The following is a 71,864-nucleotide window of genomic DNA, read 5'->3' on the forward strand; positions in this document are numbered from 1 at the left end:
GCCCCCAAATCCCCCCCTCAAAAACCCCTCTTGGCAGGGGTGCCAGTTGGTGAGTCCAAGCTGCTCATTCATTTAATTAGAAAACGCACATTTATGCCTCCTCTCCAGAGAGCGGCTCCTTTCTTCCCCTTTTGTAATCATGCTCTGGTTCTTGCTTTCTTGGCTCTGCTCTCCCAGTCACCTCTTTCCTTGTCCAAAGCCATCCCACTCCTGGCCAACCCCCATTAAAAAAATCTTGCACATACATTGTATTTAAGCTGCAAAGTTTATTTCTGATGATTTGGCATGGAGTTTGGATTCCCTCCACCTTCCTCTGCCCCCCTTTCTTCCCCCCCTCTTCCTGGGAAGACTGGGCAGGGTTATGGCTCAGTACAAGGTCCCTGGGTCAATCGCCAGCTAAAAGGACGAGGTAGTAGGTGATGTGAGTGACTTCTACGCGTGACCCTAGAGAGCTGCTACCAGTCTGATGGACCAATTTTCTGATTCAGTATAAGGCAGGTGCATGTGTTCATCTTGTAGAGATCTGAGTTTTGCAATCTGCCAAGCCAGCTTTTGACACGGGTGTATACACCCCAGGGAAAAGGTTACATTTCTATGCTTGCCAAGAAGACATTGCCTTAAAGCAGTAGCTTTCATACTTTCTACTGCAAGGGAACCTTTGCCAAGCCAGTGTGCCTACCAAGGATCCATTATTCCCTCTGGACTATAGAGGAATGTAGATTGGATCCCAGGGGATATACTCAGGTCATGAGAATGCTTGTCAGGTCTGTTGGGTTTCAGTATTGCCCTGTGTGCATCCTAAAACTGTCCCACCCCTGCACCTTGTAGAGATGGGCCAGCTGTATTTCAGGGAAACTCATCCACTGTTCCTGTCAAGCTGTAGAGGAACTCCAGGAAGCCTGTTGTGGATGCTTCCGGTCCTCTAAGTGGGTGTGTGTTGGAGGTTGGTGGGTCGGCACTGGGCATCTCAGGTATGGGAACCGCATAACTTTGCCGTAACGCTCGAATCTCTGGAATTAGCGTTAGCGTTATTGGATGCAGTTGCTTTCCTTGTTGAAACAAATAGAAACTCTTATATTGCTGATAACTAACGGCTAGAAAGACTCTGAGAATCTTTTGGCCAAAATTATTTGGATGATCCTTTTAATGAGAACTTCTACCAAGAAAAGCTTTTCAACTGGCTTTGGCAGGCTCATTTCACAAATCAGTGTTGAATGTCTGCACATTGGTGGTGGATCGAATGCTCTGTAAGGAAGCTCTCGGCTTGTACCTGGCCTGCTCCATCCACGCCTCCCGATACGGCATGACCACCCCAGGGAACAGGTTGTTCTGCGTCTGCGGCGCCTTCCAGCAAACAGCAAGCAAGGCCTTGAGCTCCGAGCGGAAGCCTTCGTTCAGCCAGCAGTAGATGAAAGGATTGTAGCAGGTGCTGCTCATGGCAAAGCAGTGCAACGCGAAATAAAGGGAGTTCTTGGTTTGGATCCCCAGGCTGGAAACGAGCAGCACGTAACAATGGAGCGGGAGCCAGCAGACGGCAAAGACCACCACCACCACCACCAGCATCTTGATACTCTTCTTCTTGCTCTTGTGATGGGCAACATACTGCGGTGTGGTGATGTCCCCAATGGCATTGCGCAACCACAGCTTCTTGGCCAGCCGTGTGTAAGTGACAGTTATGATGAGGAAGGGCAAGAGGTAGAGGAGGAGAAAGGTGGAAAGATCCAAGTATTTCCACACCAGCTCTGCTGGCTCTGGAAAATCAGGAAGGCACAAGCGCCGGACGGTCGCTTCCCTACGAAAGCAAAGAAATATTCCTATCATCACATGGTCAAAAAACCTGGTTGCAGATTAACCGCACTGAATGCCTCCAGTGTGACTTGCAAATACATTTTTAGGACCCTTAATTCCATTAAGTAATTTCTGTGCTTTAGATGTATTGCCAATTCATTCATTGTTGGGTTTAAAGGCAGATCTGAGTCCACAGCTCTTTGTCAGGTATGCTACCACAACTGCCGAGAGTTATCCTGGCCCCACAAAGATTTACTCTTGCCATCCCGTAAAACCACACAAACACATCTCATGAATAGGCAAAACATCACTTGCCTCTCTGTGTGCCATACGTTTCCCCGCATTCCTTACATTTATATCCCACCCTTTCTGCTAGGAGCTCGGGGAAAGGTACACAATATATCTTTCTCCCAAACCCTCTTCAGTAAAAGAGCCCTAAATTCATAGGCCTACCCCAAGGCCACCTCCCACTGCCAGTGGTCCCGCAGGCTGAAGTTTTTCAGAAAGAGCCACGTGTGAGGTGTGGTGGTAGACTGAGGAGGGTGAGAAGGAGGAGGAGGCCTTGTCCTGGTGCCGTAGCTAGGCTGTGAGGAGAAGACTGACCATTCCTTTTCTGTGTTTGCTTTACAGGAAAGGGGGAGATTGTGGAGATGAGCAAAAGGCCCTTTGGGCCTCCTCCTCCTGCCCTGGAAAACTACAGTCTTTCTCCACATTGGAGACCAAAGCAGCTTACATTAGTCTCCTCTCCTCCTTTTTATCAGCACAACAACCCTGTGAGGTAGTTTAGGTTGAAAGTATGTGACTGGTCCAAATCACCCAGTGAGCTTCTGCAGCCAGATGGGGATTTTAACTTGGGTTTCTCAGACTCTGCTCAGAAGCGCTAACCGCTATACCACACTGGCTTCCATAGGGTGGCTGCTGTTGAACAGAGGCAAGCAGCCAGGCCTAGTTGAGTCATGCCAGTTGGATGGCATCAAGTTACTCAGAGGTTTCTTCCAGGCCTAAAGCTGCCAACCTCCAGGTGGGACCTGGGGATCCCCCAAAGTTACAAATGAACCCCAGACAACAGAGATCCGTACCCCCAGGAGAAAATGGCTGCTTTGGAAGTGCACTCTATGGCATTATATCTGGCTGAGGCCTCTTCCTTTCCCAAAGCCTGCCCTCCTCAGACTCCATCACAAAATCTCCAGGAATTTCCCAGCCTGGAGTTGGCAACCCTAGCCAAGCCTGGCGCCAAGTGAGTCTTCCCTCAAAGGCCAAAATAGGCCTGGATGGGGACCTACCCTGTCCACCTTCCTTTTACTGACAGAATCAAGCCTGGAATCTGTGGTTGCCTAGCAACCAACACTGAGGGAGGCTGCAGAAATTCTTTTTTTTTTCCATTTTTGGGTTCCCACCGCAAACAAATGAGGAATAGTCAACCATTCAGCCAATTCTTATGACTTAGAAAAAACTGCTCAAATACTTATGACTTCAAAAGGGAAGCTTCCATTCTTAAGCAGAATTTAGCTTGTAGGAGCTATCCAAATTGCATATTGCAGTCTGCTTAGTTTGAAAGCGTTGGCATCAGATAGGAAGAAAATATTCATGAACAAGGGGAAAACTGAATGTGACAGGATTATATGTAGTCTTTCTTATAATACTGTATGTGGGTCTAAAGAAGAGCATTTGTAAAAACTGATATTTGCTAGAGAACATTCCCTTATGCGATAAGAAACCCATGATTGCTTTTAGGAGAATTAAGTATTTGAGGGAGTTCAGAGTAACTTTGATTACTTAAACATCAAAGTGTTTTACAGGCACTAGTAATCCTCCCCAGGGACATTTTGCCTGAGAAATTGTAATTGTTATAAGCTAACATGCAATATGAAATATTTCATCAATCCTTTAGATAAGAAAAAAAATATACTAAAGGATTTTACAACATGTAACTCTATACAGGTTGTACATATCATCCAATGGCCCTGTAATAAACTTCATGTTGGAAAAACAATAAAGAACCTCATAACATGCATAGCAGAACACAAAAGTGATGTTAAATTGAAATGAACAAGTGCCCCATTGGCTAAACACTTCATTGAAAACAATCATGGTCCCCTTTGACTTCAACTTTTGGGCTGTGCAAAAATTAGCTTGTGAAAATGAAAGGCTGCTGTTGAAAAAAGAAGCAGATTGGATTATGAGACTCTAGACCATAAAAACCAGGATTGTTGACCTCAGGAAATGCATCAGTTTATGTAAAATGGAGAGATCCAAGCAGGAACTCCCAAGGACTTGCGGGAGGCATCTCCCCTTCCCCCGCTATTTCCTCTTCCCCTTTCAAGCTCCCATAGGATCTCCCCTTTTCCTCCTTCAGTCTGTCCTTCCCACCCAACAGCCAACCTACCTCTATCTGCCCCTCTGTCTTCAGCATTTCCTCCCCTCCCCCCGGTTGCCTCTACCTAGGAAAATTGTGGTCCAGTTGTATGGTGCCAGTCACTGGGCCAGGCCCACTTGCATGGTAGGGAATCCTCAAGGACCTGTGGAAGTGCACCTCCCCACACTACTTCTATCATTTTGGGGTTTTTTACACTCACCAATATATGTGTGTGTTTGTGTAAAGTGCCGTCAAGTCGCAGCCGACTTATGGCGACCCCTTATGGGGTTTTCAAGGCAAGAGACTAACAGAGGTGGTTTGCCAGTGCCTTCCTCTGCACAGCAACCCTGGACTTCCTTGGTGGTCTCCCATCCAAATACTAACCAGGGCTGACCCTGCTTAGCTTCTGAGATCTGACGAGATCAGGCTAGCCTGGGCTATCCAGGTCAGGGCCAATATATATATTTTCAGGTTTGTAGAAAGATATTTCCTGCCTGTTCACAGCACCAGTCACCAGACTGGAGTGTGTCCAGAGTAGGGCAACAAAGATGGTGAAGGATCTGGAGACCAAGTCCTATGAGGAAAGGTTGAAGGAGCTAGGTATGTTTAGCCTGGAGAGGAGACGACTGAGAGGGGATATGATAACCACGTTCAAGTACTTGAAGGGCTGTCATAGAGAGGATGGTGCCGAGTAGTTTTCTGTTGCCCCAGAAGGTTGGACCAGAACCAACGGGTTGAAATTAAATCAAAAGAGTTTCCATCTAGACATTAGGAAGAATTTTCTAACAGTTAGAGCACTTCCTCAGTGGAACAGGCTTCTTTGGGAGGTAGTAAGCTCTCCTTCCCTGGAGGTTTTTAAGCAGAGGCTAGATGGGCATCTGTCAGCAATGCTGATACTATGACCTTAGGCAGATCATGAGAAGGAGGGCATCTTGGCCATCTTCTGGGCATGTTGTAGGGGTCACTGGGGGTGTGGGGGGGGAGGTAGTTGTGAATTTCCTGCATTGTGCAGGGGGTGACTAGATGACCCTGATGATCCCTTCCAACTCTATGATTCTATGATTTAGGTATCCTCAGATTGGGCCAACTTGGCTATTAGGGTTGCCACGTTGGGAAATTCCTGGAGATTTGGAGCCTCGGGTAGGTGAGGTTTGGGGAGGGAAGCAACCTCAACAGCGTATAATGCCATAGAATCCACCATACAAACCAGCTGCTTTCTGCAAGGGAACTGATCTCTGTCAACGGGAGAACAGTTGCAATTCTGGATGATCTCCAGCTCCTCCTGGTGATTGTGGGCGATTTCAATGCCAGAATTGGACCCGACAACTCACTATTAGCAGGCGCCTTGGGATTCGATTCGGAGTCTGTTTTGCCAGCCTTACTATGCCAACCCAGACATTCGAAAGATGCAAACTTGAATAAAGCAGGCATTTTGCTGGCGGAATACTGTATCGCCTATGATAAATGTATTCTGAATGGCCTAGCATATCTACAAGACTCTGATGAATTCACCTTTATTAATGTTAATGGGAAGAGCGTTACCGACTATGGGCTGTGCTCCCCTTGGTTGGTGAACTAATTTCAGAACTAATTTCTGAACTAATTTCAGAACTTTCTGAACTAATTTCAGAAAGAACAGAAAGCGATCACATGCCAATTCAAATATCTATAAACTTCAAGCCGGTAGAAACAACTTCAACTGAACATGTACAGGATTCGAATCTTAAATTTTTAAAAAATCAAATGGTCTACTCAGACTGCAGAGTGAATCTTATGATCAACACCGCAGACCTGCAACAACTGCACAGAGACCTGCAAGATGCCAAGTCTCCAGAGGAAGCTCTCTATGCCTACAACTCTATCGTAGAACAATTCTATTCTTTAGCGCAAACATCCAGAGCAAAGTCTCACAGACCACTTACCTGGTTTGATCAAGAATACTTCCAGAAGAAAAAGGACCTGCGTCGGAAATTTCATGATGCAAGACAGAAAGAAGACTACCACAGCTGGCAGGAATATTATTACACTAAATCAACCTATAGCAAACTGATTTCGCTGAAAAAGAAAAACTACTCCGATCAGAAATGGGCATCACTTCTGACTGCAGCAAAATCCAATAACATAAGAGAATTCTGGACCTGTGTGACAAAGGTTTTACAACGCTCTGATAAAACATCAAGTCCAAACATCTCCGAATTGATATGGGTCCAGCATTATACCAATATATTCAACGACTATACACAGTCTTTGGTTAACAATAACAAAGTAATTTCATCCTCCATCCCAGCTTGGCCTCCAGTTGATACCGAAGAAATTTTATCATTAATTAACTCACTGAAAAAACACAAATCTCCTGGCCCTGATGGCATCCCAAATGAACTGCTAAAAAAATTAGCGGATTGGTGGGCTCATCCTCTTGCGAACTTTTTCTTGATACTAAACCACTATGGAGTTTTGCCCGAGACGTGGCTTAACTCAATTGTTCCCATATTCAAAAAAGTTGCGCCAGACTTACCGGAAAACTTTCGCCCGATCAGTTTACTATCAGTTATTGGGAAGCTATATAACTTCCCAAGCCATCCTGGGCTGTCAGCAAATTGGTTTCAGACCTGGAAAAACTACTCTGGACCATTGTCTCATTCTAATGTCACTAGCCGAAAAATATATGAGAGCAGAAAGGGGGAAGCTTTTTGTGGCCTTTATTGACCTAAGCCTTTGACACAATTCCCAAAGACCTCCTATGGCAGAAAAATACACCAGCGACTCCTTGCACTTATATGCCGCCTGTACACCAAGACAACCTGCCAGGTTAAATTCAATACTAATGGTGACCTAACAACAAAAATTCCAGTAAAAAAAGGCGTGAGGCAAGGGTTTGTCTTGGCCCCTCATCTCTTTAATTTGTTCATCAATGACCTAGCTACAGCTCTTACAAGGTAGACAGCCATCTGCCTAAACTGAACAATCATCTAACCCCCCTGCTACTGTACGCCGCTGCTGCCGTAATCTTGGCCAGGACTCCAATTGGCCTTAAAAGATACCTCCTGGCCTTCACTGCCTATTGTCAACAAAATGGGCTCACCATCAATGCAGAAAAATCAAATATTATGGTCTTTGCCAAAACCTGGAGACATTATAATTGGAAAGTCGGCAGCACCACCTTAGAACAGGTCAAGAGTTTCAAATATCTAGGTCTGACTTTTACCTATAATTTAAGCTGGACACAGCACAAAGCACGCACAGTGAACCAAGCCAGGTGTTCGGCACAGGCCATAGTAAGGTTCTTCTACCATCAAGGGAACCAACAAATCCCAGCAGCACTGTACCAATTTGGATTCATGCCTACTCAGATGAAGTGGAATGGATCCAAGGCTGTTTTCTCAGACGTTTTGTAGGGCTCCCAAATTGTGTCTCTTATCTCACTGTCTGCTCCGAAACAAATCAAAAATTAGTAACAACTACGGCCTGGTCATCTGCCATAAAATTTTGGCTACGGATCCATTATCATGCGGGGGAATCAACCCTGTTAAAATACCTACTAGAAGACCTCTACTGGACTGAACACTCTGAATGGACAATCAAAATAAAAAAGAAAATTGCTCAGATAGGCATCAACCTGGACTCCCTGCTTCTGTCCAGCGAGAGTTATATCCTAAGTCTAATAAAACAAAGACTAGTCGATCACGAGTTCCAGCGCAAATTTCCTTTAACGCCGCCAATTTGCTCACCTCAATACTTTGGACTTCCACCTAATTTCCATTTAAACTACCTGGACTGTCTTGACAATCCTAAGCTCAGGAAAGTCTTTATGCAAGCTAGGACTAATTCATTGCCTTCAGCGATCCTCCGTGGCAGATTCCTGAGTCTGCAGATGTGGCACAGGATGTCTCCCTGTCTCATATTCTTTTGGACTGCCATCTTTATGATTCCCCAAGAGGAAACCTAATAAAACCTATAGTTTTGAACTTCTCTTCAAATAATACAAAAATACTTCACAAACTATTAGCTGATAAGGACCCTGAGACAACTGAAAACATGGCAAAATTTCTGACGATTGTGGTCAACCGATGGGAATCTAGTCGAAAGTAGAATCACAACATTAAGGAATGATTTACATTAATTTTATTTTACTCTAACTTTTATCCTTTATATACTGCAGATTGTACTATGCCAATAAAGGTATTTGAAATATGAAATTTTGAAATTTGAAAATAACTGGTGGTTGGCAACCCTAGCTCAGACTCTACACACACACCCCAGGACCCACTCACTTAAGCTCTACACATTTCCTAACCTGAAGTTGGCAACCGTATCTCGTCCCCCCCCCCCCCCCGATCTGTGGATTTAAATATCTGCAGGCAGGGGGCACACTTTGAAATTAGATATATAGATGACTGCTTCAAATAAACACTGGTATATACTAAATGGTCCTTCCATTAGTGATTGCTACTGACTGTGTGCTCTTGTTGAAGGAACACTTAAAGACTAACCTTTCCTTTATTCCTTAGAAGCCCCTTGATCCATTGATCTTGAGCAGCTTAATTTTAGATCTTATATTTGAGGGATATAAGGACTGAAATAAATCTTGCCACTAAAGACTAACAGGTTTGTTACATTCACCAAGGCAGAAGAAAGATTCTTGTAAAATAGAGCCAAAACCTGTTGGGTGATGGACAGTTTCTCTCTCTTATTTTTTTTTTTTAACGTATGGGGAGTTTTTCTCTCTTCCTCGTTTCCTTCATGCAATCATAAGGTCAGAACAAGCTTTAATGGTTATACTTAATGGTTTTGTATCTGGTTGACATTTTACTGTACAAATTGCAATTTGATTTTTAACACAATGTTTTATTTATTTACATAATTTTAACTAAATAACCATTGCTATATTGTTATGAGAACTCAGCATTGTATTTGCATATTACATTACAGATTCCTCTGAAGAAGTCTGTTGGTGAAACACATTGGGAATTTTTAACTGAGTAATAAAATATGTTTACTTTACTTGCACCATCACCCTTGGCCTTATTTTTTATATCTTAGCCCTAGGGGGAAATTGCAACATTTCAGGATTGGTGTTTGAAGTGCTGAGGAGATGGTCCTCAGTGTACTTTAACAGCCCTCCCTCAAGTCCTTTGTTACTTAAAAAAAAAAAAAACCCTGCTCTGTCATCTTCGTCTAATTTCTCCATGGACACCATGATATTTACATATTTTATCCAGAACTGTTAGCACTAAATGCGCAATCAACACAAGCAGCACTCCCAGAAAATTCAGTTTCTCGAGAACGGAGCCTTGTTTACTCACCGTGAAGGCTCCTTCTGTTCTGGATTGGAGGTCATCTTGAAACTCGCGGGTATTACCATCACGTGCCCAGGGTAGGCAGGACCAAAAAATCTTTATTCTACTTCCTGCCGCCTGGGCGGGAACTCCAGTTTACGGGCTCGCCAAGCTAAGGAGGCAGGTAAGTAAAAAGACCAACCAGGCAACAACAGTGTACCTTATAAACAAAAACATGAACTCCTATAAACACTAACGTACCGGGGGAAAACAGGTAAGTGGAAAATACTTGATTCAGTTAAGATGGTGAACATAAAGAGCACTCTGTATTATGCCTCTAACATTAGGCAACCACACCCCTTAGGTACTACAATGAACAAAAGGAGCTAAGTCTTGGATAACTTGATACCCTTATGATTTTTGGGTGGGCAAGATGACCTCCAATCCAGAACAGAAGGAGCCTTCACGGTGAGTAAACAAGGCTCCGTTCTCTTTCTGGTTGGAGGTCATCTTGAAACTCGCGGGATATCCAAGAGCTGTTTGACCGGGTGGGACTATGGTGCATCCAAGACGTGCCGCAGGACCCTTCTACCGAAGGCTGCGTCAGCAGAGGCCCTGGCATCAATCTTGTAATGTTCTATTAATATAGGTGCCGTAGACCAATTGGCCGCCCTACGTGTCTTGTCTAAGGAGGCGTGCGTATCAAAGGTCGCCTAGGTGGCTGCACTGTGTACCAAATGTGCAGTGATGCCAGCAGGAGGAGGCAGATTACTGGCTTTGTATGCCTCAGTAATGCACTGTTTCACCGGGTAACTGATGGCGGCGTTAGACATTTTGACCTTTAGATGGATTGGTTAATGAGATAAATAAGGTATCTGAGTGTCTGATAGGTTCTGTATGACTAAGGTAAACCTTGAGTAGTTGTCTCAAGTCTAAAAGATGCCACTCTTTTTTCCTGAGATGAACAGGATTGGGGCAGAATGACGGCGAAAGAGTCTTCTGTGAATGGTGAAAGATGGAATTCACCTTTGGCATGAAGGTGGGGTCCGGTTTGAGGACCACCTTGTCACTGTGAAAGATAGAGTCCTTCACGCGCTGACAGCGCCCTAAGCTCGGAAACACGCCAGGCTGAAGACACTGCTATGGGAAGGAGGATTTCATCCTCAGCATCCTTAAGGGAATACCCTTAATGGGATTAAAGGGAATGCATATCAATGCTGTGAGGATCACATTGAGGCGCTACGTGGGAAGCGATAGACTACTGGAGGCTTCCTTTGAACCACTCCCTTAGAGAAGTCAAAATGTGGGGATGCCTAGAAGGAGATAAGCCTTCGGAGACCCTAAGAATGGTGGATATGGCTGCCCCCTGTCTGTGCAATGTGGAAGCCTTGAGACCCTGTGCAACTCCATGATGGAGGAACTCTAGGGTCTTGAGAATCCCTGGTAACAATGGATCGATGTGCTTGCGCCTACACCACAGAACAAAGGCTTTCCGGGAGGTGTTAAAAATCCTTCTAGTGGAAAGTCTCCTCGCTTCTATCATGGTAGCCACCACTACCTTGCTGTATCCCTCCTCTAAGAGGGACTTCCTTTCATTTTCCAGGTGGTTAAGTGAAGCCATTGGGGTTCTGGATGAAATAAGGGATCCTGATGAAGCAGGTCTGGGATGTTTGGGAGTTCCCAAGGCATCTGGACGGATAACTCCTTCAGGCTGGGAAAACCTGGATTTTCTCGGCCAACGAGGATCAATAAGAATGACGTTTGCACCCTCCTTCCTGATCTTTCTTATTACCCTTGGTAGAATGGAAATGGGCGTAAAGGCGAACAGTAGTTCCTTCGGTCATGGGGACAGGAGGGCGTCCCTGTTCTCCACCTCTTGGTGGGAATAACGCGTAAGGAATCGCGGGAGGTGGTGAATGCTCACCGAGGCAAACAGGTAACCCCTTGGGCTGGCCGAATCTCTCCATGATCTGATTGAAAACTATCCTGTGGAGAGACCATTCCCCTTTGTCCAGAACCAGACGGCTCGCCCAGTCGGCCTGGAGATTGATAACTCCCCTGACATGTTCCGCTGAAGGGACAGAAGATACATTTCTTCCAGGAGAGAATGATCTCGGCTTCCTGATGGAGCCTGGGAGACTTTGACCCCTCCTGGTTGTTAAGGTACGCTTTCGCGGACACATTGTCCGTGTGGATCAGAATGTGTCTGCGATATAGGAGGCTCCTGAAGTGCTGTAGAGCCAGTTGAGTGGCTCTTAGTTGTAGTATGCTTATGTGTAATCTCTTTTCTCTTAGAGACCACTGACTTTGAGCCATTTGGCCCTGAAAAGTAGCTCCCCAACCCTCTAGACTGGTGTCTGTGTATATCTGTATCTGGACCCCTATGATGAAATGTACCTCTGGTTGAGATTGTTGCTTTGGTACCACCGCAGGTGGGATTGGCGCAATTTCCGGGGGAGGGGGAAGGACTTGCCCCCGCTGTGTGTGATCAAATCCTGATAGGGTTGTAGGATTCCCTGGAGCGGTCTCGAGTGGAACCTGGCCCACGGGACCGAGGTGAGACAGGCTACCGTCTTTCCCAGCAATTTGGCAAGGAACATGATCCTGCCGTGGCTGAAGCTGATTACTGACTGGGACATGGAATGGATTTTGGTGATCCTGTCCTATGGAAGACATATCGGGTTCATGTGACTGTCTATGATAACCCCCCAGGTGTTCTAATCTCTGTGCTGGCTTCAGTTGGTTCTTTTCTAGATTGACAAGAAACCCGTGGTCGCCTAGATATGGGAATATTGTAATTCACTCCTGTTGGAGTAACGCCACCGGCATCACCAGTATTTTGGTGAAGACTTGGGGAGCAGAAGCCAAACAGAAGGGAAGTGCCCTGAATTGGTAGAGTCTCTTGGCATAGCAAAATCTGAGAAACCTCCTGTGGGAGGGGTGAATAGAGACGTGAAGGTATGCCTTATTCAGGTCCAAGGAGGTTAGGACTTCCATAATGGTAGGGCTTCCATAATGGAACTGAGGATCTCCATATGGAATTTCCTGTATCTAACCCTCTGTTTAGATGATTCCGGTCCAAGATAGCCCTCCAGTTTCCATTTTTCTTGGGGACTGTAGGGAGGATGGAATATACCCCGTAGCCAATTTCGGGATGAGGGACTGGTTCTATGACTTGAATTCGGTGTAGGCGGAATATGGCGTCCAGGGATCGCTGATGCTTTGTCCCTGCGAGGAGATTTTGGGGAGTTCACAATTTTGTCTCTTGGGAGAGATGTGAATTCTATGAGATAACCTGTTGATAACACCTGAGAAACCCATGCAAACCTTTCCAGCTTGTGGCAGAATAGTAGGGGTCTCCCCCACACACACACACACCAGCTGTGACTTGGCGTCACTGCTTAGGGGCTTTGGAGAACTTGTCTCCCTTGTTGCCCGAGAACGGATGTTGTCCCTGAGAGGAACGAAAAAATTTGTTTCCCCATCTGTGAAAGGAGCCTTTATTATTATTATTCCAAGAACCCCTGCATTGTTCTGGCCTGAAGGGGGCCAGAGAGTGGAAAGTTCTGAAACTGGAGTAGGCAGAGGAATGTCTTCCCTCCTTGTTGTAGGATCTTGGAAGAACCTTTTTCTTATCCTTGTTTTCCATAAGGATTTTTCTATTCTTTCCCCAAAGAGTCTTCCCCCAGTGTAGGGGTATGACATGGTCAGTGTTTTGGTTTTAAGCTCATTTGCCAGGGACGAACCCACAGTGCTCCTCCGATAGCAATGTTGGAAGAAGTGGCTCGAGCTGTGAGGGACATAGCATCAAGAGATGCGTCTGTCATGAATGCGGATGCCCTCAAAAGTCTGTTAAGGTCTTCCGCAATCTAACGATTTTCTCCTGCATAGAGCTGATAATTTACCTGAGCCACACAATGGAGGCTCTGGTCATAAAGGAGGTTGCTGCTGAGGCTTAGATTGCCAGGGCGGAGGCCTCCTGAACCTTTTTGGAAATAATCTCTGCTTTCCAATAGAGTGGGTCTCTAACTGACCCCATTCCATCTTCAGATGGTAAATCAGATGAGTGAACTGCCACTACAGGGGCATCAATCAGGGAAAGTTGAAAAGGGACATGGCCTGTGGAACCATGGTGTACAGTCTCTTGTATTGGTAGGGGACTGTCTACTGGCCAAGGGTTTGTCCAATTCAGCTTGTACCTAGGTTTCAAAAAATTCTGGGAATGGGATCTCCCAGATGCTAGGTTTGGTACTTGGGAAGAACTCCTTGGCCCCTTTTTCGTGGGTTTAGGAATGGAGACAGCTACAAGGCCTGGATCCTCATTGAGGTCTAGGGTTACCAGAGCCCTGCTTAAGAGTCCCTAAAAATCCTCCGCTGAAATAGGCGGGGATGTTGTTCTTTAAGGAGAATGGGAGTGTCCTCATCGGAATCAATTCCCCTTTTTCTCTGCCTTTTAAATGTGGGGCCACTGAAGAGGTATGCTCCAGGGCTTGAAGGGATTGAGAGTGGGGGAAGGGGCCCTGAGTGCGGCTTTAATGCACCACTGAGGGTTAGATTGGTCTCCCTGCCCCTGGAGGGAGCGTTGTGAGGTGATTAGAGCAGGATCTGAACCCGTGCCCTGTATGAGAGGGGAAAGTGATTCCTTGAGGGCCACCATCATTTAAGCCTGTGTATCCAACACCTAGTTAAACAAATCCACAATTTCCTGCCGAGTTAGAGAAGTCTCTGCCTCGGTACGCGTTACATTACCCCCTTGTGGAGACTTCGGAATGAGTTGAGAGCTTTCTTCTAAGGCGCTCCTAGCTGGGGTGGCCGTCACTGCAGTCTCTCGCCTCTCACTGTGATTCGCGCCATTTTGAGGCGGCTCAACAGAGCGCGCCTCTTTGGGGCAGTCGGCCCTTCTGCACCTTTCACGGAGCCGCCGCCGTGGCTGTTAGAATGCTCTCTGTGACATCGCCCTGTCGAAGCGACGAGGGCTGAGTCATGGTCCTCCTCAGACAATCAGAGTCTCTCTTGGCGTCCGCCATCTTGCCCAACAGGGCGAAGTGGGGAGCGGGAGGAGGGGGGAAATCGAAAGTAGCGGGGGGAAGGGACGTTTGAGGCTAAAGCCAACGAACGGTAAAGGGGGTGAGGGAAGGAAAACAGACTCACTGAAAACTAGACAAAGGTTAAAACGAAAGGAGTACACACGAAGGAAAAGTCTTTGAAAACGAGTCGGAGTTCGAGAACGAAGCTGCTACCCTGATCAAGGCAGGACGGAAACTGGAGTTCCCGCCCAGGCGGCAGGAAGTAGAATAAAGATTTTTTGGTCCTGCCTACCCTGGGCACGTGATGGTAATACCCGCGAATTTCAAGATGACCTCCAACCAGAACGAGAACAACCACCACTCATCTTAAACAAATAGTTGGTATTCATCTGTAGCTCATCAGGAACCTACTGAGCCAATAATTCTGCCATTCCATGTACCGGCTAATGGGAGCCCCCATCGCCATCAACTACCGGGGAGGAGGTGGAGGAGTTTTGTATTTGCCACACTGGCGTCGCAGCACAGGAGGCTGAAAACAGGATATTAAAGATATTAATCAAGCTGTGAAATTAATTAGTAGAGATGGTGAGACGAGAACAAGAGGAGGAAGGGGAGGGAGGCTCTTAACATAATGATGTTTCCATCAGCCCCCCTAGTCTGTTTCATTCAGTACTTTGCCCTCTTCACCTTTTTCAGAATGAGACCTGACGAACAGGCTTTGCTTGTATTTGCTTGCACTTCTGGAGTGGAGCAATGCGAGGTGGAGACCGTTGTTTTCTCAGACATGGGCGGCCATCAAACACCAATAAAGGGAGTGTGTGTGTTTAGGGGGGGATTTCTTTTTATTAGTAGTATTTTTAGGGCAGGGCGCCAGGCCTCCTGCTATGCTGTGGGCCCCACCCCCCCGGCAGCCGTCTTTGCTTTCTGCTGCTCCAAGCAGCGGCAAGAGAAAAAAAACAATATTGTATGTGCTTTTAGGTCAATTCCAGGTAAAACCTGGAAGTGATGTAGAGTAGCTCTAGCAATCACCCAAAACTCTATGGTTTTATCTGAAAGTGATACATCACCACACATGATATCATGTCCCCCATGTCTCCACCCCTGAACCTCCTACTGTGCCTGACTACACTATTTTAGGGGACATTTTGAAGCGGAAAAGTGTTAGATGGGAGGGAGCACTGGAGCCGTACTCTGCCCGCCACCTTCTCCTCCATCCTTCTCCCGTTAGCACTTGTTCTTCTAACCAAGCACCAAGACTGGCAATGAGCTTGTTTGGCAGCAGGGAGGGGCTGTAAGGGGGAAGCTGTGGACCAGGGTTGCCAACCCCCAGGTGCAGCCTGGAGATCTCTAGGAATTACAACTGATCTCCAAACAACAGTTCCTCTGGTGAAAATGGCTGCTTTGGAGGGTGGACTGTATGGCATTATACTTTGCTGAGGTATGCCCCATCCACAAACCCTGCCCTCCCCAGGCTCCACCTCGAAAATCTCCATACCATACTGTGGGCAAAGAAGGAGGAAGTTAAGCACCTGCCTGCAGCTTTATTGCTGTTTGGCATTTGTAGACAAGAGTCTGCTACTGTCACATGAGGCCTGATCACTAGAAAATCCAGTCACAAACTTTCCCTTAAGGCATTTAAAAATGCAGCGGCTGTTCATTGTGTAGGACAGAGGCTGCTGAGCCAAGAAGCTGGGATTTGTTGCTGTGTTTGCAGCTCTTGCTGTGTCCATTGTGAGCCTGTGACAGAAGAGCCGGACAACCAGTCAATGCTAGATGGCAACTGCAGCTTCTTGAGCTGCAAGCACGCTGCTCTCCGGGATTCAAAATGTTGCCGTCGTAGTTTCATGTGGCTGGCCATTATGAGACAGCTGATGAGATAAGGAGAAATGTATTTTTCCAAGTGAACTAGGGTGGTAGTGAATAGAAATATATTGCCTGCAAGAAGAGAAATGCTGAAAGGAACTGGAAGGGGGAAATTCTGCACACCACCACAGTCCTACAGCTATTGGCTTTGGCCATGCACTGTGTAGCTGACACACATCGGTAAGGGGTAGCTCAAACATTAAAAGGATATCACAAAGAAAAATGAAGTGTAACAATGTTTCATGTGCATGCATTTTTATTGCACATTGAAAATTAAAAGCAATAACTTAAATGAGGGAAGGAGAACAAAGAGACTGAAAAACCTAGCTTAAAAGGTAAAGAGGAGTATTTGCACTAAGGACAAAGTGAAGAGAATGTTGGTCTTTCACCCACTACCCTGAGTTCCAATTCCAATTTAGCTGTAATGATAACACTAATCTGTCACTCTCAATTCTTTAATCTCCAACATTTGAGTATCAAAGGGCTAGAAAATATTTGGGCATAGTTAGCTGTAGCAGTCTGAATAGCCCTGACTGTCCTGAGATTGGCAGAGCTCAGAAGCTAAGCAGCGTTGGCTGAGGTTTGTACTTGAATGGGAGACTACCAAGAAAGTCCAGGGTTGTTATACAGAGAAAGGCAAAGTACCTCTCTCTGTATCTTGCCTTGAAAACCCCATGAGGAGTCACCATAAGTTGGTTGTGACTTAACAACAGTTAATTATTATTATGATTGGTTAGTGTAGGCAAATTGGACAGGTAATAGTAGCATGCCCCAGACAGGAGCAGCTGATAACTTGGTTCTGTAACAGCAGAGTGCCTCGTGATTGAGTTTGGCCTTCTTGCTTATCTCTTCCTCTTTGTTTGAGGTACCACAAAGCAGCAGTGTGTTGTGTTTTCTCTTTAACAGGATGTCTCTGGTCCACTCCTAGGTCAGTTCAAGGTATTTTGTTGTGCCCCTCCCCCAATGCACTACCCCCATGCCCCCCTGGGTCCAAGGCAGCATGGGCTGGCAGGGAATGCAGGTCACTTCCCACTCAGCTGATGGTGCGGAGTGAGCTGAGGAGCTTTGCGGCACCCTCCTCGTTGTGCTGTTGTTTAAGCGGCTTGGCTGGCGAACTTGCCCTGCCCTGTTCTACTTGCCCACAACTGGTATCTCTGCAGGAAAATACACATTTGCTTTAAAAAAAGGTCCTGTCTAGTGGCGTCTGGATTAGCGCTTCTGAAATTGATGCGTGTATGAGTCCAGGTGGTCTTCTACCTCAAATATGTACTGAAGGCTGTTTCTGTACACATACATGTCCTTTCTAGGAACTTAGGGTAAGAAAATTTAAAACTGTGAATAAAAAAAAAACCACAAACCTGGGGAGATGTTGATTTACACTAGCTAGGTCCCCCCACATGCTTAATGCTTATTTCCAAACCAACCTGCCTGCCACAATCTCTTGGTTGGCAAAAGCGTGGGGGGGATTGGACATAACAGGTCACCTTGTATGTAGGGTTTGGGGGGGGGGTGCTGCTTTTGTCTGTGTTTTTTTCCTGCTATTTTTATTAGCTTATTCAGATTCTGTCAATTTCTTGTTGTTAATTGTCATTGTTCTAAGTAAAAATATTCACGTTATTAATCAACAGACCACTACTGTCTCAAATATTAACTTATGCCACATTTCAAGAGCAAGCAAAGAAATGTTTCTAAAGTGTAACAGGCACACAGTCTGATGGAGAGAAAAGGGTGGGTTAAAAACTCACCTGTAATTATACTGGAAAAGCTTTTGGTAGATAGCGTGGGGCAGCGAGAAGCAGGCCGCCAGCCCCCAGATGACAGAAACGCTCAGTGCTCCTTTTGTCAGGGAAAGCCTGGGCTTAAGTGGGTTGAGGATGACCTGAAAGAAACAGGACTTTAGAATGACTCTCTCATTGGTAGGTTTTTTATGGCTCCCCACAAAGGCAGCTTTTAAGCAAATTACTTGTATACTTAAAAGCTTGTGTTATTAGACGTCAAATGCATTACCTCTCTTTCCCATAAAAAGAGCACTTTTTAGTCAATTTTGTGTGCTCTCTTGAGAATTTTCCAGGTTTAATTTGTTAATTCTGTAATTTCTCTTTACTGTAACAAGGCTCCATTAACCATTTTCAATGCTGACCTGACTTTCTGTTATTAATGCCAACCACTAAAGAACTCTCCTGGAGGGAAGGGGGCATGGTAGAGCCAGATCTCATCAGATCTCAGAAGCTAAGCAGGTCAGTACTTGGATGGCAAACCACCAAGGAAGATAATTCACAGTGGGTAGCCATGTTAGTCTGTCTGCAGTAGTAGAAAGGAGCAAGAGTCCAGTAGCATCTTAAAGACTAACAGAAAATATTTTTGTTAGTCTTTAAGGTGCTACTGGACTCTTGCTCCTTTCTACCACCAAGGAAGAATCTGCAGAGAAAGGCAATGGCAAACACTCTCCACTTCTCACTTACCTTGAAACACTCTTGCTGGGGTTGCCATAAGTCAGTAGCAACTTGATGGCACTTATGTAGGTACATAAAGAACTCTCCAACTTTATTAAAATTGGAACCCAAACCGCTGGTGCTTCTGTGAATATTTACAAGCTGTTAAAATCTGCACATTTATTATTGCTCGGTGGATCACAAGACGTGTAGACCTTCTGTTCATGATGACTAAAGATCTGCCATGTCTTAAGCAGGGCACCTCCTACTGTTCAGAACCACCTTTCCCCGCCACCCTCCAGTGAAGACGCTTCTGGTTTCAGAACACCCATCCCAAAGTCTCTTTGGGATGAAGTGGGGATACCATACCTGATGTCGGTCCAGGGCTATAGCTGTCAAGGTCAGTGTGCATACATGGAGGGAGCAATACTGCACAAAGCGGCTGATGTGACACATGGTTTTTCCAAAGACCCATGTGCTGTTCACAAATCGAACCTGTGGGAAACCAACAGGGCCATCAGCAAAGCAAAAGGCATAATTGCTACCAAGCCAGAACAAATAAGAATTTGTTTTTTGCATTCAAGCCATCCTTCACTCTCGAGAGAGATCCCAGGTGAGCCAAAGGCGAATAGCCTTGAGCAAGCCACTGTAAAGTCACAACTATTTCTTGCTGCATCCCAACCACACTGCCTGTCTTCTCACTCAGTCTTACTCCTTTCCATCCATAGGAGCTTCTGCCACTGTGGTGGAAAGTGCCAACAAGTCACAGCCAGCTTATGGCAACCCCGTAGTGTTTTCAATGTTCAGAGGTGGTTTGCCATTGCCTGCCTCCGTGTCCTTTCTTGGTGGTCTCCCATCCAAGGACTAAGCAGGGCCAACCCTGCTTAGTTTCTGAGATCTGATGAGATGGGGCTAGCTTGGTCAGGGCATTGCCACTAGACCATTACCCATACCTACAGTTAAATATACCCCCTCTCCTCTCCTATCTTGCCTATGAAGCCCTCTGCATGACCACTAACACACTTCTTTTTCACCTCATTGCTTTGCTAATCATCTGAACCTGACTTGTTAATGAATGGGCTCTAAATCCCCAAAGAACGTAGCCACGCAGCCAATGCAGTGACCTCCCTTACTGGACCAGGGGGGTGGCAGGGTGGCTTAGCACTTACCAATGTGAAGGGTGTGTTGAGCAGGGTGATCATGAGGTCTGAGACAGCCAAATTAACGATGAAGAGGCTGGTGGCCGAGTGCATCCTCTTGTTCTTGACCACCACGTGGCAGACCAGCAGGTTCCCAAAGAGAGACATGACAATGATGACCATGTAGGCCACAATGAGGACAGCCTTCACTGTGGGCTTCTGTGACTCTGGTTCATACTTGGCCAGTTCGGCAAACTTCTCCCACTCAACAATCCGTCTGTCTGTCCAGTTGAAAGATGTCCTGTTGCCAGCCTGGTAGAGGAACATGAGTTTGCCCACAGAACCATTGTGGTTCAGCTCCTCCAGAGTGCCTAGGGAGGGGAGGAGGGCGGCGGCGGCGGCCAGGAGCAGCCTTGCAGCGAGCAGCGCCAAGCGGCAGAAAGGAGCCCCGCCCCCACCGGACCAGCCCAAAGGGCCGCTCACCTGCACGTGGCCTCCGCCCGCTCGCCAGACGGCGGGCCTGTCTGGGCTCAGCGGCTCAGCAGCATCCCCGCCGCTCCCAACACCGCCCGGCCGGCCGACCGGGATCTGGCGAGCAGGAGGCGCCTCGTCCCCCCCCGGCCTCCGCCTTCCGCCCCTCCTGCGCCCCGACGCCCTTCCCGGGAACTCCCGCGGAGCCCAGCAGCCCCCGGGGGGGGAGAGCGAGGCGCGCGCGGGCCGGGGCGCGCCTGGGGGGGTGGGGGGCTCCTGATTCGCCAGCGGGGGCCTTGTGACTGGTGGAAGAGGATTTGGAGGGAAGGCTAGGGCCAATCGGGGGTAAGGGAGTGGTGCCTGGGCAGAAGGAATAAAAGGCTTTGCCTGAAAAGGGAGGGGTTCACTCCTAGGGAGCAGGGCTGGGGAGAGGTTGCTGCAGACAGAGGAATCCCTCATCCAGGAAGGGGTGAGTTAGCCTGAGGCCTAGTGGCAGGGGACAGCTAGGGACAGGTGAGTTAACCTGAGGCCTAGTGCCAGGAGACGTCTAGGAACAGTAAAGATAGACATGTTAGGGTTTTTATTTGTTTGATTGCCTGCCTTTACTGGTTTTGTCATTTGAGTTATCATTATTATCATTATTATTGTGGTTTGAGTTATCATTATTATTAGAACTCTTTAATAAACTGTTTGGTACTCTGCCTGGGTCCTCACGACCCATTTGGTCACCTAGAAAGTACACCCTGTTGGAAGAAGCAGCAGCCAGGGGCAGGGAAGGTGCTCTGGGCCCTCCTGAGTTAGGCCCACACCAGAGTGGTGGCAGCTACTGAAGATCCCATTCCTCTCCCTTACCTGACAGCAGGTAACAACAATCATAATAAAATCATATATACCTAAAATGCATAAATAACAAAATTCATAAAACCGTTCAATACAATTAATACAGTTGACAAGATGGTACTCATATAATTCCAGGGCTGTTGGAGGCCTGGCCAAGCAGCCAAATCCCTCCCCCTTAGAAGTCCCGAGGGGGGGGCAGGCTGGTAACGATGACAACCTGTGGTTGCCCTCAGTTGTAGGCCTGGTGGAATATCTGTTTTACAGGCCCTGTGGAACTTCTGAAGGTCCAGCGGGGCCCTGATGTCACTCAGAAGAGCATTCCATCAGGCTGGGACCAAGGCCGAAAAAGCACTGGCCCTGGTTGAGGACAACCACACACTTTTAGAGAATGAACCAATACTTTTCTCTGCGCATTGATGTTGGGTGGTGTGACTTTCATTCCTCCCAATTTTCTTTTTCTTCGTTTTTGGTTAAGTTTTTTATTATCTTTGCTATTGTTTAGTGTTAAAGAAGTATAGGTCAAGGTGTGCTTATAAACTTGGTCCATAGTTAGCGTAGATGATATTTTTATGTGTATATTTCTACTGGGTTCGTTAACCAGCAACTAGCACTTTAGTTCCCATATTTACCAAGATATTTCTGTTTTCTAGTGTAACATTTTTTATATTTTGCTTATTCAATTTCTTGTAAGTGGCAGACCTGGCTTATTTCTCATTACTGAATTTCTAGTGGTAGAATTCTTTGTAGACAGTTCAACATAAGTATTCATGTGGGTCATGTCGAGGGTAATGCCTTTACAATGGTTGACCTGAGTCTTTCTTCCTCTTGGCATCTTCGGTCCTCTCCAGTGCCATCTATTGAGTTTTTATAACTATTGTTTTGCTTCTACAACATTTTTTAATTCACACCAGTGACTGACATGTGAGATAACCCAGTACAGCAATTTTAATCAAAATGTGAGATGTTGTCAGGCTTCAGCAAATACACGGCATTTCAGGCAATAGAACTCGAATCCAGGCAGAGCAGCGATTCAAAGATTTATTCTGAAAGTCAATGATTTCAGTAAGGAGACAAACAAGACTGGAATACATGACTGGGGTGGAGAGGATACATATATAGGACTGATACAATAGGGTTATAGGAACAAAGAGACAATGTAGTCATTTCCTGCCAGTAACGACTTAAGTAAAACTGAAACAGAAACCCTTAAGAGCAATCAGTGGAGGAGACGGCCAATATCAGATGGAAGATTTACACGGGCGGGTCCCAATACAAATGTAAATCCCTGGCCGGAGTTCGTGTGCAAAACGGGGGGGGGAGTGCACGGAGAACCTCATCTTGTTTGCGGGGAAACCATCTTGTTTGGGACCTGAGCTATCAGAAGCCCTATCTGACATCCCGCCTCTCCAAAGACCCCCTCCCCAGGTTCCCAGGCTTGTCGGGACAACACTGATGGAACTCGGTGTTCACGTGTTCAGCTGCGACCCACTCATCGTGACTTGAGTTCAAGTGTTTCCAGTGCACCAGGTACTCCAGCTGACCCCTCCGCAGCCTGGAGTCCAGGACCCTGGAAATTTCAAAATGCTGTTCCCCCTGCACCATGATAGGTGTTGCAGGGGGTTCGGGGTGCCAATTAGGGGCGGAAGAAAAGGGTTTCAGGAGGCTAACGTGAAACACGGGATGTACCCCCTGCAGAGTCTTGGGGAGGTCCAGTTCAGCAGTGACCTCATTGATTACCTGGGATATGGTAAACGGACCCATGTACTTTTGGCAAAGCTTTCTACAAGGATGCAGAGACTTTTAAGTTCTTGGTGGAAAGATACACCTTTTCCCCGACCACAAGATCCCACTGAGGCGCTCTGTGTTTGTCGGCCTGCGCCTTGTACCGTTCCTTAGCCTGGTCCAATTGTTTGACAAGTCCCGGCCAAGTATTTCTGACGGTGTTAGACCATGCCAACACCTCCGGAGGGTTGCCCCCTGGCGGGAGGGGGACCGCCCCCAAAGGGTCGAATTCCATCCCAAAGACAGTCTTAAAGGGGCTCTGCCCAGTAGCAGAGTGCACAGAGTTGTTATAGGCGTACTCCACCAGGGGCAACAGGTCGACCCAATTATCCTGGTGATAATTGGTGAAGCAGCGCAAATAGCATTCAACCACAGGATTCACCCTTTCCGTCTGCCCATCCGTCTGGGGGTGATAGGCTGACGATAAACCTTGTTGTACCCCAACAATTCCCAAAAAAGCCTGCCAGAATTTAGACAGGAACACCGAGCCTCTGTCGCTCATGATCTTCCGAGGAAAACCGTGCAGGCGGAAGATCTGTTGAACAAATAGGCGGACCAACTTGTAGGCTGAGGGCAGCCCCTCGCACAGAATAGGGTGGATCTGCTTAGAAAACAGATCCGTGATGACCCAAAGTACGGTTTTACCCTGGCTAGGAGGGAGATTGGTTACAAAGTCCATACCAATCACCCGCCAGGGAGCCTCTGGGGTCTCCAGGGGTTTCAGTAGTCCAGGGGGCTTTCCCATGAGACGTTTATTGGTAGCACACGTTGGGCAGGACCTTACGAAACCATCAATGTCCTGGTGCATCCCTGGCCACCAAAAGCGCCGCCGTACCAGGTGTAGGGTTTTCACGAAACCAAAATGACCCCCCGTCTTGGAGCTGTGGCTCCATTCTAGCGCTTCCCGGGTCAGCTTCTGGGGAACATAAGTCTTTCCTTCTGGGGTCCCAGATTCCTCCACCCCAAGGGGACCCTTCCCTCGTTCCTTGCGGAGGGCCTCCTCCCACCTGGTCTTTGCAGCAGAGGGCAGATCTCCAGGAACCTCCTGGGAGCGGGGGGAATCGTGAGTCTCCCTCTGTGGAAAGGCCAGGGGAGGTGGAGAACCCGCCGTCCGGGCTTGGGTCCGGACTCCCCGGGGGGGGGAGGCATCGAGTGTTCCCTGTTGCTGGAGGTCTGGTACAGGCGCGGTACCCGCCACCCGGGTCTGGGCCTGGGTCTGAACCCCTGGGAGACAAGTGGCACCGCTTGTGCCCCCTTGCGGAAGAGCCGGGGCAGGTGAGGGGGGCACTGCTCAGGCTTGGGCCCGGGTTAGAACTACTGCGCTTGCCCCCTCCGGGTCCAAGCCCAGGTGTTCTGGGGTAAAAAGGGATCCAAGCGGCTGCTCGACTCTGCAGTCGTACTGCAGCATACGGGAGAGACCGTCCGCCAGGCAATTCTCCCTCCCGGGAACATGCTTAATGGTGAAGCGGAATCTAGAAAAGAAATCCGCCCACCTCAGCTGTTTGGCCGAGAGTTTCCTCTGCCCCAGGATGGCCTCGAGGTTCCGGTGGTCCGTCCAAACCTCAAACGGAACCCCCCCTCCAAGAACTGGCACCAGACTGTGAGGGCGTGTTTAATTGCCATGGCCTCCTTCTCCCCTATCGTCCAGTTGAGTTCGGCCCCAGAGAACTTCTTGGAAAAATAGGCACAGGGTTGGAGCCTCCCCTGAGCGTCCCTCTGTAAGAGTGCTCCCCCCATCGCCCTGTCGGAAGCGTCCACTTGCAGGGTAAAAGGTTGGGAACAGTCAGGGTGAGCCAAGACGGGTCCGGTAGTAAACCGGCTCTTAAGCAGATCAAACGCCGCCTGGCATCGGTCATCCCATGCTATCCGATAGTTAGCGGCAGTGGCTGCTTGGCCCCTCCCCTTGGTCCTAAGGAGTTCCGTGATTGGGAGGGGCTATCTCAGCAAAATCTGGGATGAAACCCCTGTAGAAATTTGCGAAGCCCAGAAATTGTTGAACCTGTTTGCGGGTCCGGGGAGGTTCCCAATCCCGGACCGCCTGGACCTTCTCGGGGTCCATAATCAACCCATTGGGAGACACCACAAACCCAAGAAAAGTAAGTTCGTCTTGGTTAAAGGCACACTTGGACAGTTTGGTGTACAGGTGGTGTTCCCGCAGCCGGCGCAAAACCTCCCGCACCAATTTCCGGTGTTCTTCCGGGTCTTGTGAATAAATTAAAATATCATCTAGGTATACGATGACCCCCTGAAACAACAGATCATGCAAAATCTCGTTGATAAGTTGCATGAAGCAGGACGGAGCTCCAGACAACCCGAAAGGCATTACACAGAATTCAAAAAGCCCAAAGCAACATGAGAAAGCTGTTTTAGCCTCATCCCCCTCCTTAATCCGGACCCGGTTGTAGGCCTCCGCCAAGTCCAGTTTAGAAAACACCCTGCCCTCTTGTAGCTGGCTGAGAAGGCCAGGGATGAGGGAGATGGGGTACACGTTTGTTTCAGTAACTGCATTAAGCCCTCTATAGTCCACACATGTAAGCTCTTGACCCAAAGAACCAGAAATCACCACAGATGGCTTTTACTGGTCAAATAGGCAATACAGTGCATGGAGAATAAGATGACAGCTATGAGTGACTTGCTCGTTAGTTGGCAATATAAAGCTTGAAAACGGCGGGAGATTACAAAGCACACAAAGCATAAACAGAGCACACTTTCCCAGGAGTAGCGTTCCATGCTTTGGTATGTGGAGCCGTCCTTGAAGTCTGGACGGTTCAGCAGAGGAACAGAGGCAACATAGAAACCGAGATAACAGCCTGACATCCTGCTCCCCTTAAGGCCCCCTCCCATCCTGCAAGGGGGCTGGCCTGTCTGGGTAGGCAAAGTGAAACGCGTCGACGAGTTTGGGAGCGGAGACATCTCGTGCGCGAACCCATTCGTCATAGGCAGGGGGGAAGTGTTTCCAGCGGACCAAGTATTGCAAGACCCCACGGTGAATACGGGAGTCTAGGATTTTGGAGACTTCGAAATGTTCTCCCCCCCCCCACCATTATCGGCTGTTCAGGAGGCAGTTCTGGATGCCATTGCTGAGAAGCAAAATGGGGTTTCAGGAGGCTGATGTGGAAAACGGGGTGCACACGCCTTAAGGTTTTTGGGAGAGATAGTTCTACCGTGACAGGATTTATGATGCGAGTGATGGGGAATGGGCCAATGTACTTAGCGTTGAGCTTATGGCACGGACGGGTGGAACGCAGGTTTTTAGTGGATAGGTATACCAGGTTACCCACTTGTAGATCTCCACCGGGGAACCGATGTTTATCAGCCTGTGCTTTGTATTTGCGCTTGGCTCGGTCAAGGTTGCTAATCAGCCAGGGCCATGTGCTGCGGAGGGTGTGTGCCCAAAAGGCAATGTCGGTATCCCCCTCCCCCTCCAAATCTTCTACTGTGGTGATAGGACCGAAGTCCTGTCCATATATTGCATAAAACGGGCTGAAACCAGTGGACTGATGTACAGCATTATTGTAAGCATATTCTGCAAAAGGCAACAGTTCTACCCAGTTATCCTGGTGGTAATTGACATAACAGCGCAAATAACATTCAAGTACAGCATTCACACGTTCGGTTTGGCCATCTGTTTGGGGATGGTATGCACTAGACAATCCCTGCTCCACCCCCACCAATTTGAGAAAAGCTTTCCAAAACTTTGCAACAAAACTACTGCCGCGGTCGCAGATTATTTTGCGCGGAAACGAATGTAGTCTAAAGACATGTGACACGAAGAGGCGGGCCAATTTCTGAGCGGAGGGGATCCCCGCACATGGAACCAAATGTATTTGCTTGGAAAATAAGTCAGTGATAACCCATAAAACAGTTTTTCCCCCGCTGAGAGGGAGATCCGTCATAAAATCCATAGCAATTACTTCCCAGGGTTTGGAGGGTGTTTCAAGTGGTTGCAGTAGTCCTGGGGGCTTGCCTTGAGACCGCTTGACTGTGGCGCAAACAGGACAGCTGCGAATAAAAGAGTCAACATCAGAACGCATTCCCCCCCACCAAAATTGTCTGCGTAACAGGTGAAGGGTCTTTAGGAACCCAAAGTGTCCAGCGGTCTTTACTCCATGGGCCGAGTGTAAGACGTCTTTTCGGAGAGCTTTGGGTACATACAATTTCGAGTCTTTGTACCAAGAGCCTCCTTGTTCGATTACACCAGGAGGCAGGGTTTGATTAGAGCGTTCCATAAGGCAGTGTTCCCAAAGGGACTTTAAGAAAGAATCGGAGACGGGAACCCCCCCCCTTGTTTAAAGGGGCAGTAGGAGCAGTTAGGGGGGTTGACGAGGGGGAAGCGCTTACGTGCTGCGGTGCACAGACTGCAGGCGGCTGGGCGGCCAGCTGGGTTGGAGGAGCTGGAGCGTCGGTCATCGTGGTTTTCCGTTGTGGGGGCAGCTGGGCAGCCGGTAGGGTTGGAGGAGTTTGCACGCTGGTGACTGTGTGGTGTCGCTGGGGCAGCGTTTGGGATCGAGTTTGTACAGCCAATACGGGTAGGGCTTCCCGTTGTGCGGGCGTAAATAAAGAGTCTGTTGGCCGATCGAGTTTCGTCGGGTATTGAGGCAATCGGGAGAGAGCGTCCGCCAGAACGTTTTGTTTTCCTGGAACATGCTTCAGGACAAAACGAAACTGAGCAAAGAATTCCGCCCAACGCTGTTGTTTCGCGGATAACTTATGGGTCCCTGTGAGGGCGGCTAGATTCTTGTGATCGGTCCAAACTTCGAAGGGAACTTTAGACCCTTCCAGGAATTGTCGTCACAGAGTAAGTGCATGGTGAACAGCTGAGGCTTCTTTCTCCCAAATGGGCCAGTTCAATTGGGAGTGCGCAAATTTTTTAGAGAAATAAGCGCAGGGGTGAAGGACGCCATCTGGTCCTCTTTGCAGTAGGGCCCCCCCATAGCTACGTCGGAGGCATCGACTTGTACAATGAACATTCGGTTAGGGTCTGGGTGCCGTAGCACAGGTTCTGATGTGAAAAGGCGTTTGAGGGCTACAAAGGCGGTCTGGCATTGATCAGTCCACAGTATCTTAGCGGAGGGCAATGTGGCAGAGTTCTCTTTACCTTTGGTTTTCAGAAGGTCGGTGATGGGCAGTGCTATTTGGGCGAAGTTAGGAATAAATCCGCGGTAGAAATTAGCAAAGCCCAGAAACTGTTGTACTTGCTTGCGGTTGGAGGGAGGTGTCCAATCGAGGACGGAACGGACTTTGGCTGGGTCCATGCTAAGGCCATGGTGGGAGATTATATATCCCAAGAAAGTTATTTTGCTCTGGTGAAATTCGCATTTAGACAGTTTTGCAAAGAGCTGGTGGTTGCGTAGGCGGTGTAGAACTTCCCGGACCAATGCGACGTGCTCGTCCATGGTTTTTGAATAAATAAGAATGTCGTCTAAATAAACCACCACCCCGCGGTATAGTAAATCATGAAGGATTTCGTTGATGAGTTGCATGAAGACCCCCGGGGCCCCTTTTAACCCGAAGGGCATCACAAGGAATTCAAACATTCCAAAGCAGCTAGAGAAGGCAGTGAGGGGTTCGTCCCCCTCGCGGATACGGACACGGTAGTAGGCTTCTACTAGGTCCAATTTAGAGAAAATACGTCCCTCTTGCAGTTGTCCCAAAATATCTGATATTAGTGGTATAGGATAGGCGTTGGCTTGAGTAACTGCATTGAGTTTTCTGAAGTCAATGCAGAGGCGTAGGTCGCCCTCCTTTTTTCGGACGAAAAACACGGGGGCTGAGTTGGGAGCATTCGAGGGGCGAATGAATCCTCTGGCAAGATTTTTGTCTAAAAAGTCCCGTAGTACAGTGCGCTCGGAAGTGCTCATAGGGTAGATTTTACTCTTGGTTAGTGTGCAGTCCTTCACCACTTCAATTGCACAGTCAGTGGTCCGGTGGGGGGGTAAGGCATCACATTCTTTAATGTTGAAGACATCCGCAAAGTCCTGGTATACAGGAGGGAGGGATGGCGGTGATGGGAGATCGGAGATTAATGCTGGAGCGGGTGGAGATTGTAGCGCAACTTGTTGCCGGTGCTGGTCGCATTTGGGGTTGGCAAAGGAGATCGTGTTCGTCTCCCAGTCTATACTGGGACAATGACCTTTAATCTAGTTAATTCCCAGAACCACTTCAAATCGGATAGGGGCTATGGTAAAGTCTATTTGCTCCCAGTGGGAGCCAATTCCCATCGCCACCCCTATGGTGCGATGATCAACTGGGGCCCCCTGGAAATGGCTCCCGTCCATTTGGGCGAATTGGACGGGGGCTGGTAAAGCCTCGGACTTGACTTTGAGTGCTGCAAATGTGGCTTCGTTTATGAGAGTGCGACTGCAACCGGAGTCAATGAGTGCCTTAACGGGTAGTTGGGGACCACCTTCATGGTGTTGTAAAATTGCGTCCACATAAACGGTGGTTTCTACTTCCTTTACTTTAGTGGGAGCATTCGGTTTAGCAGGAGAATCTGCAGAGGTCTGTGGAGACGCTCCACTCACCACAGACCGGAGCCGTTTTTTGACAAATCAAGGGGGGATTCCAGGTTTAAAGCCGGAGAATTCCATGGGTTCTCTTCATCAGAAGAGGGAAAGTTGTCCCCCAACGGGGCACTTGTAATCCGAGACCCGGCGGGGTCATTCGATGTAGGCAGGATGGCTGAGTCTCCAGCGTGAAGTGCAGAGGGTGTGGGTCTTCCCGGCGCTGCGCTGCGGGTGGCCACGGTGCCTCTGCGTTGTGGTCGTCCTCTGGCTCAGGTTGTCGTGCTGGGACGAAAGGGTTCAGGGCGGTATGGGCAGACTGCTGCAAAGTGGCCCATTTCCCCACAAATGAGGCAGGCACCTCTTTGAAATCGGGTTTCGCGATCCTGGGGTGGACGCGCAGGTTTCCGTGGATTGGGGGAGGGTGCCTTGGGCTGGGGCTTTTGGATGCTTTTCTCCTTGTGTTTTTGGCGGACAAGGGAAACAAAGCGTCGGCGGCTTTCCACCTCTTCGGCTAATAGAATCCAGTCCTCAAGAGTTTCGGGATCAGCCCGCATGTACGACCAGTTCAGAACGTCAGGGTGTAAGGCTTCCCTGAAATGGTGAATTAGGGTGGCTTCGGGCCAGCCCACAATCTTGCTTGCCAGTCTTTGAAATTCATCGGCAAATTCTCGAACTGGAGTAGAGCCTTGTCTTAGTTGTAACAGTTCCGCTTTGGCTCGTTCCCCCAAAAAGGGGTTTTTAAACCTCCTCCGTAGAGCAGTCATGAAATTGTTGAGGGAACGGATAGAGCGGGATCAGGTGTCGAATTGGAGGACCATCCAGTCGGCTGCTTTACCTGTCAAAAGGGAAGCCACATAGCGCACCCGGCTGTCCTCTGTAGGGAAAAACTGTCCTTGTTCTCGCATATAGCTGTCCACTTGATGCAAGAAACAGGGTAGGGTTTCGAGAGATCCATCGTACGTAGTTTTCAATTTGAGTTGTTTCCAAGGACCGGGCAGAGGCTGACCCGGTTGCACGGGTGGCCCGGGTGCAGGTAAAACGGGACCTCTGGGAGGCGGAGGTGGCGCAGGTACATTAGCGGGTGGTTGGACTGGCACCCCCTGACCCGGTATTGGGACGGGCTGTGCCTGGGCTATCAGGGCTTGCTGTAACTGCCTGTTGTCCTGAAGCACACATTCCATTAACTCTTGGAGCTGATCAACACGTTCGGATAGCTCTCGATTTTGGGCTCGTAAGAGGTGAACATCTTCTCCTGGGCCACCAGTACGATGAGGTTTACTTGTCCAAAAACTCGTGGCCCATTGAGAACTGTCTCCATATAGGTCCTCTTCCTCAGACTCTCCGGAGTCTTGGCGTCGGTCTGCAAGGTGGCGTGCGCGTTGGGTCGTGCGCGACGGGGCAAATACCGGGGAAAAAGACAGACCTAACGGATGGGCGCTCCTTACAGTGTCCTTGGGGCGACTGCCTGTCCGCGCCCGATCCGCAGCCAACTGTAACTCCTTATCCCTTGCGGCCTGAGCCTCGGCTGCCGCCTTAGCCGCTTCAGCAGCTTCTTTATCCGCGAGAACCTTTTCGTTTTCAAGTCTCAGGGCTGCAGCTGCGGTAACATGCGGTAAAAGTTCCGGTTCCAGGAGTGTGAGTATGGGGTCGGGTTCCCCGCCCCGCAATGGTTGTATTCGAACTGCAATCGCGGGTGCATCGGCCCCAAACGTCGAGGCCAAACGTTGGGCCAAGGTGGCTACCGGGGTATCCTTTGTACAATCCGCAAAGAGGAGAGCCGTATGGACAGCGACCCGCTTGGCTTCAGCTTGACAGCTGGCTGCATCGGGTATCAGGGAAAAACCTTCCGGCGCGGCTCCTGCCATGGCACCTTTCCCCAGGGCAACAGGACGCATTAGAGCTGTGGATGGGAGAGTCTCCCGGGCAATAAGTGTGTCCAATAATCCGGTTAGTACTTGTAAGTCCTCAGTTGCCAACCGGGCATCATCCAGCAACTGATCGAAATCTTGGAGGTCTAAACGAGTATTAGTATCCTCCGACGTTAACATCCAGAGAACTCTCACTAGAGATTGCCACTGTGTCTGTACCAGTCCCCTCAAGCGGCAAACCTTTAGGTTAGTCCTAAAGAGTTCAGCGACTATGTCCTGTAGAAGGGTAGGATCCGCAAATGAGGACTCCAGGGTTCCAAGAAGTAGTAGTCACGGTTCACTCGGAGAGCGATCTCCTAGCTCCCATCCGAGTGGCAGGCGAACCCTCCAGGGCTCCAACCTGGCTAGGGGATCGTTGAAGAAGGGTTGTAATGGATAGCTGTCATAATGTAAGCTCTTGACCCAAAGAACCAGAAATCACCACAGAGACACTTAGAATCCAGGCAGATGGCTTTTACTGGTCAAATAGGCAATACAGTGCATGGAGAATAAGATGACAGCTATGAGTGACTTGCTCGTTAGTTGGCAATATAAAGCTTGAAAACGGCGGGAGATTACAAAGCACACAAAGCATAAACAGAGCACACTTTCCCAGGAGTAGCGTTCCCAGGCTTTGGTATGTGGAGCCGTCCTTGAAGTCTGGACGGTTCAGCAGAGGAACAGAGGCAACATAGAAACCGAGATAACAGCCTGACATCACATAACCGGACGTCCGAAGTCCCCTTCTTCTTCACGAAGAAGCAGGGTGAGGAGAATGCAGCCTTGGACTGACGGATAAACCCCCTGGCCAGATTCTTATCCAGAAACTCCCTTAATACAGTCTTTTCCTGAGGGCTCATGGGGTAAACCCGAGCCTTGGAGGGCTTCATGTCCGCCGTTAACTCAATTGCACAGTCCGTGGTGCGGTGAGGGGGTAGCAAGTCACAGTCCTTCCCCTCAAAGACTTTCGCAAAGTCCTGATATTCCGGGGGTAGCATTACGGGAATTGCTGTCGCGGCAGTCACCCTCCCCCCATCAGGCATGTCCTCCCTGCAATGCCACCTGCATTGGGGGGACTCAAGCCTTGTTTGCCTCCTTACTGAAATCATTGACTTTCAGAATAAATCTTTGAATCGCTACTACTTGGCGCTGTGCCCAGTCGATGCTGGGATTGTGACCCGCCAACCAATTGCTTCCCAGAACCACCAGGTAAGCGATCCCAGGGGCTATGGTGAGGCTGATTTGCTCCCAGTGATCCCCCACCCCTAGCAACACAGGGTTAGAGTGCAAATGAACGGGGGGGCCCTGAAGATCCCTCCCGTCCATTTCAAGGAAGCGCAAGGGTTGGTTTAACTCCACCACCCCCAATTGTAATCGGTTAAATACTTCTTGGTCAATTAAAGTTCTGGAGCAACCAGAGTCCAAAATGCCCACTACTGCAACTGGATCCCTTCCCTGGGGATTCCTTAACACCACGGGCACCAGGAGAGTCTCCCCCTGGTCACTCACCCAGGTCGGAACCGGCTCATTTTCTTGCAAAGTAGCTTCCTGTGCCGGTTCACTCACAGGAAGCTTTCTTCGTTTTTTGGTGGTGAGACATCTCTGGAACAGCAGCGATGTTCACACAGGACAGGTTCCAGGTCCGCACTTAATGCCGCCATCCCGCGCCAGGTGAGTGTTCCCTCCGTCCTCTTCAGATCCGGAACTTGGTAGCTGGTCAGAGTTTTCTTGTCTGTCGCCTGCCTGGGCGATCCGCTGGTGCACTTGGCTGCAAAGTGTCCCATCCTACCGCAACATAGACAGGAACCTTCTCTGAAGCGGCGCACTCTCTCGTCCGGGAAACGGCCTCGATTCCCTTCGCCTCGGTGCACCTCCATCGTAGTGTTCCCCTTGGTCGGGCCTCTGGAGGGGGGTTCCTTCCCCGGGCGATCCTTGGCGAACTGCAGGGTTAGCTTGCGGTGTTCTACTTGCCCTGCCAGCCGGATCCAGCCCTCCACAGTGTCAGGGTCTCCCAGCGTCAGGCAGCCCTCCAACACTTCCCAGCGCAGTCCCTCATGGAAGTGTTGGACCTTGGTGGCTTCGCTCCACTCTCGCACCTTGCACGCCAGGGACTGGAACTCCTGGGTATATTCTAGCACAGACCAGGACCCCTGCCTTAATCTGCGCATAGCAATCTTGGCCCCCTCTGCCCGGTGAGGGTCCTCAAACCGGCGGTGCAGGGCTTCCAGGAAATCATCGAGGGAGCGCAAAGGTCCAGGGTTAACCTCTGTCGCTGCCACCACTCTACTGCCTCCTTTAGAAGCCCGATGGCATACCACACCCGGGCTTCTTCGGAAGGAAAAGTCTCACCCTGATCATTCATGAAACCAGAAAGTTGCAGTAGAAAGTGGGGTAACTGGGCGCAGGTCCCATCAAAAGAAATCTGCAGGTCCCGGGCGACTGTGTGTGGGGAATGAGATGGGAGGGTAGTCGCAGCACCGATGGACGATCGGAGTCCTCGCACCGTCCCTGCTAGCGCCGTCATCTCCCTTCTTAGGATCTCCAGCTGGTCCTGAAGCTCCCAGTTCTGTCGAGTCAGGTCGTGGTTCTGCTCCTGCAGAAGACGGCGTTCCTCTTCTCAGGGGTACGGGGTAGAGGTGACTGCAGCTCGGCCTCGGAGCGGTTCCTCCTTCCTGGAGTATAGGTCCTCCAGTGGGCCTCGATATAGGTGATCGAAGTTTGGCCCCGTGGTTGATTGGTAGACGTACTGTCCGGCGATCCGCGGTGCCCCCTCTGCAACCTCTGCGGGGCTCCTTCCCGGGGTTACTTCTTCCCAGCTTGGGTCTGCTCCTCTCGGGGCTGCTTCCTCCCGGGGCAGGACCCCTCCTTGCTGTTCCGACAGGCAGAGGCGTTCGTACCGCCGGATCAGTTTGGCGGATCGGGTCGAACTGGGGAACATCTTTCTCAAGAACTAACTAGTAGAAAATAAAAAAGATGGATTCCAGCCTAATGTCAGGCTTCAGCAAATACACGGCGTTTCAGGCAATAGAACTCGAATCCAGGCAGAGCAGCGATTCAAAGATTTATTCTGAAAGTCAATGATTTCAGTAAGGAGGCAAACAAGGCTGGAATACATGACTGGGGTGGAGAGGATACATATATAGGACTGATACAATAGGGTTATAGGAACAAAGAGACAATGTAGTCGTTTCCTGCCGGTAACGACTTAAATAAAACTGAAACAAAAACCCTTAAAAGCAATCAGTGGAGGAGACGGCCGAGCTCCCGGCTTTGTGCATAGGACCCGATATCAGATGGAACATTTACACGGGCGGGTCCCAATACAAATGTAAATCCCTGGCCGGAGTTCGTGTGCAAAACGGGGGGGGGGAGGAGTGCACGGAGAACCTCATCTTGTTTGCGGGGAAACCATCTTGTTTGGGACCGGAGCTGTCAGAAGCCTTATCTGACAGATGTAGTAGTTGATTTATTTTAAGTTGTGGTGATCTGCCATAGAACAACCCCATTGAAGAAGATAACAGCAGTTACCTAGACCTTGTTGCTGGTGGGAAGGGGCTCATTCTATGGCCCATTTTCAAGGACTCCACCCCACCACCCTGTTCTCCACCATTTGGGCCTCAAGGTCCTTGCAAGGACAGCATGGTCCTTTTGACCTTGTTGGAGGTTGCCCTATTGTTGCTGGTTGTGACACTTCAAGCTTCAGGGCCCCCAAAATGTAGAGGATGGGTACACCTGGAGTGGGCTAGTTGAGCAAAATTAGAAAGGAAGAGCTCAACAATACATTTTTCTTTGCAAATCACACCCCAGGGCCCCAATTCCAGTGGGGACCATGATGGGGGGGGGAGGAGAGAGACTTACCTCCTTGTTCTGTTTTTCTCATCTGAAATTTTCCAGGGAAATTTGCTCCATTGGGAATCAAACCGTGTAGGAAAAGGACTGTGTTGTTCTGTTGAGAAAAAGTAATTTTTTTAAAACCATCAGTGCAAAGCCAGCAGGCTTCCTCCTCATTGACTTTGCAGGTTTTGAAATAAATCGCAGAACAGGAAACGCTGCGCACACATGAACAGGCAAGAGTTTGGTCATGCAGAGTTGATTTATTTAGACAATATTGTCGAAGGCTTTCACGGTCAGAGTTCATCAGTTCTTGTAGGTTATCCAGGCTGTGTGAACGTAGTCTTGGTATTTTCTTTCCTGACGTTTCGCCAGCAGCTGTGGCAGGCATCTTCAGAGGAGTAACACTGAGAGACACTGTCCTCCGAGATGCCCGTCAGCACGGTTCCCAAGGGGCTGGAAGTGGAGGGGCTTACTGATTCCTTCAAGGAAACTCTCAATCGCAGTTGCCAAGTAGAGCTCTCTGCCCAAACCCTCCCGGCTTTTCTGATTGAACGCGGAGGTTATTGGCACAAAGGTTTAAAGTTGTATGTTCCTAAGATACTGCGGGGGGAGGTTTTGGGTCTGTTCATGGAACTAAGACTGCAAAACACTTTCGGTTTCTCAAAACGCTACATTTGCTGAGGAGACAGTTTTGGTGGGCAGGCATGCGATCAGACGTGGATTCGTTTGTCCGCAGTTGCCCAGTGTGCGCTGCTACCAAGAGACCCCAGGGCAAGCCGTCTGGACTGTTGCAACCTTTGGAAACCCCCACTAGACCCTGGGAGGTAAGCGCAATGGATTTTATGACTGATCTACCCCTCAGTGAGGGGAAAACTGTACTTTGGGCAATCACGGATCTGTTTTTGAAACAGGTGCATCTTGTACCTTGCACAGGTATCCCTTCCGCCCCAAAATTGGCCCGCCTCTTTGTGTCACATGTTTTTCCGATTGCACAGTTTTCCGTGCAAGGTAGTGAGCGACCGCGGGAGCACATATGTGGCTAAGTTCTGGAAAGCTTTCCTAAAATTGGCTGGGGTGAAACAAGGACTGTCAAGCGCTTTCCATCCCAAACAGATGGCCAAACGAAACGGGTGAATGCTGTGTTAAGAGTGCTACTTGCTGTTATGTTAAATACCACCAAGATGATTGGGTAGGACTGTTGCCCTTTGCTGAATACGCTTACAATAATGCTGTGCACCAGTCCAGTGGGTTTAGCCCTTTTCAAGCTGTGTATGGTGTATGGACAAGACTTCAGCCCCATCTGCCATATTGGTATGTCAGGGGAGGAGGGAGGTGGAGATGTGGCCGACTGGGTGCACACGATTCAGACAACCTGGCCGTGGCTGATAAAAAATCTGGAACGAGCCAAACGTAAATATAAGGCTCAAGCTGACAAACACCGTTCGCCGGGTAAAGAGTACGGGGTGGGGGATTTGGTTTATTTGTCCACCAAGAATCTACGATCAACCCGCCTGTGCGGCAAACTCAGTGCCAAGTATGTGGGTTCCGTTCCCCATCTCCCGGATTATCAACCCGGTGACTGTAGAACTCTCACTCCCCAAATCTCTAAGGAGAATTCATCCCGTGTTTCATGTCAGTCTATTTAAACCACATGTTCCCTCCCTGGAGTGGCATCCTGAACCACAGCCTGCAGCACCTGTGATGGTGGGGGGGAGGAGCATTTTGAAGTCACAAAAATCCTGGACTCGCATATCCACCATGGTTCCCTCCAATATCTGGTCCACTGGAAGCACTTCAGTTCTGCTCAGGATTAGTGGGTGCGTTCTCGCTATGTTTCCGCCCCTCGCCTGGTCCGCGAATTCCATGCTGCCTATCCTCACAAGCCAGCTCCCGGGAAATGAAGGGGGGGGCCTTGGGGGGGCAGTATGTCAGACATGGTCTGAGAAAGGAATGTTGTGGTTTTTCCAGATGTTGGCCTTGGCCAACTCTGTGTCCTGTAAACAGTGTGTTTAGACTGCTCTCTGTGGGAAGTCTCCTGACAGCTCCTGGGGGGGGGGTTGCCATGGTATCCAGATCTACCCCGATTTGCCCTTTGCTCTTCCATATATGCCCTGTACTGTTCCCATAGATTTCACTAGTGTCCATTTGACTCCTGGCTTCTGTTAACCTGTGGATTTTCCAATAAATCAACTCTCTTTGGACTGCCTGTCTGCTGATGTCTGTTTATGGGATTATCACGGGACTAGAGCTTACACCTTGTCTGACTCCTTTGCCAACTGGAAACCATTCATTGGTTCTTGTAGGTTATCCGGGCTGTGTGACCGTGGTCTTGGTATTTTCTTTCCTGATGTTTCGCCAGCAGCTGTGGCAGGCATCTTCAGTGTTACTCCTCTGAAGATGCCTGCCACAGCTGCTGGCAAAACGTCAGGAAAGAAAATACCAAGACCACGGTCACACAGCCCGGATAACCTACAAGAACCAATGAACTCTGACTGTGAAAGCTTTCGACAATATTTGGAAACCATTCAGTTTCTCCATATTCTGTTCTAACTGTGGCCTCTTGTCCAGAGTACAGGTTGCGCATCAAAACGGTCAGATGTAGTGGCACACCCATTTCCTTTAAAACCAGCCGTACCTTTTCATGATCCACACAGTCAAAAGCTTTGCTGTAATCTATGAAACACAAGCTGATTTTCTTCTGAAATTCTCTCGTATGCTGCAGTAACCAGTGTATATTTGCAATATGATCTCTAGTGCCTCTTCCTTTTCTGAAACCAGCTTGAACATCAGGCATTTCTTGTTCCATATATGGTAACAGCCTTTCCTGTAAGATTTTGAGGATCACTTTAGTTGCTTGAGAAATTAATGCGATGGTCCGATAGTTGCTGCAATATTTGATATCTCCCTTCTTGGGAATTGGTATGTAAATGGATCGTTTCCAGTGTGGGCCATTGTTGTTTTTTTCCATATCTGTTGGCATATTCTTGTCAAGGTTTTGATGGACTCCGTTTCTGTGGCTTGGAAAACCTCTATTGATATCCCATCTGCTCCTGGTGATTTGTTTCTCTTGATTGCTCTCAGTGCAGCTTTCACTTCACTTTCTAAAACTATAGGTTCTTCTTCAAAAGATTCTTCTTGGAAAGAATCTGTTATCCTTTCATCTCTTCTGTTTAGTTGTTCAGTGTATTGTTCCCACCTTTTCTTTATTTTGTCCTGTTCAGTTAATGTATTTCCATGCTGATCATTCAGCATGCCTAACCGTGCTTTAAATTTCCCTTTGATTTCTTGGATCTTGTGGAACAGATCTCTTGTTCTTCCTTTTTTGTTGTTCTCTTCTATTTCTTTACGCTGGTTATTATAATAGGTCTCTTTGTCTCTACGTGCGAGTCGAAACATTGCAGTTAGACTTGATTCTTTTTTTTATATAAATTTTATTAGGTTTTATACTAAAAGTTTTCCATTACATTGAACAACATCTATAACAATATCAAATTTCAATTCTAACTTAAAGTTGTTATAGTTCCATATCATATAATAAAAAAAGAAAAAAGAAAAATGGAAAAGTTTTTTGACTTCCCCTTCACCTCTATCTGCCTCTTAATAAAAAGTTCATCCCGTCGTAGGTAATCTAATCTTAATAAACTATCAATACCATATATAGAAAAAAAAAACCATAATCTGTTAGTAAATATACTTATACTTAATCATTATAAAAAAGATCAGAAATAATCCTCTGGATCAGATTAGAAAGTATTCTTCCATTCTTCCCATTTTTAACTCATATTCACAATAATGCATCCACGCCCCCCATTCCCCCAAAAACCGAACGTCATTTTCTTCATTTAGAATAGCTGTGAGTTTTGCCATTTCTGCCACTTCAAACATTTTAACAATCCAGTCTTTTTTCTCAGGAGTTTCTGGCCCTTTCCATTTCGCTGCATAAAGCAGTCTCGCAGCTGTTGTGGCATAAATCAAAAAAGTTCTTTGTATTGCTAAGTCGTCTGGAATCATACTCAGTAGCATCATTTCTGGTGTTTTGGGTATATTCTTTTGTAGTATTAATCTCAATTCATTAGAGATCATGTCCCAGAAGTCTTTGGCTTTGTCACAGGTCCACCACATGTGATAAAAGGAACCAATTTCTTTGTTACATTTCCAACAAGTAGGGGACATCGTTTTATAAATCTTTGCAATTTTCTTGGGTGTTAAATACCATCTATACATCATTTTATAAATGTTTTCTCGCACTGACTGTGCTTTTATTCCTTTTAGATCTTTGGACCATAATCTTTCCCATTTATTTAAAACAATATCATGTCCCACATTTTGAGCCCAATCGATCATAGTTGGTTTAATCGTATCCTGCTCACAATATATTGTTAAAAGGAGATTATACATTTTAGAAATCAGTTTTGTATTATTATCTAGTAAAATCCTTTGAAAAGAAGATTTTTCTTTAGAGAAACCTTTTTTAGCATCTTGTACAAAAACTGATTTGATTTGGTAGTATTGGAGCCATTGTAAGTCATCCTTAAGAAGTTGAAAGTCTTTTAGTGAGCATTTCTTTCCTTCCCAATTAATTAGATCTTGATAAGTAATAAATTTGTCTGGTCTAAGTGGGCGCAAAGTTAGCATTTCTTGAGGCGATATCCACATCGGTGTTTCTGGTTCCAAAATATGTTTATATCTCATCCAGATACGAAGTAAAGAGGACCTGATTATATGATTACGAAATGTTGCTTGTAATTTAATTTTATCATACCACAAATAACCATGCCATCCACTTAAGTTATTATAACCTTCCAAGTCTAATAAACGTATATTTGACAAGTTCATCCAGTCTTTTAGCCATACTAAAGCTACCGCTTCAGCATAGAGTTGAAAATTAGGCAGTGCTAAACCTCCTCTAGTTTTTAGATCCACCAAATATTTATAAGCAGTCCTTGGTTTTTTCCCTTGCCAGATGAAGTTTGAAATGTCTTTCCTCCAAGTTTCAAAATATTTAGTTTGTGATATTATTGGTAAATTTTGGAATAAGAAGAGCATCCTCGGTAAGACATTCATTTGGATCGTTGAAATACGTCCCATTAGTGACAATTTTTTGTTTGACCATATAATCATATCAGTTTTAATCTTACCCCATAACTTGAGGTAATTGTTGGTTATCAGATCTTTATTCTTTGCAGTAATCCAAATTCCCAGGTATTTAACTTTGTTAGCTTTCTCCCAGCCAGTATATGATATAAATTCCTGTTGCTGTGTTTCCGATAAATTTTTATATATTATCTTTGTTTTTTCTTGATTCACTTTAAAGCCTGATACTTTTCCAAAATCGTCCAAAGTCTCCTGAAGTATATTCATTGACTGTGTTGGATTTTCCAAAATTAGCAGTAGGTCATCCGCGAATGCTCTCAACTTAAATTCATGTTTTTTAATTCTTAACCCGCGGATGTCCTCCATACTTCTTAGTTTCACACATAGCGGTTCCAACACCAACAAAAATAAAAGTGGAGACAAGGGACATCCCTGTCTAGTCCCTTTCGTGATTTGGCAATTATCTGACATTGATTCATTAACCAAAATTTTAGCTTGTTGGGAGGTATAAATAGCCGATATACCTTTCTGAAAACGATCTCCAAAATTCAATTTAACCAAAATCCGTTTCAAAAAGTTCCAAGAGACCATATCAAAGGCTTTTTCTGCATCCAAAAATACAAAAGCCGCAGTTTGTTGAATATTCTGGTCATAATATTCCAGTGAGTCTAGTAAAATTCTTACATTGTCTTTTATTTGCCTTCCTGGTATAAAACCTGCTTGGTCCTCGTGTATAAGATCCTTAATAAATTGTTTTATCCTACATGCCAAAACCGAAGCAAAAATTTTGTAGTCCACATTTAACAGCGATATAGGTCTGTAATTAGATGTTTTTTCTGGATCTCTTCCTTCTTTGGGTATCAATGATATAAATGCATGTGACCAAGTCTCCGGGGATGTTCCCTCGTCCAAAATTGCATTGTAAAGTGAGCCAAAAAATCCAACTAAATTGTCACTAAATGTTCTATAAAATAGTGCAGTAATTCCATCTGGTCCAGGTGTTTTATCCGTTTTTTGTCTCAGTATTGCTTCTTGTATTTCTTCCCTTGTTACTGGAGCTTCAATACATTCTCTCTGGGTCATTGACAAAGCTTTCATCTGTATTGAGTTTAGAAATTTATCTATTTTCTGTTTTGGAGTATTTTCTTTCTGATATAACTTAGAGTAGAATGAAACAAATTCTTTCTGAATTTCTGAAGTTGAATAAACTGGTCCTTTAACAGTTTGGATTTTTGTTATAATCTTCTTTTGAAATGAGTCCTTCAGTTGTGTTGCTAAAAATTTTCCTGGTTTATTTGCATATTCAAAATACTTTTGTTTAGCAAGTTTCAGATTTTTATTCATTTCCTCCATTATTACCAAATTTAATTGGTGTTTAGATGCAGAAATCTTTATTTGAATTTCTCTTTTCTCCTCTTCCTGTGTTACCGTTACCAATTTCTGCTCCAAATTTTGTAGGTTCCAGAGTATATTGTTTATAAATTGCAATTGAGTCTTCTTCCAGGCCGAATGTTTCTGTATCATAAAACCTCTCAGAACAGCTTTGAATGCATCCCAAACTGCATTCAAAGAAGTTTCCCCATTAAGGTTAATTTCAAAAAAGTCTTTCATTAAAGCCTGTAATTCCTTTTGTATCTTGTTGTCTTTTAAAAGTTTATCATTCATTCGCCATCTAAATGCTTGTTTATTGTTCCAATCAAAAGTAACAGGATTGTGATCAGAAAAAGTTCTAGGTAAGATATGAATTTTACGTAGTTGCGTGAAGATTGATTTACTGGCCCATATCATATCAATTCTGGAGTGTGAATCATGTCTTGCTGAATAAAAGGTGTATTCTTTAGCTGTTGTATTCATTGTTCTCCAAATGTCTTGTAATTCTAATTCTAAAGTCATGGTAAAGAAAGTTTTAGGCAAGCATCCATCATTGATGTCTTTTGCTTTTGATTTTTTGTCCAGAGATGGGAGAATAATTCCATTGAAGTCGCCCATCAATAAAATTTGGTCTTTTGCGTGCTGGGCTATCAAATCGTGTAATTTTTCGTAGAAGGATTTTTTCCCTTCATTGGGTGCATAAATTCCAACCACTATTGTCCTTTGTCCCAATATTTTAGTTCTGATAATTACAATTCTTCCTTCATTGTCTTTATATACTAATTCTGGACAAAGATTGGGGTGGGCATAGATTACCCCTCCCTTTGTTTTAGTTTTGGCTGAAGCAATAAATGCTTGTCCCAGCACCTGTTTCTCCAAGTATTTTTTATGCTTTGAAGCTATATGGGTCTCTTGTAGACAAATTAGGGAGTATTTATATTTCTGTAGATATTTGAAGATTCTAGCCCTTTTAGTTTTCTCATTCAGTCCATTTACATTCCAAGAAATTGCTTTTGCCATGATGTAGTATTTTTTAGCAAAATAAAAAGTCTATAATTTGGTACCTCCTTCTGCACCCTGTACCTCTTCTTCTTCCTCTTCTTCTTCCTCCTTCTCTCCAGGTAATTCTTTAAGATCCATCTTATATTTTCTCAGAAATTTCCCCACATCTGCTTGAGATAGAATTGTCGTTTTCACTTCCTTGTAGGTGAAAGCCAAACCTTGTGGCATAATCCAACGGTATTTGATACCATTAGCTTTCAGTGTAGACACAAAGTCTTTGTAGTTATTCCTCTGTGAGAGTAGATGCCTTGGAATATCCTTCAGTAGTATAAGAGAGGAGTCTCCTGCTGACACTGGATTTTCATAATGAATCTTCATAATCTTATCTTTAACTCTGGTGTCATAGAACACTATCATCAAATCTCTTGGCTTAGATCTTCTCATTCTAGCAGGTAATGGTATCCTATATATTCTATTAATGGCTTGTTTTAATTCTTGTTCATCTATCTGAAATAAGTAGGCCAAGTTTGGTATTGCAGTTTCTTTATTGTCTCCCATCATATCTGGAAAGTTGCGTATACGAAGATTGGTCTCTCTCACTCTCATCTCCATCATTGCCATTTGATTTTTTGCCGCCATCTGATCAGTTTGTATTGTTTCAATCTGTTTTTCTTGGCTTGTTAATTTTTTCTTTGTGTCCTTATGCTCATCCATCACTTTCTTAATTGATACATCCATCGCTTGCATATCTGTCTTCATAACAGTCATTTGAGTTTTTACTTCTTTCAAGTCTCCAGTGACCATATCCAACTTCTGATTAATAGCTTGGGATGCTTGACCAAGATTTGTCATCATAGAAGTCAACTGTGCCATCTGTGTAGACATCTGTTCAAACTGTTTATTTGTTGCCTCAGTTTGTTTAGTTAGCATATCCTGTAACTTTTTTTCCATGGTCGAGGTTTGTAAAGAGTCCCTTAGTTTAGTATAGGCAGGGCTGTGTAGTGAGCCAGAGCGGGGTCGAGACATTTACATTCAAAAAAAGCTGGTAAAATACATGTCCACAGAGAGGGCCTTTAAGGTGCTGATTAAAAGATGATAATTCAAACATCAGCCTAATAATTTTTTCGGTTTGAGAAGAGTCGAAATTGGCTTTAAAATTGCATTTTAAAGTTTTAAAATACCAGTGAGTTTTTTCGGACGCTCTAGATCGGGTTAATCAGGAAGTATACCGGAAGTTGCAAGTGCTGCGGACCTTCTACCGCCTCTTCTCGATGGTTATTCCTTCAGGAATGATTTCAAAGTAACTCGAGTGCGACGCATATTCAGTCCCACAGCTACTTCCTGTTGTTTTAGTTCCGATGATAGAGAGGGTGTTATAGAGAGTCTTCCGTTCCAGGCGCTCCCTTACTACAAACGTGGCAGGAAATTCTTTTCGCCGGAAAATCAGGAAGAAAGATCACCCTCCCCTTCCCTCGGACCTTCTCATTGGTGATAGTTCTTGTCAGTCTAAAAGGTATCCTTCCGACTCTTTGTTATGGTTTAGGCTGATCAATTTGATAAAGGTCCTGTCGCTAATCCCGATGACTAACTCAGATCAAACTTTTTCAGTTCAAATTAAGGAGGAATGGGGGTCTCAGAAATGTTCTTATCAGCCCCCCGTCTGTTCAAATATTCCAGTAAGTAGACGCAGAGTTCTTTGTACTCACTTGGGTGTCAAGAGGTGAGGTTCTTTTCTTTATGTAGTCCTTATGCTGGTAATAAGGTGGTGGAGGGTAGAGCTTGAGGCCAGAGTTGCGTTTTGGCGATGTCCTTCCCTAGTGCCCTCGCAGGACCGGCGTCCAGGACTCCGAGGGGCTTAAAAAAGCCCCCTCAGAGTACCTAGGAGGTCAAACCGCGTTTGCGGGCTGCAGGGAGTTCCTGCTTTCCAACCCACTTGCAAGGGTCGGATTGGGGTATCTATGTACCCCAGAAATAACGCAAACTTGGATTTCTCCCAGGACAGCCTGGGGAAATGGAGTGCTCTCTCCAGCGGCACCACCGGAAGTCAAAAACGCAGTTAGACTTGATTCTGTTTCTGTCACCTACTTTTGCTTCTCGTCTATCTTTGGCAATTTTAAGAGTTTCCTCAGACATCCATCGAGGTTTTTCATTTCTTTTCGCTACAGGAATAGTCTTTGCACATTCTTCCTTTATAATATCTCTAGTTTCCACCCATAGTTCTTCAGGTTTACATTCACTTGAACTCAGTAATGCAAATCTGTTCCTTACATGGTCTTTAAACTCTTCAGGAATATTGCTTAGATTGTATTATGGTGCTATGAATGTTTTGGTGTTTTTCTTAAGCTTTATCTTGATTTTTGATATTAACAATTCATGATCAGTACCGCAGTCGGCTCCTGGTCTTGTTTTGGCCGAGAGAATAGAGCTTCTCCATTTTCTGCTTCCAATTATGTAATCTATTTGATTTCTATACTGGCCGTCTGGTGATGTCCATGTATACGATCGTCTATTTGGTTGCCTGAAACATGTGTTTGCAATGAACAGATTGTTGTCTTCACAGAATTCTGAGTCATTCTCTTGCTTCATCTCGTGCTCCTAGCCAAAATCTGCCAACAACATTTGATTCTGCTTTGTTTCCTACTTTTGCGATCCAATCACCTATGATTATCAGCATATCTTGTTTAGGTGTGTGATCAGTTTCTTCCTGAACACTAGCATAAAAAATTCCAATTTCTTCCTCATCAGCATCTGTAGTTGGGCATAAACTTGAATGATGCGTATGTTGATAGGCTTTCCCTGAAGTCTGATTGAAATTATTCGGTCAGACTTTGCATTATAGCTCCTGGCTGCCTTTGCTACATCTTGCCTCACTATTAAAGCAACTCTGTTTCTTCTCTTTTTGTCATTCCGTGAATAAAACACTTTGTAATTTTCTGATTGAAAATGTCCTAATCCAGTCCACTTTAATTCACTTACTCCCAGGACTGAAATGTCCAAACATTCCATTTCTTGTTTAACAATTTCAAGCTTACCCTGATTCATGCTTCTCACATTCCATGTTCCTATTATTATGCGTCGAACAGCTTCGGACTTTCCTTCTGCATCTATTCATGTCAACCACTGAACGTCCTTTTGGCTTTAGTCCAATCGCATCATTAAGTACAGCACTACTCGTACTTGTCCTCTGCTCTACCCCAGTAGCAGATTGAGTGCCATCCGACCTGGGGGTCCCATCTTCCAACACTATATCTTTTTTCATTTTGGATTGTCTCATCATAGGGTTTTCAAGGTAAAGGTTGGTCAGAAGTGGTTTACCAGTGCCTTCTTCTGCGCAGTACTAACCAGGGTTAGCCGTAGTGGCACTGCCGTTGTCTACGAAAGATCCTCCACCAGTGTCACCTTCCACTACTGCTGCTGCCCAGTAGCTAACCTTCAGGGATTCCTCTGCCCCATCCCATTGGAACTGCCTGTTCTCTTCTGCGGATGTGGCCATTGATCCCTTAAGGGGGTGGGTGCATCTTCATCTGGTGTCTCAGCTGTGACCATTCCGTCTTGAGTGACTCTGCTAGGAGTTTAGTCTCTTGATAGAGTCTAGACCCCTTATGGTATTGCTCTCAGCTTCCCTGACACACACAAACCCCCTCACCACGTTAAGGTGTGCATCCAGAAGGGGGGAACTATTTGCTACTTGCATTACCCAGTCCTGGCTGCCTGCAATGGTTCAACAGCAGCCCCCCCCCCCCCAAAAAAAAAGCCAGTGCAGTGTAGTGGTTTGAGTTTCAGACTAGGATCTGAGACAATAGAAAGAAAGAAAGAAAGAAAGAAAGAAAGAAAGAAAGAAAGAAAGAAAGAAAGAAAGAAAGAAAGAAAGAAAGAAAGAAAGCTGTCTCTGTACATACCCATTGTACTGAACAAAGCATCCCAATAATCCAGCTCCCCAGACCCTCAATCACTGTTCAAGGGATGAAACCCAGCAGTTAACTTTGAATAGTTCCTTCTTCTGTCCTTTATTTTTAATGGAATGTCTTATATGCCTATAAAGGCTTATGGCACTACAGTCTTTCTAAAAGTATTTTTAAAACAAAGAATCTGGCCTGCAGCATTAAAAAAATCACCCCAGCACATTTGGCAAAAGCCTTCACAGTTGAAAACAGTCCCATTTGCAGGCAGAAGCTATACAATAGGCCTATACAACAGGCCAATCTAACCTGCTGGTCCAGGAGACTGTATCAAGAGGCCCCAAAAAGAGACAGTCCCTCTCCACAGAGTCTGCGGCTTCTCTTTACAAGTTACATTGCTGGGGGGGGGGGGGTGTCTGTCTGTTCCAAGCAAAATTCTGCTTCCATTTAATAGCACTGGAGGGCAGCAAAGACTGATGTTTGAACTGTGAGCGGCAGAACAAGGAACTGTATCGCTGACTTGATTCCTTGTTAATATAATCTCAATTTTGCCACCTAAGACCCCACAACAGCAAAAGCACAGTTGGATGCACCTCTTTTCCATTAGAGATGGAGGCAGCTTCGTGTGGCAGTCTTGGTAGGGTTGCCAGGTCCCTCTTTGCCACTGGCGGAAGGTTTTTGGGGTGGAGCCTGAGGAGGGCGGTGTATTGGGGAGGAACTTCAATGCCATAGAGTTCAGTTGCCAAAGTGGCCATTTTCTCCAGGTGAAATGATCTCTTATCAGCTGGAAATCAGTTGTAATCGCAGGAGATCTCCAGCTACTACCTGGAGGTTGGCAACCCTAAGTCTTGGTGATGCAGCAGGAAACATTGTGTGGGCTTACTCTCGGGGCTCGTCAGCAGCTGCAGACAAGACGATACCTGCAAATGCCGTTGTGGCAACTGCTGCATCAGCCACTGATTTGTAGCTGGGCTGTCAGGAGCACCGACGGCGCACAGGCTCCGCAAGGCCATGAGGCCAGCCACAGACACCACGGCTCAAGGATTGCCGGAACACAGTACTTGTTAAGGAATTTAACTTTTTGGAACATATTAAGTCTCCAGTTAGCCCATAATTTGATTTTCACTTTCACTTTTTCCTCCCACACGTTCCAATTGTCCTTTTATTTATTTCTTGGAAGAACTAACTGTTGCCTCTTCTTCCCATTCTGCCGTCCAAATATAGGTAATGCTGGCATGTTCTATGCTTTTCACCGCACAGCAAACTAGGAGTCTCAACACCTTAATCTCCATTTTCTCCATATCTTCAGTGATTGGCCTGAGAAGTGGGGGGGGGGCAGGTGAGACCACTTCCAAAAAGGGTGCCAGACACACCCTGCCTCAAGCCTCGTCCCAGGCTTATGGGACTCCTTGTCCACCCATTTACCTGGAGGATCGCATTCACTTCCTTATAGAAAGCCTTTAGGAGGTCTGACATCCCCTCTGGCACTCCCTTCCAGCTCAGGGCTTGCCACAGGTCCTCACTGTCAGCCCTGTCAAAGACTTTTCTTATCCTACTGATTCAGCCATTTCTTCCTGCTCACCTTCCCCACTTCCTCAAACCATGTCCATTTTCTCCTCCTGGGTGCAACACTGGTCTGGGTGGGAAGATCATCACGTCTGCCATGTCACTGAAACCTTGCTAAAAATACAGAAATCAACATTAGTCAGTATGTTGGGGGGTCTCCACTGCTGTAACAGGGAGAGATCCTTTCCTTTATGGAAGAAAAATCAAAGATCCGGTATAGAAGCACTTTCCTATCCCCTTTTTCTTCAGTGACATGAATGAGCTCGGAAGGGAAACTAAGCAATAGTTCAGTTCTTTATACCAGCCACACAGAAGCCTGTGGTTCTGGAGCTGAGTGTCTTTTACCAGTTCTTATGGCCAACTCCACCTCTTTGTGCTTTGTCTTCACAGTTGCACTCGGTCGCCTTCCCATTCCTCTCTGATTTGAGTTTTTATCAAGTTCACAGTTTGCTCCTCTGCTTTCTCCTGGCCTTTTCTGTATAAGTTCCAACTAGGGTTGCCAACCTCCAGGTACTCTTTATCTAGGTCCTTGACACTTGTAAAATACAGTGTGTAGCCAGCTCGGGGCCACGCCCCCCAAGTCCGTGATTGGGCAGCTGCAATCCTTAGAGCCAATAAGGACACAAAAGCGCAGGAGCCTGGAGAGGATCCAAGTTCTGTTGGATTGAACGCTGGAGCCTAATTTGATTGCTAGTGGGCTCTGTGCTCCTGTAGAATCAGTCACTGGAAAAGACAGTCATGCTAGGAAAAGTTGAGGGCAGCAGGAAAAGAGGAAGATCCAACAAGAGATGGATTGACTCAATAAAGGAAGCCACAGCCTTCAATTTGCAAGATCTGAGCAAGGCTGTCAAAGATAGGACATTTTGGAGGACTTTCATTCATAGGGTCGCCATGAGTCGGAAGCGACTTGACGGCACTTAACACACACACACACACAGCCAGCTAGAAAGGGAGCACCTTGCCGCTGTACAATTGTTAACAAGTATCACAGTTTACAATTTTTTCACAATAAAGTGGCTTTTCAATATTTGTGGTACATAACACAATAGAAATGACATCCATTAGAAGCAGGAAGTCATACACTGTACGAATGGAACAAAAGTTCCAGTAGGAACAATCAACATAGGATCGCCACAACCCAAGAAGCAGATGCGAAATGGGATAAAATACCGGAACCCCATTGTCGGTGGCCTCTATCGACATTTCTATTGTGTTGTGTTATGTACCACAAATATTGAAAAGCCACTTCATTGTGAAAAAATTGTAAATTGTGATACTTGTTAACAATTGTACAGCGGCAAAGTGCTCCCTTGCTAGCTGGCTACACACTGTATTTTACAAGTGTCAAGGATCTAGATAAAGGTTGCACAATTCTGAAATAGGCTTAACAGCTTTTTTATGCCATAAGTGCTCAATTTTTTGATTTCACAGTCTCCTTTGGGGCAGTATTTGACTACCAAACCTCCAGGTACTAGCTGGAGATTTCCTGCTATTACAACTGATCTCCAGCCGATAGAGATCAGTTCTATTATGTATGTGTGGGCAATACACAAGACCGGAGACGGAGTTCCAACAGCAACTGCTTTATTAGGTGAACAGGAACAGAACTGGAGAACTCTGCAACAAATCCCTGCTTATATGCCTGCTTGGGGCCACGCCCCCCAAGTCCATGATTGGTTGGCTGCAATCCTTAGAGCCAATAAGGCACACAAGCGCAGGACCTGGAGAGGATCCAAGTTCTGTTGGATTGAACGCTGAAGCCTAATTTGATTGACAGTGGGCTCTGTGCTCCTGTAGAATCAGCCCCTCCCTTCTGGTGGCAGTTACTTGTAACCGACGCTGCCAGCTGTCATTCACTCAGTTTCAGTCAGTCAGTCTCTAAGTATCACTCTGTGTTCACTCTCTGCCTCATAGTCCTTCAGGTGGCTTGGACGCGACCGGGCTTGCTGTGAGAGGTATGGCTCCGGGGCGGTAGCCACCATGCTCTTGGCAGCAGCTGGTGCGGCTGCGGCTGGGATCACAGTCGGGACCTCGGGGTACCTTGGCTGTCCTTGGGAAGGATTCGTAGCCCCGTTGCCTCGCGGACTGTTGCTGGCACCCATGATGGCCCTGAGCCGTAGTTCCTGGCATAGACTGGCTCCTCCTGCGCCAGGAACCTGGGGGATGCTGGAGTCTCCTGGCCGGGAGGACAGTCGGATGTCTGGTCCGGGTTCATCCGGTCAAGAAGAATCTTTAGGTGGCGGCCCATCAGCAGCTCCACTGGCCTCCTGCCGGCACGGCATCAGTTGCTGCGCCAGGAGAAAAGTCCGCCAGCCACAAGTCCCAGTCCCCGTAGATTAGCCGGCCCAGGGCGTCCTTAGTTGTCCGCACCATTTGCTCAGCCTGCCTGTTGGGCAATGGGTGGAAGGGAGCCAAGGTCACATGCCGGATCAGGTGCCTCGACATAAACTCCTGGAACTCGGTGGATGTGAACTGAGCCCTGTTGTCCAACAGTGTCAGGCAGGCTGTGTGTTGTGAACACCTGCCACAACGTTCTCACGACCACTCTGGCCATCATAGATGCGACAGGGATTACATCCAGCCTCTTGGAGTAGGACTCGACAACGATCAGGAACGTCTTCCCCTAGAATAGCCCAGCAAAGTCAATGTGGAGTCAGGCATGCGTGTACTCCCATGGCTGCACCGGGGCATGTGGCATTTCAGGTCGCGACTCCTGGTGTGTCTTGCAGCACTTTACCCACTCTTCCACTGCAGCCTCCACCTTGTGCTCTGAGATTTCGTGCTGGTTAGTGGCGAAGGGCACAAACCGCTGCTGGCCTACCGGCCACCCCCTCCATCCCCAGTTCAGAATGCGGGAGAGGAGGCGATCCTTCGTGGAGTGGGAGGCAATGTTGGACGCGTGCAGTGGTGGCTCAGGCAGAGTCTCCAGGAGCATGACATTGTGAGCCAGCGAGGGGTCAGGGTTGGAGGCAGCCACCGGCAGATGGCCGAGGGCATCAGCATGCTTGATCCCACGGCTGGGCCGGTGTTGAAGCTTGAACGAGTAGGCATTGAGGAGAATCGACCACTGGAGCATGTGGGGCATCAGCATCTGCAGTATCTGGCAATCCAGAACGAACAGGCACAGGAGCTGCTTGTGGTTGGTGACGATGGTGAAAGGCCGGCCATAGACAAAATTGTGGAATTTTTTCACGCCTGCGATGACCACCAGCGCCTCTTTGTCAATCTGGGCGTAGTTGCGCTCGGCTGGAGAGAGAGTCCGGGAGTAGTATGTGATTGGGGCCTCCTGACTGTGTGACTGGCAACTGGTGGCTCAAGACAGTGCTGATTCTGTAGGGCGAGGCATCGCAAGTCAGGAGTGAACTTGCCCCTGTGAGGTTTGAAACTGTTCAGTGTGTGTGTGTTGGGGGCTCCTGACAACGTCACTCATTCCATGAGAATAAACTTCTGTCAGGTGGGCTATATTTCAACTCAGTGAGACAGCTGGGCTAGAATGTATTAATTTGTTTTTCGATTTCCTTCCTTCTTCATCTGCCTGACAGTCACTCTGCCAGTTTGTTCCAGATGTCCTGGGCTTGCCGACTGGGCCATAACTCCGCTGCATCAGAGGCTCAGGGGGCCGTGACCAGGCAACAGTGACTCACCTCATGGCCTTGATAATAAAGTGAATCATGTTGTTTGAATTAGCAAGATATTTTCCACTTCTTTTTTTGTCCTGACAGTCTGAGCGGCTTCTCCGTCAGCCTCATCTCTGGGGGAGCCTTTCTGTGGTGTCCCTGCGGTCCTTCAGGTTTTGCATTCAGATCCTGATTTGAGTACAGCTCTCATGGTCCTGCCCACTTTTGAGTCTTTATTTATATTTATATCCCACTTCCCCCCCCCCCCCACACACACACACTACAGCGGGGCTCGGGCAGGTAACAACAAATCAAATACGCATTTAAAATCAGGAACAGTTAAAACAGGTTAAACTCCATTAAAATAAAGAATAATAATAAAAATGGTGCTGTAAGTTCCCGCAGAATTGACTCCCGAGACTAACAGACCATCTACAAAGTAAGTGAGGAGGGGGACCAAGGGGGGCTCTGCCTGGTGACTGGTGGTTGTAATAGAGCAGCTGAAAGTCCTCAACCATGTGCCTGGTGGAACGTCTCTTGCATCTGTCCTGCAAAACTGGGCCAGATCCCATAGGTCCTGGGTCTTCTCAAACAGAGAATTCCACCAGGCAGGGGCCATGGCCGAAAAGGTTCTGGCCCTGGTCAAGGACAATCAGACTGCGCTCGGGAAAGGGACTTCCAGTAAATTGGTTCTTGTAGGTTATCCGGGCTGTGTAACCGTGGTCTTGGAATTTTCTTTCCTGACGTTTCGCCAGCAACTGTGGCAGGCATCTTCAGAGTAGTAACACTGAAGGACAGTGTCTCTCAGAGACACTGTCCTTCAGTGTTACTACTCTGAAGATGCCTGCCACAGTTGCTGGCGAAACGTCAGGAAAGAAAATTCCAAGACCACGGTTACACAGCCCGGATAACCTACAAGAACCAATGAACTCTGACCGTGAAAGCCTTCGACAATACTTCCAGTAAAGTTTGATAACTAGAATGAAGGATCCTTGAGGGGACATAGCGGGAGAGGCGATTCCGCAGGTATTGCATTCATGGAGTCTTTTACTCGGCCCAGAGATTGCCTTGCCAGCCCAGATCGAGAGTGGGGAGGTGGCTGCCTCGGCTGGTTCACTGGCCAGATAAGAGCTCTGAAGGGGGCGGATCTGGCCTGTGGGCCTTATGTTTGACACCTCTGATTTAGGCTAATAACTCCCATACAAAGAAAAACACAGATTTCTCTCACTCTCCACAGCACCTCCCTCAATTTTTTCACCCCCTCAGCTCCCTCTGGGGCATTTTTCACAGTAGATTTTGCTTGTTTTGCCGTGGATAAAAAAAAACCCAAACGGTTTAAATTAATTTTTCATGGCTGCGGACCTTTCCCCCCTATCCCTAAGCGGTTCTGTTTTTTCACTGGGAAAACCGGCAGTAATATGCACCGCTTACTTATGTCCTCCCGTCCTTCCCCCTTCACTCATCTCATGACTCGCCGCCCCCCCTCCGCCCAACCACGCCCACTTTGTCCATGATACTGCTTTGCCCTGTCTCACCTCTAGATGTCGCTCGCTAGGTGGTGATGTGACAACGCTCTCCTGGCGTGCAGGGGCACTGACTCGTAATTGTCGCACCCCTCCCCCATTTTCGTTAGTATGGCAGTCAGTGGGTGCACGTTTAAATTGTAAGCAGAACGGAAAACAGCAGTGCAGACCTACTTTTGGAAAGTTCTTTTCATTTTGCTTTTTATTTTGAAAAGTTCTATTCATTGAGTTTACATTGTAAGCAGAACAGAAAACAGCAGTGCAGACCTACTTTTGAAAAGTTCTTTTCATTTTGCTTTTTATTTTGAAAAGTTCTTTTTATTGAGTTTATAACGTTTCACATCTCCCCGTCGCAGTTCATGTGTTCTTTGTGACAGTGACAGTTTACAAACATCGCTGTTCAAATATGAATTCACTGCTGCTGAAACGTTATACCTGCAGTATGATCTTCCCAAAGTCACTGGGTGGGGGGGCTGAAGGCATAGGTGTACTCCTAAGCTAATGTGTTTCACGGTGTCCTTTGTAGTGCAAGTAATTGGGAGCCAAGGGGCCAATTTGTGTTTTTTGCATGACAACTATCCCTTGGTTCACAAACTTAACTCCAGCATTCTATATGAGGCATTTACATCATAATGCTCTGGCGACAAGTTCTGCCTTCCACAATGGCTGAGGAGGCCCTCTTGGGTCTTGTGCCAATCGCTGGCGCCTTATAACCAGCATTCCCTTGTGACTTGCCTCTGTATACAGAATTTCATCCCCTACTAATGTATTCGTGCTTGGTTTTGCTAATAACACTTGTTTCAATTTCCTTTGAAGCTGGATCAAATCCTTGTATGTTTGGGAGCTGTGTGTTATCCTAAACTTCCAAACCATTTCTGCTAAAGCAAGTGTGAAGCACTTTTCATAGTGGAGCTATAACTGAAATGTGAACCTTGAAGCTTTCTCCAGATAACTCTTTCAAAAAGTGTGGTGGGGGAGTACAGATTTCTGTTAAAAACTAGTACAAAAGCTTGGAAGTGGTTTGTGGCAAGAGAGTGTTACAGCACATCACAAACTGCACAATTACTTGATTTTTAAATCAATTATGGATGAGCATCACAAGATCGTGGGGGGGAGGCTGGGGGGGGAATGGGTAAACTACACTGATCACCATTTCAGGTTTTCCCTCGTAATCTGTGATATTGCCACAGACCGAGTTACAAAGGGCCCACTTAGTGATTTATAAATGACAACCATTCCGAGTTCCATAAGTCCCCCCCCCTGCATGTGTGGATGACAGCCCCTGCCACGGCCAGAAGTGTTCTAAGGCGGTGATGAAAGCCCCTCGAGTGGACTGAGAGCCCCAGGACCCCCCATTAAAGTTCTATGTAGGGGATGCTAGCTCCTGTGACCTCCAGAAGTGTTCTGATTTGGTGATGACAGCCCTTCATGGGGATTGGAAGCCTGTTGACCCCCCGGAAGTGTTCTAGGGTGGGGATGGCAGGCCTTGGGACCCCCCATAAGTGTTCCTATTTATTGATGATAGCCCTTCAAGGGCACAGAAAACACCAGGGATTCCAAGAAGTGCTTTAGGTTTGGGATGACAGCCCTTGGTACTCCCAGAGGTTTTCTGAGGTGCTGATGACAGCAACAAAAGAGGGCCTGAATGTCCACCAGAAACTTACCCTATTCTTTTTAAAATATCAGTGGGACCTATCATAATGCCATATCAGTGTGTGTGTCTCTATTTCTCCAAAATCCAAACTAACTTTGTTTTATGGGTGTCTACCTTCCATTGATGCAAATATGTTTTCCCCTTATATCTCAGCAACGAAAAGGGATAAATCCTTTTCTGTTATATGTAGGGGATGCTAGTTCCTGTAACCTCCAGAAGTGTTCTGATCTGGTGATGACGGCCCTTCAGGGGGATTGGAAGCCCGTTGATCCCCCAGAAGTGTTCTAGGTTGGGGATGATAGCCATTCAAGGTCACAGAAAGCCCCAGGGATTCCTAAAAGTGCTTCAGGTTGGGGATGACAGCCCTTGGTACTCCCAGAAGTGTTCTGGGGCGCTGTTGACAGCACCCAAAGACAGCATGAATGTCCACCAGAAACTTACCCTTTCTTTTTTAAAATTTCAGTGTGCAATATCAAAATGACATATCAGTGTGTGTGTGTCTCTGATTCTCCGAATTCAAAACTACCTTTGCTTTACGGATATCTACCTTCCATTGATGCAAATGTTTTCCCCTTCTATCTCAGCAAGGAAAAGGGATAAATACTTTTCTGTTATATCTAGGGGATGCTAGCTCCTGTGACCTCCAGAAGTGTTCTGATTTGGTGATATTCACCAGAGGATATGTTCAACTACAGAATTCTGTTCCAGTGCATGCACGTGATTTTCTCCATTGCATTCCACTCTTTTTAGGACTGGGCTGAGAGTACATCAGCCAACTCTTTCAGCATCCCAGACTTCAGACTAGACTTCAGGAAATAAAGCTGTCTGTTGACACCATCTCCCTGGTGTTATCCCACATTAATGAAGAGATTACCAACATCTCTCCTATAATAGAAACTAGCATCCTTCCCTTTTCTTGTATTTTGTGTGTTCCATTTTTGACTTTCCAAGGTCGGGATGCCTATCGGCTTTGGCAAACCCCGGGAGCAAAAAATTGAGGGAGGGAGTAAAGGGCTGGTTCCGCAAGCGGCGCGTCAGCACGACTACCGTGAAGGCGGAAATCCAGCATTTTTGAGAACCTTTGCAAGAGGAGGCGGAGCCATCCACTCTCCTCTCAAAGCCTTCAAAGCTTGCAGCCATATCCACATTGTAGGGGCAGGGAGTACCATGATTTGACTCTGCATTGTGTGAAGATTTTGTGAAGATTTTGATCTCATTCACCACCCCCTGCTTTTCAGCCCAGTTATCTCATGTTTGCTTCACATTCTAGAAAGGGGCCAAGTGGGTGGCCCAGTTGTTGTACGTGCAGGCTTCACAGCTTTCAGGTGTTAGATCTGTGACCAAACGTTGTAACACCCCGTTTGCTGATGTCTCTGTGGAGACATAACCCACAGGATGCAAATGAGGCAGTAAATGGGGGAGGGAAAGGCGGTACAAACATCTTGGCCTTTTGGAAGTCTCAGCTGTTCCAGATAACATGGTGGGAAAATGCCTCAGGCAATTTCAGGCTAAATGGCGAGATACTGACAGTGTGGTATCCATTTGTCAACACAAAGGCTATGCAGCAGAATGCTCTCCAGTAAACCAGCAGGGAGTTCCATAGATTGAACTGTAATTGGTGCTGTGATTATTTATTGAACACAATATGGGCGGAAGGGATCTTTCAACCATTGTACTATTCCAACCCTGGGATCTCACACCAGACGAAACCCTCCCTGTGGGGCCAGACAGTAGCTGTTCAGTGGTTTTTTTGCGGTACCACTGTATTACAAAAGTCACAGAGGGTACATTACTGTCAGTGGTTACCAGTGTGTAAACTTTAACTCTGTTGTTCCATAACGTGTGCAAAACAAAACCATGTAATCACATATCTTTTTTGGATATCAGCACATTAATTTGCTGCTTTTGACATTGCCGTTAATCAAGCATGGGGCTTGTAGGGCACACCGATACATGGGCGCATTCAAGTACCTCCAGCCATTAATTCTAGTATGGCTCTGCCTTTGATTGGCCACAGGATTTCACCACAACACTACTCAAATCCGTGCATGGGGACATATTGATCAAGTTTGGAGTATACAATTTGGGGTGGGACGAAGGTGGGGATTTAAGTATCCAAGAGTGGAAGCACAAGAGGAAGAGCACAATCTAACGAGGCTGTTTCGTCGGTTTGTAATTACCATTGTAATTGATAACGTTATTAAAGATTTGAATTTTCTCCACAATTGCTTTCCTGATAATTTATTTTTTGAAGTGTGGGTTGGTTTACTCTTCTCAAGGGAGCAACTGTCGGGGGGGGGGGGGTTACCAATGTGAAGATGAGTCCACGCCTCACTGTGGCCTCAGCAGAAAGTGTTCTTTATTTCCCTCCCCACCCTAAACCTGGCTTCAGAAGGCTTGGCAACATTTTTCCGGTTGATTTCGTGCCACGTCCTTACTGTGGGCATCTGCCATTGTGTGATAAACCAAACTGCAAATATGGAGAAGGGAATGCATTTTATTAAGCTGGAAAATGTACACTGCAGAAGTAGAAAAAGCATTACTCGAAAGTCAATCTTTATGTCAACACACACAAGGTGGGGGTTGGTTGGGGTTTGAGATGTGCAGGTAAAGGATCTTGCAAGCAACCTCGGCCACTTATGCACGGGAGGTTTTGACTTGGATTTGCAGCTCTCTAGATGCACATTTCCCCCATCCAGATTTTCAAAACTCTGCTTGGGGGTTATTTTTGAGATTTGAGATTCTGAATGGGGAAAATGTGCATCTCGAGACCAGCAACCCCAATGCCTTTCTCCCCACATAGCCTCTTGCCACCTTCCATTGATGTTCAGGCACACTTGTCTTTTGGCACGTACTGGCACTACTGGGCAGGGCAAGTTTCACCCAGGAACTGCCCATGTTCAGCCTAATTAAAAGAGAGAACTGTACGTATACATTTGAACTGATTCAGAACATTCTCATATATTGCAATTAATAATGTGAGGAGTAACGGAAAAACTTAAATGTTTCCATGTGCACTACAAAAAATCAGCTTTCTTTGCCTGCTGAAGTGAAATTATGGGACTCCTGAAAACATCCATATATTTAATGAATTTAGAGATATAACACTGGGTTTTTAATAGTTTGTAAATGTAACGACTATTGTGTTGTTTTATGTTTTTTTATGTTTTATTTTGTAAGCAGCACAGAGTAGGAATTTATACCCCATTTTTACCCCAAACAAGGACCCAGAGCAGATTACATTGTTCTCACCTCACCCATTTTATCTTCACAACGATCAATCATCCTATGAGGAATTCTAGACTGAGACAGAGTGACTGACTAGTTCAAGGCAGAGAGAGGATTTTAACTTGGCTCTCCCAGACCCCAGTCCGACACTCTAGCCTGGGGTCCCCAACCTTTTTGACCCTGCAGGCACCTTCAGAATTCTGGGTCAGCATGGTGGGCACAGCCACAAAATGGCTGCCACAAAACAACTGCCCCAGGAGGTGGAGCCCGTCACAAAAAGTCTGCTGCAGCTTGACTTCAGCCGCACAGTGAAGAGACAGGCTCAGCAGTCCACAAAGTTATTATGAATTGCCTTCCTCAAGAATCCTACTAAACAGCATGGCCTTCAAGTAGGGTTGCCAGTTTAAGATTAGGAAATACCTGGAGATTTTTGGGGCGGAGCCTGAGGAGGGCAGGGCTTGGGGAGGGGAGGGACTTCACTGTCATAGAGTCCAATTGCCAAAGCCGTAATTTTCTCCAGGTGAACTGATCTCTATCGGCTGGAGATCAGTTGTAATAGCAGGAGATCTCCACCTAGTACCTGGAGGTTGGCAACTCTGCTCCTGGGGCCCAGAGGCGAGGAGGAGGAGGCTGTGGCGATGAAAGGAAGCACAGTGGTGGCTGACGCTGCCACCCTTGGAAGCAGCCAGGGGCCAGAGCAAGGGCCTGGCCAAAGAGATGCCAGGCGTGTTGCCAGCTGGACCGCAGCTGTTGTCAGCTGGTTCAAGAGCTTATTTGTTGTGTTTCTTTTCTTTGCATTAATTGGTATGATTGTCTGCTGCTGCCTACAGTGCCTGCCCTTAGGTTCTGCATGTACTAAAACTTTGGCTCAGACTCTCGTGCCTGCAGTTGCTCTGAGCACCAATTGTTCTATTAACCTGCTGATCAAGCCTTTGCTTTGGCCAAGGCCAGAGTAAAAGGTGTTACTTCATTAGCATAGCAAATTGCTCACCTCCTGACCCTTAGCCATCTCGGGTCTTGAGTGGGGGGACTCTCCCCAGCTCCGTTAAGTGAGACCCTTCTGTCTAAAGAGGCGTACGTGGGTTTGTGGGCTTTGGAGGCATCCAAAGCTACTAGAAAAGGGGAGAATGTTGCATCCATGGAAATGCCCCAGCGTTCATACATACACGTGTACCAATAAGCACACCCCCTTCTCTTTAGTGCCTGAAAGCAGAAACACACAGACGCACACATACATACAGACACCATCCGATTAAACTGTTCCTCTCCAAGGACAGCAGGCTTTCCCTCCCTCCTCGCGCACAGAAATTTGCTGTCTATGTATCACAATGCTGAATAATGATGGTGTAAACTCGTATGTTTGAATTGTATCTTTTATTGAAACGTAATCGCCTTTAAGGTATAAAGCTACTGCTTGTCCCTTAGTGGGCGTGTGTCATTCTCCCGACTCTGTTTGGTTTGGGGTTTGTTTGCCCAGTTCGATTGCTTTGGCCAAAATAAAGAGCTGTAGTTTACCCAACCTCCTCCTTACTGTCTTAATTGGAATCTATAGACAATTTGGGTCACAAAACAATCTCTATAGTCTGAAGAACAGATGCAATTCCAGGATCTGCCAACCTCCGGGTGGTGGCTGGAGATCTCCCGCTATTACAACTGATCACCTGGTGACAGAGATCAGTTCCCCAGGAGAAAATGGCCGCTTTGACAATTGGACTCTATGGCATTGAAGTAGGGTTGCCAACCTCCAGGTACTAGCTGGAGATCTCCTGCTATTACAACTGATCTCCAGCCAATAGAGATCAGTTCCCGTGGAGAAAATGGCTGCTTTGGCCATTGAACTCTATGGCAATGAAGTCCCTCCCCTCCCCAAACCCCACCCTCCTCAGGCTCTACACCCAAAAACCTCCTGCCGGTGGTGAAGAGGGACCTGGCAGCCCTACCTTAAAGTCCCTCCCTTCTCCAAACCCTGCCCTCAGGTTCCACCCCCAAAATATCCAGGTAATTTCCCAACCCAGAGCTGGCAACCCTATCCAGGTCCCCTCTGGAGGTTGGCACCTCAACAGGTGTGCCCCAGCTGATTTGGCTCAAGGGGTTCATCCACTGCTGTGCTAGGGTCTCAGCAGCTAAAGGGATGTTGTGAGCTTTTATTGCTTTGGTTATATTTTATGTCATTTTGTTTGCTAAGAAACACCATTTTTATCATAAACAATTTGTCTCTTTTGGGGTACCCTTAGATTAGAACCTGAGAGCAGAGTCTGGTTGGATCCGCCTCTGAAGGTAAACAACCAGTAATGGACCAAGTGATGCCAATAATAGCTTCAGTGACTGAAATCACTTGCACCGCATACTGGAGGGACTTCAATGCCATAGAGTCCAATTGCCAAAGCAGCCCACTTGTCCACCATTGATGTAAAAAAAAAAATTGGCATATACTTTTCAGAATTTAAATCTCTAAAATTTCTGTTGAACATTGCAGGTGTGCCGTATCGTCCACAGAGCATTCTGTATTGTGCTTCTCATAAGAGTAGCATAGACAAGAAAAGCTGATACTTTTACCAGTGTTACTCCTAATGTTGTCATAAATGGGTGTGTGTGTGTAAAGTGCCATCAAGTTGCGGCCCACTTATGGTGACCCCAGCAAAGAGTTCTCTTTAAAAGATGCTCACTAGAACCAGTCTCAGCCTGTCTAGCTGGGAGTTTCTTTCTCCAGCTTCAGGGCCCCAAGGCGGTGTCTATTTGGTTTGATCAGATGTATTGCAAATCCGCTCTTTGACTTTCCAGTCCGGTCCATACCAAAAATTACATAGTTTGGTAAGTAAAACTAGTGAATAACAAACAGGTCATGATCCCATCTGAGCTGAGCCACTCAGGAAATGTGCAAGAAAATCTGAAAAATATTCATACAGTCATTTCCTTTGAAGAAGAAACACAAAAAGTATAGGTGTTAGGCCTGAAGCTCTTGATGTGTTTAACAGATAAAGAGCTGGCTAATTATGAATATGTACTGCTAATGTTTGAAGAATACTGTAGCCATTGCAAAAATGAGACCTTTGAGAGGTACATTTTCAATCAAAGGGTTCCAAAAGAATGTGAAACTATCAAAGAGTTTGTGACTGACTTGAAGCTGTGGAGTCTGTCTTTCAGTCTGGGGGCACTAACAAAACCTTTGATAAGACAAAAGACTGTTGGAGTCTTAGGAATTCAGGAAAATGGCTCATGGAAGATGCTGACTTCTCTAAGAAAGCCAATCAGGGGTTTGCAAAGCTGAAGTAAGTTACTCAGTCAAGACCCAGATTGTAGAGACTGAATAAAGACATGACATAGCAATTAGTCCAGATATAGCAGGAAGGCACAAAAGGACTAGTCTCCCAAATAACGAGTGGAATGAGTAACCCTGTTGGTTTTCCAGGGCCTGTCAATGTTTTTGACACCATTAGCCACGGTATTCTCCTGGCTCAATGGGTGGGGTTGAAGGTACTGTGGTGGTGCTCAGAGGCTATTCTTCCCCTCTAGGGGAGCTTGCTTGTGGGGTGCTGCAGGTGTTCATACTGTCACCTGTGCTGTTTACCATCTATATGAAACTGCTTGGAGAGTTTTGGAGGGGTTTTTGTGAGATTGAGAGATGGTTTTCTACCTGGCCTGAATGGAGTTGTGCTCATCCCGAAAGCCCAGGTTCCCAGTCTGAGTGTCCTGTGTGGATCCTGGTTGCCTCAATAGTGGTTGTGACCAAGAGTATCTTTGACCATCTGTGTTGTGTTGACTGCAAGTTTTCCTTGAGAAGTATGACCTGGTCACCATGAAATGTGCCTTGGTGGCTTACAGTCTGGACTAATATAATGTTCTCTTATCAGCTGCCTTAAAAAAAAAAAAACACTGGTTTCCAGTTCGTTTGTGGACCTAATTCACAGTGCTCATTTTGAACTTGAGAGCCCTAAAATCTTTTGAGACCAGGGCACCTCAAGAAGTGCCTTCCTGAATATGAGGCTACTCGCTTGGGTCAGCTGGAGAGGCTCTGCTCCATGACGTACCTGGATCAGTGCTTTGGCAGGTCCTCCGTTGTAATAGCGCTTTGTCAATAGAGGCTGTGCAATTTCCTCAGGAGGCTCACTGAACTCCATCCTTTGTAAGGTTCAGGGAACACCTATCTCTTTCAGTGGGCATTTAGGTGTAAGTTATGGGGGATATGTTCTGCTGATTGCTGATTTTTGTTTCTGTCGACCCAGACTTTTGGTTTCTTGTGGCTTTCTAGTTTGCCCAAATTTGATCTGCTGGTGGTTTTGATGGCTCAGTTACTTATTTTGTATTTTATTGCTTGCTGTGATTTCAACTGTTATTTTAAGTTGTTTGGGAGATTTTATTGAAAAGTGGGACATAAAGTATTATAAACCCTTGAAGGTTTTTCAGAAGCTGCAACTGCTCCAGAACGTGGCAGCTAGATTTGTTTCTGGTATTAATTGCAGAGGCAGCATATGATAAACCCTGGGGTTTTTTTAATGAGTTCCACTGAGAACCAATGGGGTAAATGGAAGGTGCTTCCCTTTTCAGCCCTGTTACAATCTGGGCCCAGGATACTTAAGGGCATATCTCCTCCCTCCCTCCCTTCCACCCTGCTCTTTCAGACCTGGAATTGTTGTGCCTAGAAAACGTTACCCCAGGTAGATCTGATCAAGGATAACGCACTGGAGATCAGGAAATACTTTTACAGCTTATGCTATTTAATGGTACCAGTTTAACAGTACAAGCTGGGTTCAAATTTCTCCAGCCCAGATCAAAAGACAGAATCATACTGCAGAAAGAATCACATTTTCATTTAGAATTGATCAACCTTTATAGACTTCTAACAATAAGGATACATTTTCTAATTTTCCCATGGTGTCATTCTCAGCTACTGAAATCAACAAGCAGTTCTGCAAAGCAAAGTCTTTTGCTGAAGTCTAATCTACAAAAAGACTGTTTATACCCTCGCCCATTCCGAGAACTGACTGAATTTGAATGGATAATAACCAAGAATGATGCTCACTTATTAGGAAAAATCTATAAACTCCTCCTGAAATATGAGACAGAAGAAGAACAAGTGAAAATTAATATGATTAAGTGGATGCAAAACTTTGGTGACATGGTTACAATAGAATCATGGGAAAAACTCTGTACTTTCGAATTGAAATATACCGTGTGCCAAGAAGTGAAAGACAATTGGTATAAAACATTCTATAGATGGTACATGACTCCAAATATGATCTCACAGATGACTTCCTCCGGTAAGAAAGGCGCTTGCTGGAAATGTCAAGAATCGGACGGTTCTTATTTTCATGTTTGGTGGTCTTGTTCTAAATTACAAACGTTTTGGAAAAAGATTCAACGAGAATTACAGATAATTACAAAAGCGAAGATAACACTAGACCCAAAATATTTCCTGCTCAGCATGGTCCCATCAAATTTGCCCGCGAGATACCATGATGTTTTTAAGTATGCTACAACGGCAACCAGAGTGGTTCTGGCAAGAACCTGGAAGCAAATACAGATACCTGAAATAGAAGATTGGAAAGAAAAAATGCTAGACTACGCTACTATGGCTAAAATGACTTTTATGTTGAATCCCAATCATAACAAATCCACAGAACAATTTGACGAAAAGTGGGAATCATTTTACATTTATATTACCTCTAGTTAATCAAATTTGACATATACCGAATAGTACTAGAATAAGTAATAGGTAATGTTTCATTTATTTTCTCCCAATCATTTGTTACATCACTTTTGCGTTTTTGAACAGTAAAACATACTTTTATTATGCAATAGCTAGACAATTTGATTGATTTTTATATTTTTATAATTATAACTATACATTTAGATATATTCTATTTTACTTGATTAATATTCATGCTTGTTATACGGCACTGTATTTGATTATGTCTATTGTTTTATTGATATGCTACATTGTTTTTGTGTTTTAAACGGGTTTTTTCCTTCCCTATATTTTCCTTTCTGTATCCCCCTAATTATAAAAATAAAATTAAAAAAAAAGTCTTTTGCTGAGACGCGAAGACCCTTGTAATGAGATAACGAGCTAGCAAAGTAGAGGAACCCGGTGGTATTTGGGATGTTGCAGATTGAGGATGCCCTGACCTGGATGGCCCAGGCTAGCCTGATCTCGTCAGATCTCAGAAGCTAAGCAGGGTCAGCCCTGGTTGGTATTTGGATGGGAGACCACCAAGGAATGCCAGGGTTGCTGTGCAGAGGAAGGCACTGGCAAACCACCTCTGTTAGTTTCCTGCCATGAAAACCCCAAAAGGGGTCGCCATAAGTCGGCTGCGACTTGACGGCACTTTACACACACACACAGACTGAGGAATGTATGTGAGTGTTTTTATGCAAACTTAGTGAAAAGCAAGAGAGAGAGAGAGAGAGAGAGAGAGGAAGGGGGGGCGGTTCTTGACACGCATTTATCTACAAGGGTGTCATGTTTAAAAGGAGGATATAGTGCCACAGGTAAAAGACCTTTATTTGGGGCACTTCAATACTACAACCTACACAAGCTCACTATTTAGTATTAGTTAAATTTCTGACCTGGATGGCCCAGGCTAGCCTGATCTCGTCAGATCTCAGAAGCTAAGCAGGGTCAGCCCTGGTTAGTATTTGGATGGGAGACCACCAAGGAATACCAGGGTTGCTGTGCAGAGGAAGGCACTGGCAAACCACCTCTGTTAGTCTCTTGCCATGAAAACCCCCCTAAAAAGGGGTCGCCATAAGTCGGCTGCGACTTGTCGGCACTTTACACACACATACAAATTTCTGTAACTTGAAATTTGAACTGACTGCAAAAAGACTGTACATTATATTTGGAATTTATATTTTTTTGACTTGTGATTTGAGGGTGTATAGCACAGAACAATATTTGTAACACAGAACACTACCTGTTGGATTAGCTTTAGTGTATATTTGTTTTGGATGATCACTGTACTAACTGTGATGTGTCATCTTTAAGTTTTCTGTTTCAATTATATATGTAAACAGTTGAAGTTGAAGTTGTATATAATTTGAACCTGGTGAATTAGCAACCTGAATATGGGTAATTTCATTTAAAGAGATTTGTTATAAATTATTAACAAGTTATACTCCCAGATAGAAGGTACTACTTGACAGAGGGTTGTTTATTGGGCACCTTAATACCTTCATTCCCCTTTATGATTATTGGTTTATACTTTTGTTTGGGGATATGGCTCAATGGGATGCCACTTTTGCATATTCGGATGGAGATAAAGATAGAATATTATCGAACCTACCTCATATGGAAGAAGATAATGGTAAAAGCGATGAGTGGAATTAGTTATCTCAATTTAAAAAGAAAAATTTACGTTATAATTCTCACATCCATTTTATCAAACTGTATTGTGAAAATAATAGAATACCTAGAGGCTTACGCCTCCTGCCTTATTTATGGAAAAGGAGGACTTTAAGAAAAAATGGGCTGCTATTCTTAAAAAATGTTCTTTTGATTTAATACTATTGATTATAGAAACCTCAGTTAAAGAAGTTACTGCCAGAAAATGAAATACAAGAAACGATGGATAACTTGAGGAAGAATAACTCAAAGGAAAGATCTGAATGTATAATACAGGATTTAGAACAGGAATTAAAGACTTTTTCAGATAAACTTAAAGAGACAAAAAAGAAAAAACTCCAAAGAGATTTGAAAGACTATACTGAGGGATATATTTATAAATGGATGGGTAAGAGTATAGCCCCCTGGCGCAGAGTGGTAAGCTGCAGTACTGCAGTCCAAACTCTGCTCACGACCTGAGTTCGATCCCAACTGAAGTTGGTTCCAGGTAGCCGGCTCAAGGTTGACTCAGCCTTCCATCTTTCTGAGGTCGGTAAAATGAGGACCCAGCTTGCTGGGGGTAAAGGGAACATGACTGAGGAAGGCACTGGAAAACCACCCCGTAAACAAAGTCTTCCTTGGAAACGTCGGGATGTGAAGTCACCCCATGGGTCAGGAATGACCCGGTGCTTGCACAGGGGACCTTTACCTTTAAGAGTATAGCCCGTAGTCATAAATTTAAAAAACAAGTCTCATGGCAAAATAGAAGTCCCTATACCTCAGAAACAGAAACTACTGAAGAAGGTACTTTCTCTAGTGAAGATTATGAAAGATGTCCTTTTTTAGAACATGCGGCAAAAAAGACTCATTTAAGATCACCACCACGGAATGTGAGAGGGAACAAAGGAAGAAAAAGCCATAAACAATAAGAGCTTAGTGGTAAATCTAACACAACGTCAGTTTTCCAGTGATTGCATCAAAGCTTTACATTTAGGTTTAAGTTACATTCCTACTCCCGAGTATGATGCATTCCAAACTAGGTTAAATGTATATAAATTGATAAGAAAGCTGAAAATTAAAAAAAATGCTTGGGGATAAGGAATGATACCTGAAGTGCAATTTAGGAACAAATCTAAATTTCTACCACAAGTTGAGGATAACAATATTAAATGTTTTTCAAGATATTGTGTTAGAAGAAGAAGAACAACAGAAACATGACAAGCCTTGGAATAATTTCCCATATAAATAAAAAGCTTTAATGAGAGAAATTATATAGAGGATAAGAGTCTTACCATAAAAAGGGCAGATAAAGGAGGAGCCACAGCACTGATGAATACATCCGATTATATAAAAGAAGTTCTGCAACAGCTTAACAAGGAGTTTTATAAACTGTTAAAAAAGGATCCTAAAAGCCATATAAAGAATATTATTAAAGTGACTATTCAGGAAGGAGTAATGCTAGGATATATAAATGACAATGAAGCTAGATTTCTGTTAAAGGAACATCCAAGGACACCTATGTTTTATGTACTTCCTAAAATACATAAAATACATATTTGGATGGGAGACCGCCAAGGAATACCAGGGTTGCTGTGCAGAGGAAGGCACTGGCAAACCACCTCTGTTAGTCTCTTGCCATGAAAACCCCATAAGGGGTCGCCATAAGTCGGCTGCGACTTGACAGCACTTTACACACACACACAAAATACATAAACCAGGCTTCCCACCTCGATGCAGACCCATAGCCTCTGGAAATGATTCTCTAATCATTTCTAATTTATTTGGAGGGAGGAGGGGTGGAAGGAGGGGAAGGGAAGGAAGAGCAAAACAGTGGGTGTGAACAAGGGAAAGGTGTTTGGTGGAGCGGAGAAATGAAGACTGTTTCAAGAAGTTCACACACTGGAGGACAGCTGGCTCATAAACAGAGGGGAAAAACATCACTGTGAAAGTGCTGGGGAAAACAACGTAGGAAAAATGATGGGAAAACGTTTCTGGTGCCAAACGGAGGAATAAAACGTGCGGACATGAAAAAATAAAACGTAGCTTTTAACAGCATGAAACTTTGTAAACCATTCATGCAGAAAAGGCCTCAATCGCCTTCTGATTTCTTGGTTGCAGTCTCCCTTTTGGTTGATGATGGAGCCAAGGAATAGAAAGTCTTGAGCAATTTCAATTTCTTTATTGTCAATCTTAAAGCTGAATAATTCCCCAATAGTCATTACTTTTGCCCTCTTGATGTTCAGCTGTAGTCCTGCTTTGGCACTTTCTGCTTTAACTTTCATAAGAAGTCATTTCAAGTCTTCGCTGTTTTCTGCCAGTAATGTGGTATCATTGGCATATCTCAAATTGTTGATATTCCTTCCCCCATTTTCACCTCACCTTCATCTAAATCTAATCCAGCTTTCTTTATGATAAATTCTGCATATAGGGAGATAAAATACATCTTTCTTAAGTGTATTGTTTGCACCTTTTCTTTATTTTGTCCTGTTCAGGTAATGTATTTCCATGTTGATCCATGCTGATCACTTCTACCCTGTTGTTTTCCTAGAAGCTGATTTAGAGTCAGCTTTTTCCTAGTATGTAATGTTTCTATGGGTTTTCTTTTTCCCACCCACCTCCAGCCCACTTTTCAATTATTGGACTAAAATCATTTTCACCTCTCCCCTCAGATAAATGATTTCAATTTTTTTAAACAGTTTCAAAATAGTGATATAACACTGCAATGTTGCAGTGATAGTTTAAGCAGGGTCTCTGAATCCCCAGCTTTCATTTAAAAAAAAAGGGTCTAGTGCCTTTCCTTGCGAAGATATAAGGAAAAAGGCTAAGTCCACCATAACTTGACAGCACTTCACACACACACACACACACACACAAGTATTTGCTGGGAAGGAATAGAGATGTGTTTTCTCCCATTTATGGTTAATACAATACCAAGTAATGATCCCTCCATATTCAGTGCAGCCTGTGTGCTGACCCTAGGGTTGCCAACTTCCAGGTGGGTGCTGGAGATGACCCTAGTATTACAACTGATCTCTAGACTAGAGAAATAATTCCCCCTAGAGAAAATGCCAGTTTTGGAGAATGGATTTTATGGCATTATACCCCACTGTGGTCCCTCCCCTCCCCAAACCACACCCTCCCCAGACTCCATCCCAAATCTCCAGCAGTTCCTCATCCTGGATTTGGCAACTAACTGAGCCACAGAAGTGCAATCTATGTGCTGATGAGCACACACATGGTCCACACTGGTTTTATATGGGGCTCTTTTTGTCCTTTGGGGCTCTTTGTGATGCTTGTCTGGAGTTCTTCTCTGAGGAGCAGAGGCTGCAGCATCGCCAGCTGTGGTCCAGGCAAAAGGTTTGCTGCCTGCCCTGCAGAGAGCCCCCAATCCCCAGAAGTCATTATCATGCGATGGATCAGAGGAGGATGGAATGGCATAAGCCAGTTGCCTCAGTGCAGTGGGTGTTGCTAAATGGACACAGGAGCTGCCCAGGGAGTTTGAACGTTCGCATTTTAGAGCCCTTTGGTGCCAAAGAGGTCGGCCCTCCTAGTGGGACAGAGACTAGACTTAGGAGGAAGCCAGAGGCTCCCACCTCAGGCCCTGCTCCTCAGACTGGAGCTTTGGGTCAAAGTGACTGCCGCTGACCACTGTGGCCACATTTTGGACACACCCATGAACACATGAAGCGGCCTTATACTGAATCAGACAATCCGTCTGTCAAATTCACTATTGTCTCCTCATACTGACAGAGGTTCTCCAGGGTCTTGGGCTGAGGTTTTCACATCACCTACAACCTGATTCTTACTTGAGATGCCAGGGATTGAACCTAGCACCTTCTGCATGCCAAGCAGATAGACGCTCTACCACTGAGCCACAGCCCCTCCCCAAATCCATAAACAAAGATTTGCACGGCCTTGACAACAGTTCAATTTAACCATCAAATGTGAATGTCATGTTCTTATTAGGCACAATTTAATTTACTGCACTTAATTTATAGCCTGCAGAAATGCTTAGCAGCTAAGCTGGAGCCAAACCTCATTACACTTCCAAGAGCTTGTCTGGAGTTCTGTACAAGCATATTTTTTACAATGTTCAGTGGGGGTAATACTTGTGTTGTAGGACTGAGCAACGGCTGAGAAAAGGCAGTGTGAGGAGGAAGCTGTGAGTCCCGTTTCTCCCACCAACAGCAACATTCACAGATAGTTCTGGGGCCGCAACAAAAATATTTGCTTGATGGTACATCCGTGGGTAGCGTTTTCTGGGTAGCATTTGTGGTCAGCATAACAAAAACAGAAACCTGTCAGCATTACCTACCTCAGGGTAGCCGTATTGTCTTGAAGTTCAGAAATGCACAGCTGATAGTGTTATCTACTTGTATTTTTTTGTGTGTGTCATGAGAAACCCATAGGCACCAGGGCCTAAGGGAAAAATACCTCAGAGCATGTACAGAGTGTCTTTCAGCTGTGATAGCAGTTACTTCATCTGGATGGAGTGGTAGAAAAGAAAGACACGAGGGCAAGGATGTTTCAGTACAACTTTTTTACCAGGACCAATCAAAATATCCCAGTATAGCCATATTGCTCATCCTGTATTTTTTGGACCTAAGGAAACATTATCTGTAAGCCTGCACAAGGTTCCTTTCGGCTGTTAAAGCAAAAGTGTTTTGGTTTCCCTGTGGCTGCATTGTCAGGGGGAGGATGGAAGGGATAAACTGATTCTACTGGTCCTTGAGTCTAATATCAGTGCATTTCATTAGAATCAGCCACAGTTGTTCAGACGTCAATCAGTAGGGTTGCCAGGTGCCCACTGGTGGTGGGAAACCCTTTGGCAATTTACCCCTCTGCCCGCCGACCACCTGAGGGTTGGCGAGCAAACGTGCATGCACGCGTAGAAAACGCGCGCGTCACTTCCGGTTTAGAACCGGAAATTCCGCCTCGCGAGGGGCCTTATACCGCTTAGTTTGAGTGGTAAAGGGCTGCTTTACCACTCAAACTAAGAGGTATAAGGCCCATTGCGAGGCGGCACTTTCGGTTCTAAACCAGAAGTGCCGCATGTGCTTCGGCGCACATGCGCACACCCACACGCATTCCCAATATGAATACAGTAGCCTCCCGCTGGAGGAGAGGGAGGACCTGGCAGCCCCATCAATCAGGGCAAGGTGCCATTTAGATTGATGAAGATCATTAATGATCATGGTAGCCATCAGCCCCAAACGTAAGGCAGTTTCTTGCTGACACTAAGGCAAAAAGGGCAACCTGACAACAATCTCCTTGTCACGTTAAAATGAATATTTTACAGTCAATGCAAAGGAGTTATGACTGAGCCAAACAAGTAGCAGAGGGACTGATGTCAACAGAAAAGATGGAAGAATAGATTAAATGGGAATATTTTTGAGGAAATGGGCTTGATGAAATGAAGTCAGCCTGGAAGAAACATTATTGCCTGCATTTTGTTCAGGAGATGCCTTGAGGTCATCTAGCCCAATCTGATCCATCTGAGGAAATCCATAGACATGCCACTTGCTGGATCAGGCACTGCAAGCATAAATCAGATGTGCATCTATGCGCCAGGTGTAAGGCAGGGTAGAAGCGTGAAAAGGTGAAGCCAAGGCAGGGAGTTGTAAATAAAAAGTTAAAAATAGAATATACTGTAAAAATAAGAGTTTACATTACATATAAAATGAAAGAGAAGTAATTACTCAAAACTAGCAAAAGCATATAAAGCAGCAAAACACATGATTCCATGGGCAAAACACTCCCCCCCCCTTTTTTTTTGCACTGTCTGGCATGGAGTTTTTTCCGGGCTGAATTCCATGCTTACTTGGATTACAGAAAACCTTTTGCTTTGTTCTATTGCCATTTCAAAATGGCTTTTCCCACTTGTAGCCGGTTTACGGGAGCCCTAGGAACTGAAAAGCCTTTCAAAAGGGCACCTCAATTCTCCCTTTATAGCTGCCAAAGGAGTCCATTTTTAAAACCCGTTTCTCTCTCAGGACTGGTAGCAAGAGATCTGGAGCCAGTGGGATTGGGGACTGAGAAACCAAATACTCTACAGCCAAAGAAAGCACTTTGAGTGCAATAGAGAAGATGCTCCAGAAACACGGCCTCTCTTCTCAAGCCATATTGCCATTGGGACACCAAAAAGCCAAGGAAACAATCAAACCGAGACTCTTGGACCAGGCCCTTCAATTAGATAGGGCTCAGATTCATAAATATTCAACCATCTTGCAATACATCAACCCTTTCCACCCTGCAGACTACCTTGGATTCCTGGAAGTATCCAAATATCGGAGGGCCTTTACGATTGCGCATTTCAACGCCTTACCTTTAGCTCTCCTGGAAGGCAGGTATCTCCGTACTCCCTTCCA

General features: G+C 46.1%; 1 protein-coding gene across 1 annotated transcript; it reads right to left on the minus strand.

Moving 5' to 3' along the window:
* Positions 1 to 1,197: 1,197 nt before the first annotated feature.
* On the minus strand, positions 1,198 to 33,264 carry LOC130486457 (G-protein coupled receptor 83-like). Its single transcript, XM_056859727.1, has 5 exons — positions 33,036 to 33,264; positions 19,912 to 20,654; positions 19,112 to 19,237; positions 18,056 to 18,189; positions 1,198 to 1,792 (listed from the first exon to the last, which is right to left on the minus strand). Exons 1-5 carry the CDS (start codon positions 33,262 to 33,264, stop codon positions 1,198 to 1,200), a joined length of 1,827 nt encoding a protein of 608 aa, XP_056715705.1.
* Positions 33,265 to 71,864: the final 38,600 nt, after the last annotated feature.

Source organism: Euleptes europaea, chromosome 13, assembly GCF_029931775.1.
Source record: "Euleptes europaea isolate rEulEur1 chromosome 13, rEulEur1.hap1, whole genome shotgun sequence".
Lineage (NCBI taxonomy): Eukaryota > Metazoa > Chordata > Lepidosauria > Squamata > Sphaerodactylidae > Euleptes > Euleptes europaea.

What these genes read in the sequence shown, in the direction of transcription:
- LOC130486457 (XM_056859727.1), bottom strand. Translation starts at nt 33,264, where the DNA reads ATGGAGGTGCACCGAGGCGAAGGGAATCGAGGCCGTTTCCCGGACGAG. An exon ending in GCGCGGGATGGCGGCATTAA is followed by an intron (nt 20,655 to 33,035) that starts GTGCGGACCTGG and finishes CTCTTCCACCAG; the next exon opens with TCACAAGGCCCCCGCTGGCG. An exon ending in TAGCCCTGGACCGACATCAG is followed by an intron (nt 18,190 to 19,111) that starts GTATGGTATCCC and finishes TGTTTCTTTCAG; the next exon opens with GTCATCCTCAACCCACTTAA.